The 72,089-nt window shown below is 31.9% G+C and overlaps 1 protein-coding gene across 1 annotated transcript; it reads left to right on the forward strand.

Annotated features, from left to right (window-relative positions):
• The first annotated feature begins 758 nt into the window (after positions 1-758).
• Positions 759-50,239, forward strand: LOC115883777 (mesocentin). The gene is made up of 9 exons (XM_030902188.1): positions 759-864; positions 6,055-6,235; positions 12,412-12,637; positions 14,047-14,241; positions 16,810-17,099; positions 27,266-27,745; positions 36,176-36,322; positions 39,648-39,735; positions 47,971-50,239. The coding sequence occupies exons 1-9, from the start codon at positions 844-846 to the stop codon at positions 48,188-48,190; spliced, it is 1,848 nt and encodes a 615-aa protein (XP_030758048.1). The 5' UTR covers positions 759-843; the 3' UTR covers positions 48,191-50,239.
• Positions 50,240-72,089: the final 21,850 nt, after the last annotated feature.

A 72,089-nucleotide genomic window follows, 5' to 3' on the forward strand; every position in this document is an offset into this window, starting at 1 on the left:
TTCGTAGCGATTTTTACCAAGAGATAATTTTTACGTAAAATCAGGCGCAAATATATATTTTTTCACTCAGTAGTGTAATATAGGAACGGACGAAAAGTTATTACTCTTCAAAATAGTAAAGAACGTGTATGTGGCGCCCCCTACAAGTAGGAATCATATTGACATCGAAATCAAATTTCTCATGTTAAAAAACCCCTGATATCAATTTTCATCCAAATATCTACATTAGTTCAAAAATTATTTCAAAAAAATCGAAATAAAAATGAAACTTCTACACCCTGTATCTCCGAAACGAAGCATTTCAGGACATAAGTTTATACGAACTTTTTTACTTATTTTAAGTTTACTTAAGTTTCCGCAATACAGTTCGGACCACCCTGTATATTTCTTTAATTTATTAGTATATTAATTTATGACCATTTGTAACTATGCATTTACATTCAGTGATGTCATAAGCTTATCATAATAAAAAAACGCAGTAATTATGAGAGAGGATCGACGTTAATAACATTAAAATTATAATTCCTAACGTTCTTTGCTTACCTACAATTGTTAATGGGGGCCAAGTGTAAAGAATATTTAATTATGGGCACTAGACCGTTCCAAAATATTATACCTAAGCGCAAGGTCATCATTGATCTTTACGCTACAAAGGATACCATCTAGTCAAACAATAGATTTCTGAAATATATTCATTATTTCAACGCATTTTCTTTAGCCGGCCTATTCAGTCATTAATACAATAGTCAAAACATAGTTACCCCCCTTATGGCTTTGATATAAAAGATTTTTTCGTAAGATTTTTTTAGCAGTTTCCGCGATTCAGGTAATTAGTTCTCAAAAATGAAGTTCTTTCAACAATGTGTGAGTACATTTTTGTGTTTAGTTCAGTGCTGAAATGTGTCAAATAATCAACAACGAATTGATATCAACATTTATTTTTCCACTGGAAAGGATATTTTAAGTTTCCGTAACAATTTATATGAAATTCATCTATTACAAATGGAATAAAATGGTGTATTAAATGTTGTAAAATAATGCTCTGAAAATATGCGGAATTTATAAAAAAATCTTATTGTTGATGCCTTGCCATAATTTTAATACATATTCTTTAAATTTTAATTAACAATGTATTAATCGAGGTATTAATAATTATTTTATTGTACCGGGTGGCTCATTCGTGCGTAGAAGTCCAATATCGTCGTTGACAAAGGTACAAAAAAAATATACACGGTGTTGAATTTAAAAAAAGAAATATAAAAGAGATACAGTATTATAAATATTACAATGTTTTCCAGGGATAAAAATATCGTGTTTAAGATAATGTGAGTTTTCCTTCACGGATTTATTCTGTTATCGTTGGTGTTTAAGAAAATATAGGTAAGGGCATTCATAATGTTGAATTCACTTCGCGTTTTTACCATTTTTTATACCAATGATCCTTTTACCAGAAAGAAATATGACAACACCGCATCTTCCTTTAAAATAGTGTAGTATATACAGAATTTTATGCTGAGTTCAATTCTGTACAGAAAAATCGGGGTTACAATTTAAAAAAACTTACAACTTCATCATTACTTTTTTTGGGGATACCCCGTATACAACAAAATATTTTTAGGATGCAACATTTATATGAAACTGTTTTTCATAATCTCCTTCAACGGCGACGATATTCCCCACTAATGAACCACCCTGTAGGTATATACATGTAAACATATTAATAAGGCTAGTATTATACTATCAAATGTCTTTATCAAAGATTTTATTTTATCAATGAATTTGACATGTGTGATGTTATAAAATATTGTATATAGAGTGGCGAACGTCATTCGGCTCGGTTGATTACACGAAAACGGAAAAATGTAAAAAGAAAATATTTTATGGGTATAAAATTAAAAATATGGTATGTGCTCGGGTATGTGGGAAGGCAATGTGGATAATTTAAAATTATTTTGAAATGTACATTTTTTTTGTTTTTCTTATGGAACACCCGGTATTTTATTTCATATTTGGATCCTTGGATACAAAAAAGGCATTTATTATAAGGGTTAAATATGTTTACAAGCTTTGATTTTTTAAGATATTTAAACATGCATGCTATAATAAAAAATATTTGCAACACCCTGTACAGGGTGGGTCAAATTCGACGCTTTTAAATGGAAACACCCTTTTCTATAGGAGATAGACGAAAACTAATATCGGTGTCTGGAGCTCAATTTTCATCAAAAACATTATGGTGAAAACCGCACATCAATATCTGTTACCGTTTCGGAGTTACAGGGTGTTTTTCAATTATGAGCATTTTTAACAAATCGTTGGAACTTTTTTGCTATAGAAAATTTTGTATTTCTATGAAAACATTTTCAACGCACCTTTTTACGTAGAATTTAATGGTATAAGTATAATTTTTTTAAAATTAATAATTTAAGAGTTATCAACAGAAAAATTGATTTTTTATTTGGGACACCCTCTATATTTTTAATTAACTGAACATAATTTAAAATTACCTTTCCAAAAATATAGCACACTTGATATTTTGTTATAATTTCCTTCGAAATACAGAATTTTTAAAAGTTCGCCACTTTTAACTAGTAGGCTTTGGACCCCTTATTGATGACATGCCCTTAATGGAACTCGAAAATATATTTTTCCAGCAAGACGACGCACCGCCTCTGAACGCTGAAGTTATCAGCAAATTTTTGCAGCCAATTTCAAGAATAATTGAATAGCTAACCAAGATCCCAGCCGTTGGCCGTCGAGGCCGCCTGACTTAGTGCTCATGGATCTAATCCTATGGATATATTTGCGGAAGAATAAAGGTTCCTTATTCTTCCGTATAATCTAGACAAGAATTAGAAATACTTAGCAGTTATGAGAGGGTATCTTTCACCCCCACTGAGTTAATAAGTTCCGCGAGAAATTTTCAAAACTGCCCCATCTGTCCACAACAGAAGACGGCCGATATGTCGAACACCTGTAGCAAAAACTCATGTCTTGGTTTGCTATTTATTTTTATTGTTATTAGATATAGTTTAAATGTGTTGATGTTGGTTAAATATATTTTAAATTGTTATAAAATTCTGCATCTCTCATAGCAAATATCATTTTCGTTTTAATTGATGCTCACAGCTAGACTTTTTTTGCATTACAGCAAAACGGTGCCGTTCAAAGCCTACTTATTTAAAGCGGGCGAATTTTTATATACTCTATATCTCGAAGAGGAATCGAGCAAAATATCAAGTGTTTATATTTTTGGAAAGGTAATTTTAAATTCTTTTCAATAAATTAAAAATATACAGGGTGTCCCATATAAAAAATCAAATTTTCTGTTGATAATTCTTAAATTATTAATTTTAAAAAAAATATACTTAAACCATTAAATTCTACGTAAAAAGGTGCTTTGAAAATGTTTTCATAAAAATACAAAATTTTCCGTAGCAAAAAAGTTACAGCGATTTGTTAAAAATGCATATTTTTGACAAAAATTGAGCTCCAGACACCGATATTAGTTTTTGTCTATCTCCTATAGAAAAGGATGTTTCCATTTAAAAGCGTCGAATTTGACCCACCCTGTACATTGCTTTTCAGAATTAATTCTTGTGCTGAAAGCCAAAAAAAAAATAAACCTTAATAAAAAATTTGATTGCTTCGTCTAATGTATACAGGGATATCAAAAATTGCTGGTCTATTTTAAATATCTATTTTACATAAAAACTTCGTCATTTCAAATACAACACTCCGTATTTTTTAAAATAAATCGCAGCAGATTCAAATGCTCTTTCAAACTATATTAGGGTTTCATATACCTACCTAGCTCAGATTTTGAATAAAGAGCAATTTTTCAACAAAATGGCAACCAAGAGGGCTGGTCTCGTCATGGCAAGTGTCTAGTGACTGTTAGCAGCTATGTTCAAAATCAAAATTAATTTATGGGCTTTATTTAAATATATACCAGTTTACTTTTATTTAAAATTTGCCTACAACAATTTAATAAATAATATTTATTAAATATGTATTTATTATTCTATCAAGAAAAACGAAGAAGTGGTTCATTGAGTTATTTTACAATGATTTGTAGATATATGGATTTTCTATAAAAGGTCAACAACAGGGGTCTCTGCCTAATAGTTTTATTATAAACCACACTACCATCAGCTCTGCGAAATAGGACAAGTAGTTTTTCAAAAAAAAAAAAACACTTATCAGGAAGATTCCTATTTGTATCTATTCGAGCACCCTTGAGGCCAACAAGCAATTTTCTCCACAAAATAAAATTACTAGTAACATATCCATTCGTTCCGCCAGCAGATACTGCTTTATTTTTCTTGATAAAATAATGAATACTTAGTTATTAAACTAATGTAGGTAAATTTAAGTAAACTGTTATAAATCTAAATAATAATGTCCATTTTGAAAATAGTTACTAACTGTCACTAGAAAATGGCCCTGCCGATACCAGCCATCTTGATTGCCATTTTATTGAAAAATGGTTTTTTATTCAAAACCTGAGCGAGATAGGTATAGGAAATCCTAATATAGTTTGAAAAAGCATTTGAATCTGCTTCGATTTATTTAAAAAAATATAGGGTGCATTTGAAATAACGAAGTTTTTATGTAAAATATATACTTAAAATAGATTGTGCAATTTTTTGTACCCCTGTATAAATTTAAGGACGCAATAACATTTTTCACTAAAGTTTATACTCGCAAGAATTATTACCTTTAAACTCACAAGAATTAATTCTGAGAAAAGTAATGTACAGAGTGTTAATAATCTATTCTATTGTAGCATGCTATTTAAATATGTTAAAATATCTCAAAAACCAAAGATTTTAAACATATTATTAAACCTTTTTTTCGGCTCAAGAATCCAAAAATTAAATAAAATACCGGGTGTTCAATAAGTAAAAACATAACTGTGGTATGGGTCTCACTTCTGAAACACCCTGTATAGTTCAAAATAATTTTAAATTGTGTCACATTGCCTCCCCACATATACCCATAAAATATTTTGTTACTACATCTTTCCGTTTTCATATAATCAATTGAGGCGAATGAGGTGCGCCACCCTGTATTAACACTATCAAATTTTTTATCAAATATCTTTTATAAAAGATCTTAGGGAATCGATCTTCGACAAAGAAATTTGATTGAGTGTAATACAGGCTTAACAAAGAAATATTAAAAGTGCGAAAAATAATTTCATTCTTTGGTTGTCGTCAATACTCTACGATATGTACAAAATTTTTAATCATATAATTTCCACCAAAAAATATTTGATTTCACTAATGTATTAATGTATTTCAAATCTGCAGTAAAGTAACAAATATGCGAATTATCTGTTTTATTCGTCATCTAAATAACCCTTCTAGTACATACCGTGTTTCTCAAAAGTGGCTCGCCCCTATAACTTTTTTATTTTTTCAGATAAGTCAAAGAGATTTGATACGTTAGTTAGACATAAATCAGGATTGATTGACATATTCAATTGTTTTCGGTCGCTTCCTGTTTCACCGGAATGTCTATAAATTTTGATTTTTAAACGTTTTCTTGACATTTTCGTTTAAAAAAATCACATTTTAAATTTCAATCTAGAGTGCCATGGCTGTGTTAAAAACACTAATTTTTAATCTAGAACCCTTGGAAAAATATATTTGATCGGCTAATGTCTAATGCTTCTCGTGTCTTGTCCTGGCCGACTAAAATATACCCAAATCGAATCTTTAATCATAAGTTAATTTTGTCAATGGAAAATGGCAAGAGTTGACATATGATATGCCATTTAATTGAGAAGGTTATTTTCTATCAAATGGAGTTAAAAATAAAGAGGGTGTCATTTAAAAATTAAAAGGTGTAGTCATTTCCGGAGAAGCCGGAAGTAACCGAAAACAAATGAATACGTTAATCAATCCTAATATACCAACATACCAAATCTCCATCTACCAACATACCAAATCTCGCCTTTTTATCTGAAAAAAATAAAGAAGTTATAGGAGTGACCCACTTTTAAAAATCACGCGGTATATGACTATAATTCAATTTAACTTTATGTAGAAAATATGGATACTTTTCTTTATGGCGACTTACGTTTATGGTGCCGATGATGATTATAATATATTACATAAGGATGGTTCTTTTCAATTTGGTTATAACAACCCAGATTCTTACCATTACGCTGATGGAAACAGGAATAATGTTGTAAAAGGAGAATTTGGTGGAAGGAACCCTAAAACAGGTAAATTTCATTTGTTCGTCACATACCTAGTTTTAATAAAATACTAAATCATCATCTAACCTAACCAAACAAAACACTTTTACTTTTACATTGGATGCGCGTTGCGCTAACCATGTTACCATCATCAGCAGATGATTAAAACTGACTTAATTTGCTGTGTAACACCAAAGGTTCCAACCCCCAACTGTAATACCTAGTTTTATTGGATTCAGCACAAAATATATCTAAATACAAATAGTTAAAGAGAAATATACGCGTGTTTTTCAACCTAACCCCTATAATTTTTTTATTTCTTTCATGAAAGTGACAAAAATCCATTTATATCTGTACTAACACACCAAATCTCCGTTTTTATCACTTCTTGCTTCAACGGAAAGGACTACAACTTTTGATTTTTAAATGGTGTCGGTATTTTTTATTTTATTTGATTGAAAATGACATTCTGAATAGAAAAACATATCATATGTTAACAAGAACGACATTTTTAATTTAAAAAAGCAGTATTTTAATTTTCAATCTAGAGTGTTAAAACCACTAATTTTTAATCAAGAAGCCTCGGAAAAATAGATTTGATCGTCTAATGATTTTCATGTTTTCCTGGCCGGTAAAAAGATAACCAATTCGAACGGGGGTAGCTCATTAAATAATTTAAAAAAAGCATCTTTTTACGAATAATTTGTTTTCGAAATACTAAGTATGTGGTACACTTAGTATGTCGAGTGACCTGAGGTTATATTTAATGTCGTGACAATATAGATTGAAATTTAAAATAAATTTTTTAAGAGTAAATGTCAAGAGTTGATTTGTGATCTGTCATTCTATCCAAAATATAATTTCCTATGAAATAAACTAAAAAAATACCAAGGGCGCCATTTAAAAATCAAAAAGTTCTAGTAATTTTCGGTGAAACCGCAAGTGAGCGTGTAATTGAAAACGTTAATCAATTCTGATTTATGTCATATTCAAACATACCAAATTTGATTTTCTTATCGGAAAAAGAAGAAAAGTTATAGGGGTGGGCCTAGATACCAAAAAACTATCGAGGAACGCGTAAATATTTATAGGCTCTATTGCATCTCATTTGAGCCAGGGAAGAGCATAGCCATTACACTCACCTACATTTCTTAATTTCTTTCAATTTTATAAACCAATCTCATTTTGGTAAACTGAATATTAAATAACCAACGTAAATACTTTAGTGCTCAATATAATTGAATCGGTCATTTGGGAAAGGGGTCGACTCCAAAATTTTCAAAATCCCGTTTTTATTGGCTTTCGAATGTAACGCTCTAGAAGCATGTTTTGTGTGAAAACGAGCCATCTCTTGATATACTTTATATATATCAAGATGGCGTCTAGTGACCAGTCGCATATTGCTTGTGAATTAAAAAAACTAAATAAACAAGATCTAATTAATTATATAGTGCTTAGAAAGGTTCCCGAAAGTGCCTTATCTTTAAGCGATTTATTTATTTATTTATTTCTAGTCGGTACACAAACAGGAACACGAACAAGTCCCAAAATTAGTGTCCACAGCTTACATATAATAACTAAATACCAATAACAAAAGTAATAACCAATTTTAAAATTATAATACTATTTTTCTTAAAATTACAATTTTTTCTATATATATATATACACAAACTAAGTCAATATCAACACCAATATGTTTAAGATTTAAGCAAAAAATATGGAATGAAAACACTATGAAATAACAAGCAAAGGAATCGCGATAAGGAATACAATAATTATATATTAAAAGTAAACAATTAAATTATAGATATTAAACCATAGAAAAAAGGAATTAACTTATAAATAGAAATTTACTATTCAGGAGTATAATATCTGGATATGGCTATACACTCACAAATTGTCGTTTTAATTTACATTTTAAGGCAAACAAATTATCAGAAAAAAAATCAAAATCCGTGGAGTAGGAATTGGCAAACTCCAGCATTCTGTTAACTGGTGAATTGGCAGCACTATTTGTGTGAGAAAATGTCTTCTTGAAAAGGGAGGTGAATCTTAAATTTTTTGTTGGAACATTAAATGAAATCATAGACAAGAGATAAGGTGAATCGATTTGAGAATTTATTATTTTGTATAATACTGCTATATCAGTAATTATTCTACGATGTTCTAAAGTTAATATATTAAATCGGTTGCACATAGATATATAAGAGTTGTTAATATTATTTTTATATCCCAAATATTTAACAAATCTTTTGTACCTGCTCTAGCCTATTTATATAAATATGGTACATTGGATTCCACACTGAGGATGCAAAGTTCAACTGACCGTATACATACGCATAATATAAAGAGAGCAACGCTTTATTGCTGGTGAATTGTCTAGCCTGCCTGTTTATAAATCCCAGCATTCTAAATGCTTTGGAAACAATAGCCTCAATATGCTCGCCAAAAATCATTTTCTCATCAAAGAATACACCTAGATCTCGTGCTCCTTGTTTTCGAAGTCAATCAATGTCACCTAAGCTATAGTTATACACTATCTTATTGTGATTACGACTGAATGAGATCATGAAACATTTTTCCGGATTTAGAAAAAGATTATTTTTCGAACAGTAATTCTTAAAATTGTCCAATTCAGACTGAAATAAAAGCGCATCATTGATGTTACGAATTTTCATAAAAAATTTTAAGTCGTCCGCATATAACAAATAGTTGGAAAAATGAAAACAGTTTCTTATATCATTAACATAGATAATAAATAATAACGGACCCAGATGACTTCCCTGTGGAACTTCCGATGTAGACTCATACGGGAATGATAAACTCTTAGCCACTGACACCCACTGAGACCAGCCCGATAAATACGACCGAAACCAATCAAGCATGACTCAATCCACACCGACTCCCGCCAATTTTCCTAACAAAATATTATGATCGACCTTGTCAAAAGCCTTGAAGTCAGTGTAAACAGAGTCCACCTGTACACGATCATCCATGCTACTCAATATAAATTGGGCATAGCTGATAAGGTTTATGTCTGTAGACCACCCAGAAAAAAACCATGTTGCTCTGGATTTAAAATATTTTTTACTAAGGAAAAGAAATATTTATAGACAACTTTTTCAAAGATTTTACCAAATATACAAAGTTTAGAAATACCTCTATAATTTTCTACGTTTGTCTTGTCGCCCGATTTAAGGATAGGTATGACCAAGGCATGCTTCCATTTAGCAGGAAAGATGCCTGTAGTAAGCGATTGATTAAACAGCTTAGTAAGAGGAGCACATAGACCTCTAGTGCAGTTTCTAACAAAAATTGATGGAATATCATCACATCCGGGTCCCTTTTTGGGATCGAGTTTCCCGAGAACTTCCGATACTTCGCTTTCATCTATATGCAGACAATTCAAACCCGCTGTTTGACCGAAACCAAAGCCGAACTATTTAAGTGAGGTTGAAATACACTCTGGCAATATTCCGCAAAAAGTTACTAATGCTCTGATTATCACTTGCCCTCTGAGTCTTATATTTCATATCCATCGGAATGGTAGTGCTGCCGCTTTTAGCCGAAACAAAGTACCAGAATTTTTTACAGTTTTTTGGAATCTCTCCTTCAATATAATTTAAGTAATTATTATAATCCTCCAATATAAGTCTTTTAGAGCGGCTTCTGGGCAATTTAAATGTATTAAAATCTTGTAAATTTTTATAAATTTTCCACTTTTTGTGAAACTTATTTTTTTCTTTAATTACGTTTATAGTTGAAGCGCTGAAATAAACGGGATAATTACGATTGCGATAGCCCATTGGTACATAATGGGCTATTAATTCTTTTAAAATGATATTGAATCTTGACAAATTAATTTCTATATTATTACTAGAAAGCATATTATCCCATTGTACCTCTGATAGTGCTCTATTAATATCATTGTAATTAGCTTTATGAAAATTGAAAAATTTGCAACTAGGAAGAAGAATAGCTTTTGTGTGTTCCAATTGAAGGAGAAATTCTACTGCCGGATGATGATGATCCTCAGTAACAAGAGGTGACGAACAGTGTGATAGCATATCAACAGTTTCTGAATTGTTACATAAAATTAGATTCAAAGTTCTACCAGAAACGTTTCTTACGTGGTTGAATTGCATCATACCGCAAAACAAAAATATATCTATTACGTTAGCCGAATTTACATCTATATTAGTAGCAGTTAAATAATTTTCACACTCTTGGGAGACCCAGTTCAATGCGGAACAATTGAAGTCTCCACAAATGATAACTATATTGTCTTTACCTAATCGCTCAGCAATCCAGTTCAGTTTAGAAATAAAACTATTTCTTGTATCGTGACCCCTCTCCTGGGGGCAGGTATACGCAACACAAATACACTCCAACCACTTCTGTCACTTTAAAATATATCCATACATCCTCCACCTCGCTTTGAAACTCCGGTACCAATGTAGCTTGGAGATAAGTTGCAGTTGCAATAAATACACCACCTCCATCTGATTTCTTCGACATGGATGTTTGACGATCTCTACGAAACATGTCGTAATTCCTAAGCGATAATACAATAAAGTTTCTTGAAGACGATTGTGCATTGAAGACCTGTAATGCATTACTTTGCATTACAGCGAAAACGGATTTAAGGGTTGCTAGAGTGGAGGTCGACTCCCAACGAAGGCTCATTATTGAACTGGAAAAGTCCAACGATTAACTAAACACCATTATTTCATTGTTGAAATCACAAATTGAAAGTGAGGTTAACAGAATCGGCGCCAAACCAAAACAGCACACCTTCCAAAATTCAGTGGTACCGCAACCAGCAAGTCAGGCTCCGCTGGGAAGGAGAAGCGAAGCCCTGCAAACAGTTCCCACCACGCGTCAGTCAGCAGCAAAATAAACCGAGGATCAACAGTCAACAAAATCCTGCTGGTGTAGATGAATTGCAGGCACAAGATAAAATGGAGAGATTGCCACACGTATATGCTAAAACGAAAAACAATCTTCCAAACGAAACTTGTAACACTCTATCATAAGGCGATAATGAAAATAATAAGAAATGGTCACAGGTTAATAGAAAACGCCAAAATAAAACTGTAATAGGAACTGGTGTAAGCTGCAAACTTAAGGCTGCTCCAGCACTTACCTATTATCACGTATTCAGATTGGAACCATCCTGTACTGAACATGATTTAAAAGCATATTTGCAACCATTGTTTCCCGAGGTAACATGCCAAAAGTTAGAGTCCCGAAATTCAAATGAATACTCATCATTTAAAGTAGGAGTTTCCAAGGCAACTCTGCTGGTATATTAAATCCTTCTCTATGGTCAGAGGGAACCAAAATAAATAAGTTTTTTCACGTCAAGACGAATCGTCTAGAGAAGCCCTAAACCTAAACTTTAATGACGTAGATATCGAAAATTGTGTGAAGATATTCCATATACCGCAATTTGGGCGATAAATTTAATTACAACATCGGAAACTTTTAGCGCTTTTAGGGGCCATAATCGAATCAAAATCATAAGAAACATTTAACGGGTGGCCTCTGGACGGGTGGCCTCCGCCACTGGACGTTCCAACCAACAAAAGATATGTTCGATAGGTTTAATTCTAAAATGTATTTGTCAGATTCCGATAATTCAGATGCAAATGCTGAAGAGAGTCGAGGTCGAGGATGTAATAAACCTATGTAACGAGATGTGTTAATAAAAAATATAATGTTTGGCAATTCGTAGTGTTATTGATTTCATTTACCCATTATGGTATTACTTATTTCTAATAAAAAACAAAAACAAAGTTACTTTTTTAAGTTTCGCGCCAGTTCTCAAGGAAAGGTAATGTTGGTTGCGGTTTTGGGCGATTTTTTGACTTGACATTTGCGCCAACAGATTTTAAAATCTGACAACACTGGTTGGAACCTTTGAAATCACTAATTCTCGGCAATAAACCAAAACACTTTACCACTGGACTGCACTGGACACGCGTTCATCAGCAGATGATTAGAACTAAACTCAATTTTTATTCATGTGTTGATGATGCTAACGTGGTTACCAAACGCGCGTCCAGTGCAAAAGTAAAAGTGTTTTGATGTATTGTGGCGAATTAGTGTTTTATTTTGTTGGCTCAATATTACTACGATCGGGATTAGAAGTAATGTGTTCTCTAGCTGTAAGGTTATTTTATCATATCCTTTCTTATAAGGTGGAATAGATACAACCGTTTATACTGCCGGTCCGAGAGGTTTTCGACCACGTGGTAAAAATGTTTATCGCAATTACGACTTGAATCAAAATGGACCACGTCCTGTTGGTTCACGAGATGATCCATACTATGACCCATATGAAGATCCTAGTTATAAATTTGGGTTTCGTACGAGAACGTACAGCAGACAAGAGAATGCCAATAGAGTTGGAGATGTAACAGGAAGGTAATAATAATAGTATATAGAAAGTAAATTTAAAGAAGCCTTTTTCATAACAAACAAGAAACACATATTTAGTAATCCTAGTATGTAAATCTCCACTAATAAATAGCACCAATCAATGCGGACACTCTCAGTGTAAAGTTCACGGTTCACTGCACACGAATTTTAGAGCTTATGACATTTTTTATAAACGACAACCTAAAAACGCTATAATCTGTTTTGTTTTTAATTAACGTTCTATCTTCAAAAATAAAAGTTATAAGCATTTAAATCGTGACAAAATGGGAAAATTTTATGGTACAGGGTGTCCCATTTTCGTATGTTTTATGGGATTTCTCGTTTATGAGTAGAGATACAAATATGTAGTTTTCACATCATTAAGTTGAATGAAACTTTTTATGAAACTAGATATGCTACACACCGATTTGTCCTAGGCTCTTTGGTTTCTGAAATACAGGGCGAATTTGAAAATGTTGCATATTTCGGCAGAGTATGCAGAGTCCCGCAGAGTATTTTAAGTAGAAACTTATGTTTCTTTTAAATGGGACACCTTGTATATTATTTTACTTGCCTTGTCATGACCTTTCTAAAAATATAATATATTCTATAGTCATTTTCATAAACAAGGTAAAAAATGCATTTTTTAAAGTTTTAACATAAAGAAACCTATATGTAGTTTCAAAGGATATTATCATTATTATTTAATTTAATTTAATCTGATAATTTAGCTATCAATCGTGTTATCTTAATAAAGTCCACTGAAAATAAACTTGTGCGGCTTTACATAACACGCTGCCAATCAGAGTTATTGATACTTTTAAAGCATTTGTGCGTAATTGCTTTTTTCAATTTTGATCACAGAAACTAGCGTGGAATAGCCAGTAACCAAAATTTGACGTCGAATAAATTATTCGATTATTTTGAATACCTATTTTAAAGCGGTCGCCTATGTTAAAATGTTAAATAATGCATTTTTTACTTTGTTTATGAAAATAAGTCTAGAGCTTGTTATATTTTTAGAAAGCTCATAACAAAGCTCATATTTCAAGAATGACAGCTCGCAGCAAAAATCTAAAAATCTAGTTGCGCCACTGAATTCTACGTAAAAATACGGAGCTCAGTTTTTACCTTTTCGTTACGCTATAAGATATTCAGGAACAAATAAAGCTAGGACAAATCTGTGTAGCCTCTTTAGTTTCATAAAAAAGTAGCAAGTGAAGTGAAAACTTCACGTTGTAGCTTTACTGATAAACGTAAAATCCTGCAAAAAAACACGAAAATGGGACACCCTTTACAGTATACTATTTTGATATTTTGTTTTTACGGTTACAAGTGATAAAACTGAAAACAATTTCATAAACATTTGACCATTTCAAATTAAAAATTATTATAATAAACTCTATTTTAATTAGATATACCTACCTTGATGATGTAGGAGAACGTCATAATGTGGAATATATAGCTGGGAAAAACACTGGGTTTCATGTAAAAAACCCATTTCCAGATAGTAATCCACGAGCGTATGGTCCACTATTCTTCAGAGGAAGGGGAAAACCTATACCAAGAGGTAGAACATCCATTCAAAGAGGCTTGGATGGAAGTTATAAGTAAGATTATATTGCAAAAATTAAAAAGAACTTGCTTTTCTTCCAATTATGTTTAATATCCTTTAATATTAGACTAAAATGCATATTCTATTCAATACTCCAAACGGTTGATTTTTTGGTATCAATTCTCGTATATTCTATTTTTCTATATTTTCAAATTCACTTAACCAATTTCCTTACAGTAATTATTAAAGAGAAAAGAACTTAAAAAGAAAATAAATGTTGCTTTTTATTACGGCATAGCTTGGCTTATCATGTACAGGGTGGGTCAAATTCGACGCTTTTAAATGGAAACACCCTTTTCTATAGGAGATAGACGAAAACTAATATCGGTGTCTGGAGCTCAATTTTCATCAAAAACATGATGGTGAAAACCGCACATCAATATCTTTTACCGTTTCGGAGTTACGAGGTGTTTATCAAAAATGTGCATTTTTAACAAATCGCTGTAACTTTTACTATGGAAAATTTTGTATTTTTATGAAAACATTTCCAAAGCACCTTTTTACGTAGAATTTAATGGTTTAAGTATAATTTTTTTTAAAATTAATAATTTAAGAGTTATCAACAGAAAAATTGATTTTTTATTTGGGACACCCTCTATATTTTTAATTAACTGAAAAGAATTTAAAATTACCTTTCCAAAAATATAGCACACCTGATATTTTGTTATAATCCCCTTCGAAATACAGAATTTTTAAAAGTTCGCCACTTTAAACTAGTAGGCTTTGTACCACTTATTGATGATATGCCCTTAATGGAACTCGAAAACATATTTTTCCAGCAAGACGACGCACCGCCTCTGAACGCTGAAGTTATCAGCAAATTTTGCAGCCAATTTCAAGAATAATTGAATAACTAACCAAGATCCAGCCGTTGGCCGTCGAGGCCGCCTGACTTAGTGCCCATGGATCTAATCCTATGGATATATTTGCGGAAGAATAAAGGTTCCTTATTCTTCCGTATAATCTAGACAAGAATTAGAAATACTTAGCAGTTATGAGAGGGTATTTTCACCCCCACTGAATTAATGAATTCCGCGAGAAATGTTCAAAAACTGCCCCGTCTGTCCATAACATAAGACGGTCGATATGTCGAACACCTGTAGCAAAATCTCATGTCTTGGTTTGTTATTTATTTTTATTGTTATTAGATACAGTTTAAATGTGTTGATGGTGGTTAAATATATTTTAAATTGTTATAAAATTCTGCATCTCTCATAACAAATATTATTTTTGTTTTAATTGATGCTCACAGCTTGAATTTTTTTTATATTATAGCCGGTCAAAGCCTACTCATTTAAAGCGGGCAAATTTTTATATACTCTATATCTCGAAGAGGAATCGAGCAAAATATCAAGTGTGTTATATTTTTGGAAAGCTAATTTTAAATTCTTTTCAATAAACTAAAAATATACAGGGTGTCCCATATAAAAAATCAAGTTTTCTGTTGATAATTCTTAAATTATTAATTTTAAAAAAATTCTATTTAAACCATTAAATTCTACGTAAAAAGGTGCTTCGGAAATGTTTTCATAAAAATACAAAATTTTCCATAGCAAAAAAGTTACAGCGATTTATTAGAAATGCATATTTTTGAAAAACACCCCGTAGCTCCGAAACGGTAACAGATATCGATATGCGGTTTTCACCAACAGGTTTTTGACAAAAATTGAGCTCCAGACACCGATATTAGTTTTTGTCTATCTGCTATAGAAAAGGGTGTCTCCATTTAAAAGCGTCGAATTTGACCCACCCTGTACAGAGTGTGAGATTGTAAAATTTATTCACATGAGTCCCCAAAAAATTAAAATAAAATCGCAAATATTCTGCTTTTTCCAAAAGTCATCGGAAGTATTTGGAATTTTTAAATATTTAATGTAGCATTTGGATCATCATCAAATTATGCAAGTTTGCCTTAATTTAACCAACCACGTGGCTCTTCTAGTTTCCGAGATTCCAATGGTGAGGCTCGAATTTGGTACACCCTGTCCCCTGTACAAGAATTAATTCTAAAAAGTAATGTACAGGGTGTTAATAATCTATTCTACTGTAGCATGCAAATTTAAATATCTTTAAATATATCAAAAACCAAAAATTTTAAACATATTTAACCCTTATAATAAATGCCTTTTTTTGGGCCCAAGAATCCAAAAATGAAATATAATACAGGGTGTTCCATAAGAAAAAATATAACTTTGGTACGGATCTCAGTTCTGAAACACCCGGTATACTACAAAATAATTTTAAATTGTGCACATTGCCTCCCCACATATACCCATAAAATATTTTGTTTCTACATCTTTCCGTTCTCGTATAATCAACCGAGGCGAATGAGGTGCGCCACCCGGTATAATTCTGTTATTTTGTTTTAGTCGCAAAAGACGCTTCATGCAAAAAAACGCAAAAATCGCTTTCTGTGTGGCCGTGGGCTAAGACAGTATTATTAAAAACAAAAAAAAACAGGAAAAGTTATTATTTACATTTATCTGATAAATTGCTTCTTTTCACATAATTGAAGTTAAAAAAACTATTTCGAGTTTGATAAATAAATCTGTACATATTTCAGGTTTGTATCTGCCGGTCCCGACCAACGACGAACTGAAGTTAGTGATTCCACTGGGCATATCAGGGGTTCTTATACATATCTAGACGACAAAGGAGTGCAGCATTCTGTGCATTATATAGCAGGACCCGAAACAGGCTACAGAGTTCTGAAAACCGTAAAAGGTCCACATCTTCCTACAGTTTATCCATTCGATAGACCCGATATTATATCACCCGATTTTTATGACTATTTGTCTGATAATGGAGAAGTTTTTGATACGGCTGCTAGTGGAAGACCAGTAAAACCCGGAAGTAAGCATAAACAAAAATTAATTGATGTCTCGGCACACTCAGTGATGAGGTGTTCGAATGTTTCTCCATTTGTCCCACAGAATCTGCATTCGCCGTTGTTTCTTAGCTTCGTTGGGGAGACAGTGACCTGTTAAAGAACTGTGGCAATCCGAAGTGTTCTCACCTAAATCAAGGAAAATATTGGATTTTTCTCGGTCGTTCTTAGAAATTTCTTCGAGTGTCTTAGACTGTTGGAAGATTCCCATTCCAGGTTACGGATGGAGACCCCCAGGTTCTTGAGTTCCGCTTTAGGTTGGTTTCTACTTGGGAAGCAAAACGGTTCTGGTTCATTTTGTGGAGTGTTCGCTCCTTTTCTAACTAGATAGTTTGCTTCTTATTGCCTTCTATACCTTGAAGAGGTATCCCAGAGTAGGAGAACTTTATTATCTTTCTCTTCAAAAAGTCCTACTTATGGGTATTTCGCCACTATAAGAAAATCTACAAAATAAAATAGATATTTTTTTTGTAAACACTGCTGCGTTAATGCAACGGCGTCTAATTGTCAGCAGTGGCTTACTAATAAACAAATTTGCCTAACGGACAAAAAAATACTTAATGTTTCGGAAGGTATACAGGGTGACCCATGCTGAGCGTACATTAGAAGTTTCTAGAGAACTACAGCATCTAGCTCGGAGATTTTTTGCTCATCATCGTTTCACAACAAGATCTATCGATTAAAAATATTTTCAATATGGCGGCACATCTGGAAATACCGGAAGTTGACAGCAACTGTCTTATTTTAAATGGGTGCCCCAATTTTTTATTGTGTACTTAAATTCTCTGTAAAATTTTATGAATTTTGATAATAAAAATTCTATATCTCCCATTGACCGTTTTTGAGAAAAAAAAATATTTAACATTTTTGAACGAAAAAAACTGTCTGTCAAAAATATGTGTATAGCCTAAACGTCAAATTTAGTGATTACCACAGCCACTGTGCCATAAAGAGAAAGCATGTGGCTATCTATTTCAAAAATTACATTGTTCGAATGTCATATACTAATGGCCGCAGCTGTTATAGAATTGAGCGATTAAAAAATTATCATAAATCAATTTTTTCAAATGGAAACCCAATTTTTTTCCTTCGCTAGTGAAAAGGCTTTTCAATTCGTTACTTTTTAACTATACATGTTCCTATACCTAAAATAAATCGTCTTACAGTTATTTAAGATTTAGTTTAAAAGCGTATATTTTTCTTGATTTTAACCAGTAACCTATGACTTTAAATGTCAAATGATAGTATTCTATACAGGGTTGTTCACCACATACGACACGGAGTATTGTAGCTAAACGATGAGATTTTTACAAATTGTAAGTTTGGGGCTCGTTGAAGGACTATTAGAGCTACAATTTAAAAATATTTTTACAAGATACAGAGTGTCCCAAATAAATAAAAAATATCAAAGTAGTATTTTTTTAAATGGAACACCTTGTATATTATTATATTTTTAGTTTCTACGATTAAAATAAAGGTAAATTTGATTAAGGTTTATTATACTTAAACCTTACCGTTTTTGAAATATTTTCAATTTTGTGAAATTGCAGTAAAAATTTTAAAGCTTCATTTCTCCAAGGGTATCAATGTTTTTAATACTAAATATTTAATGAAGTTTATTTATTGATCAGTTATTGTGTTGCAATAATAAAAATAATACTACCTTATACAGAGTGTCTAAAAAATTTATTTTAAATAATTATTAGCTTAAACGGCAATAACTTCTTTAATTTAAATGGAATGCCCTGTATATTTTAGGAGAATCAGATGCACAATTAAATTGTCTATCAAATTGTATTATACCATTTTTTACCTATCCCTTCAAGTTTTCGTATAAAATGCATTTTCTTATAATTTAGACCTCATTTATCAATATATCAATGGAATATTGACATTTTAGATTGTTTTTAAAGCAACAAATGTACAAAATGTACAGACTAGTAATATTATCGTTTTTAGCAAAACGATAATATTACTAGCCCATTTGTATGCAAAAAGAAAACTATTTAAATCTTTATAAAAGAGTATACCATTAATTAAATATAACACCATTATTTGCGCCCATATACTAATTAATTACATACTTAATTGTGTTCGTTATTAAATTATTATAAATAAATGTGGATTTGAGTCAGAAATCAATATAATAATAAGTTATCAAATTAAAGTCTCTGTAGTTATAAATAAGCATTTATTAAAAAATGAAATATCATTTTTAAGGTGTTACTTTTTATCACACTGTCTAATGCCCATACAAAATTCAGTTTTTTAGTATTTGGAGCAATTATTATTAATCAAAGCAAACAGTCAGTTAATGTTGTTTGAATACTGGAATCATATTAACTGATCCTCTTTAACAAATATTTAAACAGTTTTTTTTTATTTTTTAATGAAATAAACGAATTATATCGACAATATTAGTATCTGTCATGTATCTGTACTCTTTAAAAATTTGGTACATCTTTAAAAATAATCTAAAATGTCAATAGTCCATGGGTATATTGATAAATAAGTTCTAAATTACAAGAAAATGCATTTTCTACGGAAACTTAAAGAGATAGGTAAAAATGGTATAATATAATTTGATAGACAATTAAATTGTGCATCTGATTCTCGTAAAATATACAGGGTGTTCCATTTAAATTAAACAAGTTATTGCCGTTTGAAGCTAATAATTATTTAAAATAAATTTTTAGACACTCTGTATAAGGTAGTATTATTTTTATTATTGCAACACAGTAACTGATCAGTAAATAAACTTTAGTAAATATTTAGTATTACAAACTTTGATACCCTTGGAGAAATGAAGCCTTAAAATTTTTACTGCAATTTCACAAAATTGAAAATATTTCAAAAACGGTAAGGTTTAAGTATAATAAATCTTAATCAAATTTACCTTTATTTTAATCGTAGAAACTAAAAATGTAATAATATACAGGGTGTTCCATTTAAAAAAATACAACTTTGATAATTTTTACTTATTTGGGACACTCTGTATCTTGTAAAATTATTTTTAAATTGTACCTCTAATAGTCCTTCATCGAACTCAAAACTTACAATTTGTAAAAATCTCATCGTTTAGCTACAATACTCCGTGTCGTATGTGGTGAACAACCCTGTATAATAAGATATAATAGATAGAACAATAGATCTGGCCATGTCATATTGTGACGCTTTATTCAAGAAGCACCATCATTTTCGAGCCAACTTTGCGGTGTTTTTTCTTTCTATCATACGGAATATTAATAATATCAACTATTAGATATCGCTAAGAGCGAAAATACGAGATATATTTTTATAAATACACTTTTTAAATTCTTAAACAGACTGTATTTATTTATACTATAGGAAATTCAAATAAGTTGTTTTCTGGCAAATGGAAATAAATTGTCTGACCGTTTGACACTTAATGTCAAAGGAAGCTAGATAAAATCAAGAAAAATATACGTTTTGAAACTAAATCTTAAATAACTTAAAAACGGTTTATTTTGGGTATAGGAACATACCTAGTTAAAAAGTAACGAATTGACAAACCGTTGCATTAGTGAAATAAAAAAGTGGGTTTCCATTTGAAAAAAATGATTTATGATAATTTTTTAATCACTCAATTCCATGACAGCTAGCGCCATTATTATATGATATTTGAACTATTTAATTTTTAAAATAGATAGCCACATGTCTTCTCTTTATGTCACAGTGGCTGTGGTAATCACTAAGTTTGACTTTTAGGCTATACAAATTTTTATGACAGGTAGTTTTTTTCGTCCAAAAATTTTAAATATTTTTTTCTCAAAAACGGTTAATGTTAGATATAGAGTGTGTAATATCAAAATTCACAAAATTTTACAGAGAATTTAAGTACACAATAAAAAATTGGGGCCATTTAAAATAAGACGGTTGCTGTCAACTTCCGGTATTTCCGGAAGTGCCGCCATATTGAAAATATTTTTAATCGATAGATCTTGTTGTGAAACTATGATGTGTAAAAAATTTCCGAGCTAGATGTTGTAGTTCTCTAGAAACTTCTAATGCACGCTCAGCCTGGGACACCCTGTATATCTTTCCGTCGTCAAAGCAAAAAAATACAAAGAACAAAGAAAAAAACTATTTAAAATATGTAATTGCAACTATTCGAGAACACTTTAATTTTTTTAAAACTGATACGTCTACAAAAACCGTTGACGTTCTGGTAAAATGTCATTTTATCAAGTTAAACTTCAAATTTAACAAATACTACCTGATAACAATTGCTTAATAAGGTAAAACCAAAAAAGCTTCAAACTTTCTGTATGATTATTTTCAATTTGTTTTAAATGTTTACGTATGTTATGTTTATTTATGTTATGTTCTTTAAAATTAAAGAATGGATTACCGACAGCAGTGTTTACAAAAAATAACTATTTTATTTTGTAGATTTTCTTAGTGGCGAAATACCCATAAACAGGGCTTTTTTGGAGAGATGAATCCGCAACAGAGGTATAGATATTTTTAATTATCTTTGCCTAATTTGTTCAGCTTCTCTAGGCATTCTTTGACCAACTTCGAATTGATGGTTACTGAGTTGATCGCTTTGAATGCTGCTTGATTATCGGATAAGATGGTTGTTTCTTGTTTCCAATAGTTCCTATCTAAGATAAGTTGCACGCATCTTTCGATAGCGTAGGTTTCTACCTGAATTATGCTAGGATAGATGCCCATTGGTTCGGAGTATTTAGTTTTCGGCCCAAATATCCTACCCTTATTCCTGCGTTGCTTTTGGAAGCATCAGTATACCATGTTATGGTATGATCTTTGACCTGCCGAGCAAACGTTTGTATCTTCCAATACTTTTTATTGCTTAAAATTACAGTGAGATGTTTTAAGCGAGTTGTATAGGGTGTCCAATTTTGGTTGAAATCACACGGTGTCTCCGTTATTAGTAGGAGGAAGCGGTTTGTACAAACCCGTCCCACTTGTTTGTCAAACGGAAAATGCTGTAAACAAAATTTTCATAGCCCTCTTCGTTTATGAGCTACAGGGTCTTTTAGAAAATTCTGCAATTTGGGACAGCCGCAGCCCCCGGATCTTCATTATTATGAAAGGTATTGAGAAGGTGGAAACTGATTCTTGTAGAACTTTTTACGTAGAATATAGTGGTCTGTTTTTTCTACGGAAAAAATATTTTTGAAAATATAAACTAAAGTTATGTTTTTTAAATGTAACCACACACACACTAATATTTCTAATTCATATGATCCCTCCTGCTATGAGCTTCACTGTATACTACAAGATTTAATTTTCTTATATACAGGCAGTATACTTTTAATAATTCTTTAGTTTCTTTGATTATCAGTCATAACCTACCAATACATATGACCTTTTAATAAAAACTTTTCAATATTGCAGTAAATAGTGAAAATAAATATATATCATATAATCCATAGCCAGATCATATAATTTATAAATATACAGGCGTATTCCATTTAAGAAAACATAACTTTAGTTCATATTTTTAAAAATATTGTTTTCGTAGAAAAACATACTATATATAGAGAAGACCAGGCTATTAGTAACATAGCAAGTTGCCGGACGAATTTACGTTTACCCGATTTGCGTTCGTACTCGAGATTCACTGCCGGCTAGTCGGCTGTTCAGGTAGTACGCAGTTGCAGTTGTGCTTGGACGGGTCGGTCGTGACAGACTAGGAATACGACACGAGGAGTGCCGAGTATTTATTATTTTCATTTTAAGTGTTTACCTTCACTTAAGGTAACATTTAAAATAAAAATACTTAAATATTTATTATTTGAGTGTGTTTACCAGCCAAAACTAAATATAAATAAATTCTCTAAACCCAAAAAAATCTAAAATATTACTCTAAATAAAAAAAAGTTATAACAAGTGTTCAAAAAGACCACCTTCTTGTGCTAGACAGAAGCCTAGGCGGTCGTAATATCCCCGTCTGACGTTGGCTAACATATTAGGGCTAATAGTTTGGAAAGCCTCTTGTATTTTTACTTGAAGCTCATCCAGATTATTAGCCCTATTATGACCATACACTTTGGATTTTACATAACCCCACAAAAATAAATCATTGGGAGAAAGATCTGGTGATCTCGCGGGCCACAAAATAGTTCCATGTCCATGGTTGCGAAAAGTATTGTTCAAATATTCTTGAACAATACGGGCATTGTGGGCAGGGCAAACATCTTGTTGAAACCAGACATTGTAGCTTTCTCCCAATAACTCACGAATTCTAGGGACAATCTGCTGCTGTAACAAGTCCAAATACTTTGCTACAGTTAAATTACCCTCTATAAAAATAGACCAATCATATGCTCCCCTACAAAATCACCCCAAACATTTAGCTTTTGAGGATATTGCGTGCGTACCTCAAAATATCTGTGCAAATTTTCCCGAGACCAATATCGTACTTGTATAGGGTTATGACGACTCAATAAAGGAAAACTTGATTCGTCGGTGAAAACTATACGCCGAATAAAGTTTTCATCGAAAGCCTTTTACAGAATTGGTCTACATGGAAAATTTCTTGTGTTTTGTACGCGCTTTATACGATCGGTATCCATTCTTTTTAAGGACTCTTTTAACCGTGCTAGGTGAAGAATCTGTTACCTCAGCAATTCGATTACTTGAAAACGTGGGATTTTGATCCGCGGTAGCACAAATGAACACTTGCTTTTACTCCTGTTCTTCATTAATCAACACATCAGGCTTTTTGTGTTTTTGTGGGGACACGCACCCATGTCTTTCAAAATTATTAATAACTCTTGATACCTATAGTAGGTAGAGATGGAATTGGCCTGTATACAAAAGCTTGTGGAAAAATTGTTTGTATATCCCGATAAAACCTATTTTGGAAATACCATTTTACAATTTGAATTTTCTCACGAACTTATCCACTCACATCCATTATTTTACTTAAAAAATAAATTTTACACGAGAAGTGTCGCGAGAATCTATGTATTCGTTTTGGCTATTAAAACACGAATAAATACAAATTCTCAAACATTCTTATCACATATCTACGTATTTTTATTTTATCGCATTTTTTCGCCTGCTTTTTATCCGGCGGACGGGTATACGCTAATTCGTCCGGTTCTGCCTATGTTACTACTACGGTGGTCCGGTCTGTATAGTATGTCTTAGATTTTTCAAGTAAATAATATGTAATATGGAAAATGCCCTTCACAAGATGGCCATAATAATGAAGGACATTTTCTCGGAAAGAGAAGGCGTAGGAGCATTTTAGTTTTTAGTTATTAGACCTTATTACAGTTCATTGGTCCTAGTATTTTGTCAATTGTATAATTTGCTAATACGCTGTTGCAATGATCGTATACCAATACTGTTTACATTAGTCAGCGTTTACGTATGTATTTTGGTAACCCAGATAATATACCGTTTGGGTTGGTGACAGTGCTATTATACATTCAATTGTTAGTCTTCAATAAACACGGATTAAAAGTAAGAACTTATGTTTTATAATAAAAGATATAATATTATACAAGAATCGGTTTTCAACTTAGATAGAGGGACTGTCTCAAATCGCAAAATTTTCGAAAAGGCTCTGTAGTAGTGATGGGCAAAACTGTTATTTTTAGATAACAGTTGAAACTGTTATAGTTATTTATAAAAAACAGCTTAAAATAACAGCTTAAAAATAACAGGTTTCTTTATTTTACTGCTAAATATCTGAAAGTATGAGGCGGTCACCGCCAGGCGTATTAACGCAGTTGCAAGTTGCAACAATGACGTGCTCGGTGGTATATTTCCAGGGTGTCAAAACATTTCTAAATATCGATTGTTATCTAAAATACCTCTCTAAAAACGGTGGTTGTTTACAAATAAGCGCTGTTTACAAATTGCGATATAAAAAAAGCCAAAATTCCGCCACTCGTCTATACCTATACATTCCGATCTACCTACGCCCTGCCCCTCGATCCGCGTAGATCCTGAATTGAGTAGCAGTGTACAGGGTGCATCTTACTCGACGGGCGAGAAGCTCTTAGTTATGATTTTACCATTTGCGGTCAAAAAATAGCAATATAAGAAAATGTGTAGTATATTCTTCATAAGTAAACCAACTACACACTAGAGTTCGAATTAGAAGTACACTTAAACTAGCGTGTACCCGCGACTTCGTTCGTGTCGAATTAATAATTTCTAATGGTGATGATAAAGCAAAACAAGAATTTCCATTAAAATACAGACTGGATAAAATTTTCTCATATGTGCCAAAAATAGCTTTAAACGTCGAGCAATTTAAACAGAATCGTGGTTAATCAATTACTCAGCTTTTGAATACCCTGTATGATTTTTGAAAAATGTCAACATATGTTAAAAAACAAAATAAATTATGCGTGTCCAGGCGTTTTCCTGTTAGTCGAAAGACTAACTGTTTTTAAATAACAAATATTGTAATATTTGAGGGATCGTTTTCGCCCTGTTGGAATTTGAGATTCGAGAAACCCTCCTTATCGAACCTCAACCCCACAGTCAATCTGTTTGCCAAAAAATCAGCTTTAAACGTCAAGCAGTTTAAGCAGAAAAGTGATTACTCAATGGTCATATTTTATGAAACACCCTGTATATATTTGTTAAAAATCTGAATATATGTAAAACAACATAATAAATATACGTGTTTTAAGAGTTTTTCCGAAAAACTCACCGGTTTTTAAATAAAAAATATTCTAATATTTGAGGGTAGTTTCACGCCCTTAGAATTCGAGTTTCGAAAAATCCCTTCTTATTGAACCTCTACACCCTAAAGTCAATCCGTTTTCCAAAAATCAGCAAATCAAATTAATCAATCACCAGATTTTTCAAAACACCCTGTATACATTTTTAAAAAATCTTAAAATATTATTCTGAAAATTTTTCAGAATAAATAAATACCTAAATATTGAAACTTAATAAGTAAGTACTGAAACATACAGTGCCATAATATCTCGACCTCCGCCCGTTATGCTCGTAACAGGTTGAAAAACAATGTACTATCTAAAATAACTGATGCGTTATTCTCCAAACTGTTTCGAACCTCCATCGACAATCGACCGATGCAGCAGCGTTCCTTTCCCACCTCGATTATCTCGACCACCGCCCTGTTATGCTCATAACAGGTTGAAAAACAACGTGTCTAAAATGACTGCTTCTCCAACCTGTTGCGAGCCTCCATCGACAATCGACCGATGCAGCACCTTTCCTTTCCCACTCCTGTTATCTCGACCGCCAGGCGTTATGCCCGCAACTGTTTCAAAAACCTGCTTCTTTTATATCCTATTATTTTTAAGCGGTATCGACCGAAGCAGCTACGTTCGCCAAACGTATTCCCACCCACTGTCCGTTGTCCGTTGTCTCGCCGCCTGTATCGATGGTTGACCTTATTACAGTTCATTGGTCCTAGTAATTTGTCAATTGTATAATTTGCTAATATGCTGTTGCAATGATCGTATACCAATATTGTTTACATTAGTCAGCCTTTACGTATGTATTTTGGTAACCCAGATAATATACCGTTTGGGTTGGTGACAGTGCTATTGTACATTCAATTGTTAGTCTTCAATAAACACGGATTAAAAGTAAGAAGTTATGTTATAATAAAAGATATAATATTATACAAGAATCGGTTTTCACCTTAGATAGAGGGACTGTCTCAAATCGCAAAATTTCGAAAAGGCTCTGTAGCTCAGAAACGAAGAGGGCTATAAAAAAATTTACAGCATCTTCTGTTTGAGAAAAAAGTGGGACAGGTGTATGCAAATCGCATCCTCCTATCTTTACTAATAACGGAGATACCGCATTTCAACCAAAATGGGACACCCTGTATATTCTTGGTATCTCATTAACTGGGAGTTGGAGGAGTGGAATTTCCCTTTTGACGGTGTAATGCTCCTGATCTGACAATTCTCCCAGTACTGTTTCCGTCAATGACCTATTTATTATCACATTAGCATATCTACCGACGACAATATGCAGTTCTGTCATTAACTGGTTATAATATGTCAAGTACCTCTTCTTTATGATGCGCATTAAAATAGAGGAAAGGGATTTAAAATAATCAAGCCTGTTGTGTTCACACCAAGAATACATTATCTTTATTAATATTGTTAACTTTAAATTGGTAATTTTTCAGGAAGACCATTAAGGCCGAATGATGATATTGGGAATAAAATAGATACATCTAAAAATGATCGCTATCAACCTGACGGAGGGGGCTTAAGTTTAGAAGATACTGGTAGTACTACTGATAATTTGGGATTCACTAGACCCACCGTAAAACCAACGATATTTCCTGGAAGCAGTACTACTCCTAGACCGGCCTTTAATTCTAATGAAATCACAAGCAAAGACGAAACCTCATTTGATTTTGGTGATTTATTTAACAATTATGACGGCAGTACTACAACAATTAGACCTGGTGGAATTCCTAGTAGGCGACCCGCAGGTAGACCGTTTAATAGGCCTACTACTACAAAACCTACAAAAAAACCTTTTTCAACGGTTGACGAGGATGATGGATTTTACCGACCTAACGGTGATAATGGATCATATAAACCTGAGTATGGAAGCTCGTCATCCCTTGGTACCGGTAGTTCCACTACAACGGGACCAGGTATATGATTTAATTACTATTTAAAATAAAAATATTTCTTGCCATGTAACTGCTGTTTTGTAAAATATTTAAAAATACTGAAAAACTGAAAATAACAAAAAGGCATGTTTGTTTGCCATTATGGGGAAACCAACCACCCTTTCGTTACCGGTTTCGGGGCCTATACCACAAATTACCTATAACAGATGCGAAAGAAAGCGACTGCATCGGAAACCGCTCGGCAAACCCGACACGTCTATTGAGTGGTGTAAATACACCAGTCGTTTAGTCCGGTAACCTATGCTGTGTCGTATTCGCTTGCTGGAATGACATAGTGCGTGGTTATATGTTTCTTTTTAAAAACGCGAGTAGGATTTTTGTTGAACTTTTGAACTGTTATTTCTAAGTTTTGGTAATTTGTATATCTTATTTTAAATGGGATGCAAATGTGTTTATTTATAAGGAAAAACAAGATATTTATAGTATAAAAAATTAATTTATTTAACAAAATTTAATTAAAAATGTGACAAAATAGTTACCTTTCTATTGGTTCTATCGGACTTTTTTCGACTATATAAATCTTTATTTGTAAACTTTAATACATCAAATATTTTCAATCTAATAAATCATTAAATGATGTAAATAAGAGGAAATTTCTCACATGGGTGGTCAAATTTTATAGTTTTCATTATATCAAACAGCCTCTGAGAAATGTTTTCAACTCAAAATGCCTTTAATTATGTTTGACTACATCATTAAAAAGAGTCTTCAAATACATCAATGTGATATTTGTCTAAAATTTGCAAAAGAATCCGAATCTCTGGATAACTCGAAATTATTTACCCATTTAAAAGCCTTTGATCATGAAAGTGGAAAAATTTGTTCATTTTATTTACAGGCTGGAAAATTATTTATATTAAATTTTAGTTTTGCTCTGAAGAAAACATTCAGAGGCTGTTTGATATAATGAAAACTATAGAATTTGACCACCATGTGAGAAATTTCTCTTATTTACATCATTAAATTATTTATTAGATTGAAAATATTTTATGCATTAAAGTTTACAAAAAATAAAGATTTATATAGTCGAAAAAAGTCCGATAGAACCAATAGAAATGTAACTATTTTGTCACATCTTTAATTAAATTTTGTTAAATAAATTAATTTTTTATACTATAAATATCTTTTTTTTTCCTAATCTCCTACGAGCTGATATAATATGACGAGCAATCTATTAAATTACTGTGAGATTATACAGAAAAGTCCACAGACTTCGAGACATAGGAAAATCAAGTCCATTTAGCGTGTGTCCAAATTTTGACAAGTTTTCAAAAATGACAGTTTTGTTTAGACTGACGTTTAATTTCACCTGACTTCTCGGTGAATGATTTCTTTTTATGGGGGTACATAAAATCTAAAATTTACGGCCATGAAGAAATTCAAAACTTGGAGCAGTTAAGGCAGAAAATATTTAATGCCTTTGACACTGTCACCCCTGATATGTTATCCAATGTGAGGAGGGGATTTTATGATCGTTTGGGTTATTGTTTAATGCAAGAGGGAGGCACTTTTGAACAATTTTTGTAATTTTTTAAATTTCATTATCCTGTTTTTTTACCGTTTACCCATTACCTACCTTGACGAACATGGGAAAACGAAGGTCCTTTTCAGGACCACAAATATTTTGATTGAGAAAATTGGTAACTTTTTTTTGGATTAAAAAACAAAAGTTGTTAATATAATACCAATTTAAAAGTGTTTTAGTAGTTTTAATACACACTATGATATAAAATTTATTATTATTATAATGTACATTATTAATACTATTGTTCATTCGAAATGGCATTAAGGCCCAATTGCAACAATGATTTAAATTTTTCTTAAAGATAAGTAGAGCTTAGAATGAGCTGTATTTATATTTACTTTATATTCACCTTAAATGAGGGAATTTGACTGATACAATTTTTGAATTTGAATTGTTTTTAATGATACTAACAATTTTAGTTCAATTTTTAATAAAATTTATTTAATATTAATAGAAGTCCAAGAGATTTGAAACCTCTTTTCGCGATTTTTTCAGATGTTAACATTCTCAAATGAATTACAGGTGCCCTTATTTTCTATGAAAATCACACAGTTTTTTTTCATAGTCGCTGCAGTTGCTATAGCTATAAAAAAACAAATTTTTTAAAGTGTGAAAATTGCGACACACGCTAAATGGACTTGATTTTTCGTATATCTCGAAGTCTGTGGACCTTTTTGTATGCCTCGATAACATATTGGTGCAGATTATTTTCACCCAAACAAATAATAACCCAAACTATACATTGATGCGGATTGTCTATGAACTCTTTCTGAAGGTCACAGAAACCTGAACGCGTAATTCGGTGTTCTTTCGCATCTGTTATAGGTAATTTGTGCCTATACCCTATCGTCAGACGAGCTAAACGGGTTGAATTTACCAGAACGGCAAACAAACAAATTACTATATCAACTGACGACTTAGTTTAGTGTCGGTGAGTCATTAGATAAAGATCTAATAGCGCCAGTACAAAGATGGAAAGTAGCATTTTCAGGCGGCTCCATAAATATAAATAAAAAGTGAAAGGTTCTTGCAGTATCAATATGTAATATTTAAAATAAAAATATTTTTCCGCCATATAACTGCTGTTTTGTAAAATCTTCAGCTTTCAAAAAATAATAAAAAACTGAAAATAACAATTTTGTTTATGGGGAATTCCCCATAACGGGCAAACAAATATAACTTTATGGTTTTTTTATTTGTTATTTTCGGTTTTTCATTATTCTTGAAGATTTTACAAAATATCAGTTATATGGCAAGAAACATTTTTATTTTATATATTACATATTGATAGTGCAAGAACCTTTCACTTTTTATTTTGATTTAATTACGTGGTCAATCGCTGATAACGGTCAGAAATTTACCACTGAAATGTTTAAATTTAAGTAAAATAAAGTAAAGTTCTAAATTAATGCTACCTAGAAAATAAAAGAAAATATATTATCTGTAATATTTATTGCATCAATACTTAAGGGCATATTGTATAAAAACAGTTAATTTCTTCAGTAACAAGTCTGTATAATTATGTATTTATATATAATCATATTTTTTTCCTTTTCTTGCATATGAGGATTTTTAATAAATTGAAAGATGCAAACTTTTTTTATGCGATGTTTCGCTCCAACATAGTGGGCTTTTTCAGGCCCTTTATTCTAAAAACTTGAAGTCGCCTTGCTAGCACCAGTCTGTATAAATGAGTGTGATCAATATTTATATATAATACGAATTTAACATCTAATGGTGCAATACCTGTATTTATAACCATCATGATTAATACATATTATTTATTATATTTTTGAAACATACAAAAAATAAATTGATTGGAACATATACAGGGTGCTACAAATTCGAGGTACGAGCATTGGTATCTCGGTAACCGTAATAGATACGAAAATGGTTAAATTGGAGCAAAGTTGCGTATTGGGATGTTCACCAAGATGCCATCAAAAAAGTTTTAAAAATTTCAAGGATTGCTGAGTTTTTTGTAAAAAATTGATTTTTTTGAAAATCTATTTTATTTTTTCATATCGTTACTTTTTAGAAAATCAAAAAACCATCTGCACATTCTCATAGCCACTTTATTAGGGCTATCTGATCGTATTTTTAGATTTTCAAATTAGCTGATAATTTGTGAGATACAGAGGCCAACTTAATTCTTTTAAATACGGATCTGCATTTTTTATTTCAGATTTTCAAAGAAATCGATCTCCTGAATACAATGATATGCCACACTTTATACTTTTTTTTTGTTTTGTTTACCTCAACAACAACAAAACTATTTAATAATTATTATTTAGAATAATTTCAAGTCCGACTCTGGTTTCTTAAATTATTTAATCTGATTATATTCATTCCAACAATATTGATCAGCGCTAAATAACACTGAATAAGGAAAATCAAGCCAATTCGAAGATTCAAATAAATAATATCCAGGTCAGAAATTTAAAGATATTATTTTTAACTTTTTTTTATTGTGAATTTGAAATCTCAGTGTGGCGATCTAATAATATGCATAATATTAATCGTAGTTATAAATAAATCAACTTCTACAAACTAAAAAATTCGAAAATTTCTCTTGAATCTATTTTCATTCAACCAAGTGCAAGTTACTTTGTTTCAACAAACATGGCTATTTTTCCAATAGCTGAATACTCTTTTGATGAAAAATAATAACGACACGCAAAGACGATGACGAAGGACGGTATATACAATCAGTCGGCTGTTCGATCAGTCGTACGTCGCATTTCATAGGTCGCACATCATAGTACGCACGGGTTTTGTTGCTTGGAATTTTTCACTTGGAATTTTGCATAATTTGCTTTTTAAACGCATATCGTATAACAAATTAGTGATCGTTATTAACATGCATTTGTCATTTTTTATGGACAAATTTTAGGATATATGGATTCTTTAAAGGAGTTTCTGAAAAAATGGAAATTAGAGCATTTATTTGCTATATTTGAAGGTAAGAGACATTTACCTAATGCACCTGTTTAGATAATGCATGCGTGACTATAGATTTTTTTATGCAAATAATTACAAAAATTTTAGAATTTCAAGTCGTATTAAAAAATTCAAAATGTGACCAAAGCTTATAATTTTAATAATGTGTTTGCTTTATTTTAATTAAACGTGATGTAACATTTTTTTGTAATTTGTAGAGTGATGAACCACCCCAAAAAATACCAAGGAGTGATGAAGAAGCAGAAATAACTACTATCGAGGAAAATAATATCACTTTACTTTACTACAAACCAGGACAACCTAAATTTATCAGAAAATAATATACCTCGTAATATGCCTGTGTATAGACTTCTCTTAGATCAAAATAAATTTTAGTTGAGTCAATGGTATTCGCTATTGGTTTAAGAAAAGTGTCTCTTTAATCAAGAAATGTCCCTTTTCAATCAAGAATTTTTGCATGAATCAAAGACTATTGTTCTTATAGCAAGAACTTCTTTGCATATTAATTTTGGGTCAAGAGTGAAATACTTTGGACAGATAGATTCTTCTATTCTCTAAAGTATTTTTTTAAAGCTTATTAAAAGATAGTTAATGCTTTGGGCAAAGAAACGTCGTTCTTGGCCCTATTGAAAAGCGCCAATCTTTTGGGTCAACGTCATATTCATTTCGACTGAGAGATCCTTTTTTTCAGTGTAAGAAAAAATTATATATTAAACACACTGTTGTAATATTATTAGATAGTGCCCCTCCCTAATAGCTAGGAGGTTAATGGTTGACAGTTGATACTGGATGCCAGATTATTCCTACGCATCCTAATTATTGTTAAACTATTTTATATTTAAATAATAAACCTATATCATTAAACAGTCAAATTTGAAATTTATCTCATAGTCAGTGGGAAAAGTGAAAAAGATGAATTGCTTTGTTACTAAATCTAATGGGTGGAGAAGGGATAGAAGCCTACAACACATTAAAATTAACAGAGACACTAACATCTCATTTTCAAACATTACTAAATGAACTGGAGAATTATATGACTCCAAAAAAAAAACGTCGTATATGAAAGGTTTCTATTTTACTCAAGGAAACAAGAAGTCATTTTGATGACATTCGCCATTTCTATACTGATTTGAAAAAGTTTTCAAAAAACTGCGAGTTTGAGCAGTCAACTGATTCCATGATCGGAGATAGGATTGTTTTGGATATAAAGTCGAGGCAAGTCCAAGAAAAAACTACTTAATGTGCTGAACAAGGTGCTGAAGCTAAAGTTGAAGTTGTTAAAAACAAAGCGAAGAGAGTACAAAGGCATGGCAATACTGAAGAGAAAACATTAATAAGTTGTAAAAGCCGTGGAAAGAAACATGAAAAAAGAAGATGCCCAGCATTTGGCAGAAAGTGCAACAAATATAGGCGCTATGGACATTTCGAGAAGATGAGTAGAAGCACAATGATGGTGAAGGAGTTACAAGAAAGTGAAGAAGATGAAGAACTCTTAGTATCTGATGTGACAGTGAGTGAAGTGAAAAGTGAATCGGAGTGGATAGAGATATTAAAATTTAGTAAGCAAAATATTAGGTTTAAGGTAGATACAGGGGGTCTCAGGTTAATTTGATTCCACATAATATACTTAAAAGTATTAAAAATCAAAATATTGCATGACAAAAAACAAAATTGGTACTTAAAACCTATGGAGGTTTTAAAATAACGCCTATATAGGTGTAGTAAAATTAAAATGTAAATTTAGAGATAAGGTTTACACAATACAATTTGTTGTTGTAAAAGATAAATCTATGCCTATTTTTAGTCTTTAGGGTGTATAAATTTCTTCGTCTCAAAAATTATATTATGGTGATATAATTAAAACTTTGATGATATTCCGGGAGTGATAGTTTACTTTGACGATATTCTTATAGCGGCTGATACGACAGAAAAACGTGATAAAATATTAACTAGTGTTAGGAAGAGCAAAGAAATATAATGTCAAATTTAACAGCTCTAAAATTCGGTATAAAGTAAGAGAGGTGATTTATTAAGGAAATATTTTTGACAGGGAGGGTATGAGGCCTGATAGAAATAAAATTAAAGCAATACAAAATTTGGAACAACCAAAAAATAAGAAAGAATTACAAAAACTCCTGGGAATGATTAATTATTTAAGAAGGTATATACCCAACCTGTCAGAGATATCTGCACCACTGCGAACATTATTAAAATAAGTGACTAATAACACTGACTGGATATGGACTGATAAACAAACAACTCGTTTTAGTCAAATTCAAAAAGAAATGAATGCTATACTATATTCATGCCAGAAATATCACAGTTATATTTACGGTAGGAAGGTTAAAATACTAACTGATCACAAACCCTTAGTATCAATAATGAAAAAAGGTGTTGCAGATGTAAGTTCTCCAAGATTACAAAGAATTAAAGTAAAATTTTTGAAATATGACATTGACGTTCAATATTTACCAGGAAAAGATATGCTTATAGCAGATCTTCTCTCAAGAAATTATATTAAAGATAATATAGGTAGTGATAATACATTTTTGACAGAAATTGTTCACTCAGTAAATGTAACTGATGATAGATTAAAGGTCTTTCAAAGTGAAACGAGTAAAAATTTTGAACTGAAATTATTAAAGGAAATTTGTTTAAAAGGCTGGCCTAAAACGATAACTAAAACACCTAATGATAGTTTGTTTCTAGGATAATAATTGTTCCAAAGACTTTAAGGACAGATATGCTTAAACAACTTCATGCAAATCATTATGGTATCACTAAGACACAAAAAAGGGCTAAGTCTTTGTTGTATGGACTAGGAATAAATAAAGATATTAAGGAATTTATAAAAAAATGTAGGGGAATTGTGAAGTGTATCAAAAGAGTACCATAAAAGTCTTTTTATGGACTCCGTAAAACCGGAGGTTCCTAAGGCTTCATCAAAGTTCGTATTTGTATTTGTATCCGTATCAGAATCAGACATCTGTTGTGATTGTGAAGCATGTAAAGCTAGCGGTGCAATCTTTTAATACATTTATTATTTTCTGAATTACGGTTTGCTCATTTTCGTTTTCACCAGTAAATAAGCCAGCTTTATATCGCGGATCTAAGGCTGTGGTCATTAAGTAGAGATTATTTTTTTCAATGAAACTGAAGCGATTCTCTAGTCCTCTTAATAGTTCCTTTACTAGCATTTTTTAGAACGATTTGACACAAGAAAAAAGTATCTGACAGATACTTTGGTATCTGAAGTACTAGGTAGAGGCGAGTATCGGAAAATAGTCAATATCGGCCGATACCCGATACTGAGTATCGGTATCGGCCCAGCCCTAATAAAAGAGCCCATGATTTTGAGAAAAATACCTGATTTGCCACTTCAAAAACTAGCAAGTGACATTTTAGAGTGGGGAGGTCAGTCATATAGCAATGATAAAAGTATTAACCTAAATCGGGCAACTGACAAAAGCAGGAGGCCTGTTGAACTGCCTCAGCATTTTAAGGATTTACAGATGTATTAGCTTTACTATAATTTACTAGTAAAAGGGGAAGGTTAAAAGTAATATTATTAGAAAGTGTCCATCCCTAATAGCTAGGAGGTTAATGGTTGACAGTTGACACCGGACGCCAGATTATTCCTACGCATCCTAATTATTGTTAAACTATTTTATATTTAAATAATAAACGTATATGATTAAACAATCGTAGTTTAAATAATATTACAATTGTTGGTGATAAAATTGTATTGTATATTATAGATTTTGAAGAAGACCGAATTAAAATTGGTCGAAACGTCAACCATTAAATAAAATGTAAACAAAAGTTTCGTTTTATTATCTACTGACTTAAAACCAAGATTTTAAAAACTTAAAATAGTTATGTGTATGTATGATTATAATTTGTAGAATTTGAAGGATACCCTTCTGGCAGGCCTAGTACTCCGGGGCTTTTTGAAGGCGAAAGTGGTAGACCGTTCGGAAATAAAGTAAGCAGTAATGACTATGACGGGACTAGTGGTCTTGACAGTTTCTCAGGTGTGATAGGAGTCGGAGGTAAATCATAGAAATTAAAATATTTAGATTATTTCATTTTTTATATTTTGCCAGTTACAAAATAAATAACATAATTAGCGCAAAAAACATATAGAATATTAATTCTATAGGGTATATGCAATTAATATTCTTTTATCATTTCTATCAACGGTTTCAACTAATTCAATACCCAATCAAATTATTTTAAAAAAACCATCGGTGGAAAAAATTCCCATTGTTTTGAAAATGGTTTTAAACGATTCCTCTATACTTGAGCTGATATGTGTCAAAAATCCCCGAAGATAGACGATGAGTTCGAGGAGAGGGAGCCCCTCCCCCCGAAGATAGATGCTATCTATAGAGATAGATCGATCTATCCCTGATGATAGATGCTCGAGGAGTGTGGAGGAGTTAAATGTCAATTTTTTCAATTTTTTGCTTATATTTTGGAAACTATGACATTTACCGAAAAACGCTCTATATATAAAAATAAAGCTGTCAAAATTCTCTAGAAAACTGATTCTATACATTTTTGTTCCCGGACTTATGGTTTCCGAACTATGCCCTGTGTACAACACATTTCTTTTCATTGCACGTTTTTCGTTCAAATAGTGTTGAAGAAGTACGTCATGATGTTTAAGACCTAAATTAAAAAAGTAAGCGATACATGCATTATTAGAAATAGTAAATTAAAATCACCAATCATCAAAGTTGGAGTTAAATGGAAGAGCAGAACATAATAATTTATGTTCTGAATTTCGCTCCATTTTCGGCTGAATTTGTATTATTCTGTTATGTTCATTGTGTTTATTATATAATTACTTGGCTCTTGTATTTATTTTTGTGGGAAATAAAGACAATTACAGACATACATACATACATACATACATCACTTTTTATTAAATACAAATTACTTGTCTAGTTTTAGACAAGTATTCGTTTGGATAATGTGAAATTATATAGATAATTTGAAGGTATGGGAACTCATTTTATGTGTATGTGGATATCATTACGTATGTATGTATCTCCGGTTTTACAGCGTCCTTCGTCGCCCTTCGGTCTCCATGCGCCACCTCCGTCTATTGTCCCAATCTCCTGGTAGTAGGTTCCTTTCCGATATGGCTCTGTCGATTCCTTGATTCCAGGAAAGTTTAGGTCGGCCTCGTTTACGCCTGTCTGTAGGGGTCCACTGCAACACTTGCTTTGGTATTCTATCGTCAGCCATTCGTTGTACATGGCCGTACAACTGCAGTTGTTTTTCTTGTATATCTTTTACAATGTTACCCTCCACCTTAATTTTTTCACGTATTCTCTCGTTCCTAATTCTGTCTAAACGGGAGATTCGGGCTGATCTTCGCCAGAAGTCCATTTCGGTCGACAACAACTTCTTTTTTTGTTTTTGGCTAAACTGCCATACCTCAGAGCCATATAACATTACGCTTTTCAGAATCGCGTTATAAATCAGTTTTTTTCTGTGATCCGAGATATCCCTAGACCAAAGCACCAAGTTCAGCGCTCCTATCACCTTTCTGCCTTTACCAATCCGTTCTTCGATTTCCATTTCGCATCTCCCTTTGCTTGCGATTTTTACCCCTAAATACATATATTCTTCGCAAGCTTCAATTTTTATATTGTTATTTAATACTAGGTCTTCCAACTCGCCACCAACATCTTATCTTCTTTCTTCTTGTTTAGCTCCAGTCCCCATTTCTCGTACTCCTCTATCAGTTTTCTGGTCATGTATTCTAGGTCTTCTTTGTCTTGGGCCATTACTATCTGGTCATCGGCGAAATGCAGAGTGTACAGAGAAAGGTTGTCATTAATAGGTATTCCCATCTGAGAGCACTTCTTGCGCCAGTGCTTAAGAGCTTCTGATAGGTAGATTTTAAATAAAGTTGGGGACAGACAACAATCTTGTTTTAGACCGTTTGATATTGGGAATAATTCAGATAGAGTTGGGCCTATTTTAATTCTTGCGGAACAATTGCAGTAAAGTTGCTGTACCGCTTTTATTAGTGTTATATTTATTGGGCTTTTTTCGAGAACTTCCCATAGTTTCTTAATTGGTACCGTATCATAAGCCTTAGTAAGGTCCACAAACAGGAGATGAATTTGGTCGTTATTCGTTGCCGTCTTTTTCTCAATGATCTGAGTTATTGGAAAGATATTATCAATGCATGAGCGGCCTGCTCTGAACCCGGCTTGTTCTTCAATCTCATGGGGGCTAAATTCATCTTCTATTAGGGTTTTAAGAATTTTTCCGTACAGTCTGCTAAGAGTGTCAGACATAGGATATCATTATTGTATTCAATTATTGTAGGTTGCGAAGATCCAGAAATCACACTTTCATATGCGCTTTTAAGACTCTTTGAAATTCTGCGAGGGAAGACTGATACTATATTGGCGAAATGAATTGGGTAGTGCAGATAGGTAAATATTACACTTACGTTAACTGTACCTACAGGAAGAGATCATGCAGAATATCATCGCAATATACAACCTCAGGGAACGACCTCAAATGCTAATGCCAAAAATGCTTCGTGCTACTTTAACATTAGAAAAATATACTGCAGGCGGGGATAGAAATCTTCAACTCTGAGCAATCATGGACCATAAACCATGATTCTTGATTTTCGTATACTTTCTACAATATTTGCAGTTGCGCTAAATGCTGTGGTATACTTTTTACCGTAAAGCAGGCATGCATTAATCTTTAACTTGCTGTTATTATTAAGTCCTGTGTGCACTAGTGCTCCCCAATGGAAGACAAAAAGTCACGATGCAATGAAGACTTGAAAGATAACATAAGGACTCTTTAATATTACAATTATTAATATGAAAGGTTAAATTTAGACTTTAATTGGATTTTAAATGGCGAAAATACAATATGAAAAATAGTGTTAATTTTGTCAACCCTGTAACTCTTAAAAGGTTAGACCTATGAAAAGTTAAAAAGTCATAAAAGTGACATTTAACCTCTCCCTTCTCCTCGAACTCATCGTCTATCTTCGGGGACTTTTGACACATATCAGCCCAAGTCTAGAGAAATCATTTAAAACCATTTTCAAAATTTTATCTGCAGAATATGTTACCGAAATTTCCCGATTACTATTCGGACAACACAGTATTCCGCAGATGTAATTTTATGTTAAAAAAATTTAGCGTATATTATTCATTTTTCTTAGATTTAATATATACGCACGTAAAAGCGGATTTTTTTTTCAATAGAACTAAATATTATAAAAAAATGTATTGATTTTCTTATATTACGGTTAATTAATTATTACCTAATATTAAATTAAGATTTATCATAACATAAATTTAATATTATATTGTGATTTTTTAGGAAAGCCAACTTGTCCCAAATGTGCAGGAACTATTGTTACTAATATTGGAGATCGTCCATTCAATATTCCTCCAGGCGTGTCTGTGCGGTAATTATACTTATTAATTTTTACATTGTTACATTTTTACATATTAAATATTCGAAATAATAATAAAAATAAAGAATAAATATACATGGTGTTAATAAGATGTGTAATGAGAAAAAGTTAGACTTTTATAACTCTAAGTTTTTATAAATCTGATATACACCCACCGACACTTTAAAATCATCATGTATTTTCTTTTCAAGTTTTAATTTTAGTGTTCTAGTAGACAGATTTTTATGATTTTTTAAGCAATTTGCGGCTAAATTATTTGACTTTTAGTACCTCTTTCTAAATTAAAAATGACAGTTGCCATCTGTCAGGGAAAACAAAATGTTGATATTTTGATGAAAATTTTAAACACCCTGTGGATTATGTTAACCAAAGCAAGGGATTTAAAAATAATTTTATCATCTAATTGTATCATTCTTGATAATTTCTTTTTGATTCATCTCAACAGCTTTATCTTTTTTGGAGATATTCGCTTTTAAAGAAGGCATTAACATTTTTTTGTGTTTGTTACATTAAAACCATACCTTTGATTTTGGTCCTAATCAACAGTAAAATTCCAATTTTATACAGACGAGGTCGCGGGAAAAAACTAGTTAAAATATAGTGTTTCACTTTCTTACAACATTTTACATATCTTGATTGAAATGTTGCAGTAACATAAGAATAAAGAAGTTATAAAAGGATTGCTTTAAAGAAAAAGAGAAACCTAAAAATAAAAACAGTTTAAATTCTACATCGGGGTAGGTTAGGTTAGGTTGCTGAGGTTTGGAATCATGTTTGATCCCCCACTCGGAAGCCTTGGCCCCATTGCGATACCCCTGTATTGTTGTACCAAACCTTCCCCTCATTCTTTCTTTGCGTTAAAGCACTTCCAGCTTTCTGCAAAGTTCCCAATGTCGCTGATGTTGGCTTCTGCTGCTTCCTCTAGTCCCTCCAAAAAACCTTGCCCTAAAGTTTTAAAGCGTCGGTATTCCAGTGCCGGACAGTGGCACAGCAGGTGCTCTATTGTTCTTTCTTCCTCTCCGCATTCTCTGCAGTAGTCGTCGTCGGAAACTTTCCATCTCACGAGGTTTACCCCCGTGGGACAGATTCCAGTGACGACACCTACAATTATGCGTACTAGGTCCTTTTTGTGCTCTAGTAGTTGTTTTGTCTTTCTGCTATCTACCTCTGGTCATAGTCTTCGAGCTCTAGCGCAGTCCTCACGGTGTTGCAACGTCTCTTGCTGCTTGGCCGTGGGGGTATCATTTGCTTAACTTGCAACACAAGTTTCCAGTAAATTATTAAATCTAGAATGGATATAATGGCACTTCTGTTACTATTGGTTGAAGTTGATAGCAAATTTCTTAGGTTAAAAGGGTACCATTATAATTTTTTCGCTTAGATTTAAAATTACTGCAAAATATGAAGAATATTGAAATCAAACACTCTGGCCATAAAATTTGCCGTTTTCGAATTTTGAAAAAATATAGTTTTTTATCAAAAATATTAATTTTAGATACAGTGTTTATCATCCAAATTCGGCAAATTTTAAACAGAATTTAAATAAAAAAAGAAAAAAATGGTGGTACCTACCATTTAAGTATCCAAATGTATGTTTTGCTTACCATGTTAGAATAATCCGGACATGATGAAGATTTATGATTAGAACAATTTTATGTATCTGCCAATGATACCAACAAGATTAGCGAAAAGTGCATTTATAGTATACAATACAGTGTTTAGGTGTATTGTGTTCAATTAATGTACTGTTCTGTTGTAACGCCAAAGGTTTCAATCTAAATTGGAATTCTTTAAACATTTGTGAGTTTGATGTCCCCCGATTGTCTTTTCAAGAGGAAAAACTTTTTTATTATTGACATATTGAGAAAAATGTATTCTACATAAACATGTTTGCTTGTTCTAAAATGGTTAATCACGTTTATCCTTTTCCATATGTCCATACCTTTTTAGACAAAATTAAGTTTCTGTGGTAATATTAATTCGATTACATTCCGTGATAGATTAATTTTGATTAAAGTCATATTCTTTGCTGTTAAAATTATCACATTTTCCGATAACTATCATCACCCGTACAGTAGCATCGACCTAAATAAATTTTGTACATTTTCATAATTTTAAAAGAACAAAAAATATTACGTTAACTAAAATTTTATGAATTGAATAACAATCTATCAAAAAATGAAAACAAAGTTATATTACCATAGAACGCCTTAATTCTTAGGAAAACATTTAAGCTTCATTCAGAACGTCCCAATTAGTGGTTTCAACTACACTTTATACTTTTTAGTTTACGATCATTCACAAAGTCTAAAAAACACAATTAAAATTAATAAAATATCCTAGCTACAGCTTGCGGTAGTCTGTTGTATCTATAGAGAAAGCCTAATATTTAGCTTATAAAAGAATAAACTTTTGATTTCTAACCAAAATTTTTCTTGACGGGTGATAATCAAAGGCCAAAATGACATTCCCCGCAAATTTTGAAGTATAATTAGTGGAAAAGTCAAAAGTTTGTTAACTTTTTCCAATAATTGAAGATTACTACTAGCGATGGGAACTATCGAATGAATTAGACTATCGAATGGTTAATGAATGAATGATTTCAACTATCGAATAGTTTTATTCGAATAAAATCATTCGTTCATTTGTATACTAAAGCATATGTGACAACCTCGCCGTGCGACTAAATGGTTATCGGTGAGCCACGACTACCTATCGAATGCTTTTGATAAATGAAATTTAGTATTCGTTTGATTTTTGTATGCGTCAGTGGCATTATTAGTTCTTCCAAATTTTTATAACTTCGCCGTATAAATACTGTACTATTTTTGCGTTTATTAAAATAGTTAAAATACTAAAATAGTAGTTATTCTTTAATTTTTTTTTATTGACGATTGTGTGCATGTGCAGGTGGTCAAAATTTTTCCGAAAATTTGTGTGGTTTTCCGTAGTCCGATCTTTCAATTATTTAATTTTATATGGTATATGGTCTATTTTTTAATGGGAAATTTTGAGAAGTAGCAATTTTTAAGAGAGATGAGATGAACTTACAATTAATTTTAAAAATACATATTTGTATATACTATCCTAACTAACTAAAGCCAAACAAAAATATTCTTTGCTAATATAAGAATATATAAACAAGGCTAATATCAGCTAATACCAAAATATATGGCAACAGCGCCCTTCATAATGTATTTTCTGTGTAAATAGTAGCGCCTCAATAAAAAAATAATGTGTCCTTATCTATATCTGACTCCGCAAAAAATCAAAGATGCCGGCTTCTTTCATAGCGTTGCCACCGACCGCTGTCGGGTTTCTCGGAAAGAAACCTACGTCGCCGGACGACAACTAAAATTCAGTTAATATTTTATTAAAATCGATCCTGACGAATAAATGAATTTCATAAATGAATGAATTTTATAAATGAATGGTTTTTGCTGCCGAATTACTAGAATACATATTTCAAGGCAGATGACTGGATCTATTCGATAATTTTTATTCGAATAGTTTTCAACGAATGTTTTCTTAGTAACTATCGAATTATTCGAATGAATTGCAACTATCGAATGTTTCGATAGTATTCATTCGATAGAGAGAGAGAGAGAGAGAGAGAGAGAGAGAGAGAGAGAGAGAGAGAGAGTTCCCACTACTACATTACTACCACTAATTATGACGTTATAACAGCTTCATAATCTTCACTAAATTTTGTTTTTTTCTCATTAGAACCATTTTCCCCTATCTGCTAAAATAAAGTGGTAGGGGAAGGTTAGATCTATCTTTATTTAAATGTTAATAACTCCGGACTGGATGATCAGAATCCAACAAACGAGGGCTCGTTTAAAAGAGCATTTCGTACTCTATATTATACCATAAAAATAATAATAATAATGTTTTGAACGTAGACGCTAGAGGGCGCTTTCTTACAATTTAACAAACATAGCGCGTTTTTTCAAAAAAATTAAATACGATAGTATATGTAATTTTACCTGATAGTAAAGAGTAGTAAAAGCTTAAAAAATCAGCGAAAACCGCATCTTGATATCTTAATTCAAACTGAAGATATTCGCAAAATTATAATAAATACCAAAAAAATAAGCACTTAATTACCTTGTTTTTACAACCCGATATCAGTAGCCCTCTTGATTATGCCCATTCTAACAAAAAAATAAGATAGAAACAGTTAGTTTATTTTAAACATCGACGAAATACCAGAATACCATAATACCAGATGTATTAATGTCTAATAATGAAGATATTAATAACAGTGAACAAGAAACGATGATTCAGTGAAGTCATCGTAGGCTTTGGAAAAAAGTGCTTTGACGTAATAGTATAAACGTCAAATTGTTATTAGATCAATATGATAGTCTTAGCAGCGTTTTTTATCTTTTGATTGCTTTTTCAAAATGCCTTTATTATTTGAAGTAGTTGAAGTTGTTAGTACTTTGACAAAGCAATCAAAAGATAAAAAACGCTGCTAAGATTATCAAAATGTCGATCTAATAACAATTTGACGTTTATACTATTACCCCAAAGCAATTTTTTTCCATAGCCTACCATGACTTCACTGAATTGTCGTTTCTTGTTCACTGTTATTAATATCTTAATTATTAGACATTAATACATCTGGAATTATGGTATTCTGGTATTTCGTCGATGTTTAAAATAAACTAACTGTTTCTATCTTATTTTTTTGTTAGAATGGGCATAATCAAGAGGGCTACTGATATCGGGTTGTAAAAACAAGGTAATTAAGTGCTTATTTTTTGGTATTCATTATAATTTTGCTAATATCTTCAGTTTGAATTAAGATATCAAGATGCGGTTTTCGCTGACTTTTTAAGCTTTTACTACTCATTCCTATCAGGTAAAATTACATATACTGTCGTATTTAATTTTTTTGAAAAAACGCGCTATGTTTATTAAATTGTAAGAAAGCGCCCTCTAGTGTCTATGTTCAAAACCTTATTATTATTATTTTTATGGTATATTATAGAGTACGAAACGCTCTTTAAAACGAGCCCTCGTTTGTTAGATTCTGATCATCCAGTCCGGAGTTATTAACATTTAAATAAAGATAGATCTAACGTTCCCCCACCACTTTATTTTAGCAGATAGGGGAAAATGGTTCTAATGAAGAAAATCCAAAATTTAGTGAATATTATGAAGCTGTTATTTATAGCATCCATTATCTAGGCAAAATTCAGTAAAAATTCTATTTTCTTATTTTCCATAGCAGTTGGCGAGCAGCCGTTTTACAAACTTGAAAATAATTTCCAGCAATTTCTCATAGCCCTCTCAGTTATAAATATTTTTTTCCGTAGGCCCTACTGCTAATACTTTCCGAGATACAGCCGAGAGCTATTCTTAGTGGGACACCCTGTACAGTTACAGGATGGTCGAAATTGGTCTGTTTTAACAGAGAAGACCTTTTTCCTGACTAGATAGAGCAAAACCGACATAGATGCCATGGGCTCGATTTCTGAGACACGTTTAATGGCGTAAACCACCTGTCGATATTTTCACTGCCAACTGAACTACGGGGTCTTTTTGATTTTTTTACCATTTGACATCTATGTCGGTTTTGCTCTACCTAGTCAGGAAATAGGTTTTGTCTGTCAAAACAGACCAATTTCGACCACCCTGTACACAGCTAACAGATTAGCGAATATACGTTTAACCATATCTAACCACATGTTTTGTCCCATCTCAGCTCCAAACTACTTTACTTCATTACCACACCACGTGTGAAACGGTACTGAGTGGAACAAACTGATTTTCATAAGACTGTCTAAAACCGTATTTTTCTCTTACCCATAAAAATGACTTAAGGACAGACCTTAGCAATTTTCAGTTTTCTACCGCTCGCGCTGTGCCCTACAATTTTATGATAAAACACATTCTTTCCCAGTTTGAATTTGATTTCTTTTAAAAAAATACCTTTTTAAATCAACCAGTGCGTTAAAAATATAACTATAACTTTTATTTGTAGCACAATGTCTTAACAACTATGGTATTTAAAGAATTTATTTTATTTTACTTGCATAAATTTGTTTTCCAAGCTCTTCAAATTTCTACCGATTTCCCAAAACTCGGGTTTTTTACCTATCACTTTCTTTGTCTGTACCCTTCAATTTTTTGTGAATGAATTTTATATATCCTAGTTAAACGTTACTAGTTTAAACATACCCATTTTTGGTGAAATTATCTTAAAAAATGTTCATAATTTTATAAGTTTTAAGCGTATTAAATGCTTGACATAACTATTTTGATCTAAAAAACTTTATTGCAGTAAATTTGGATTATTAATATTATAATATATACAGGGTTGTTCACCACATACGACACGGAGTATTGTAGCTAAACGATTATATTTTTACAAATTTCAAGTTTTGGGTTCGATGAAGGACTATTAGAGGTACAATTTAAAAATAATTTGACAAGATACAGAGTGTCCCAAATAAGTAAAAAATATCAAAGTTGTATGTTTTTAAATGGAACACCCTGTATATTATTACATTTTTAGTTTCAACGATTAAAATAAAGGTAAATTTGATTAAGGTTTATTATACTTAAACCTTACCGTTTTTGAAATATTTTCAATTTTGGGAAATTGCAGTAAAAATTTTAAGGCTTCATTTCTTCAAGGGTATCAAAGTTTTTAATACTAAATATTTACTGAAGTTTATTTATTGATCAGTTATTGTGTTGCAATAATAAAAATAATACTACCTTATACAGAGTGTCTAAATATTTATTTTAAATAATTTCTAGCTTTAAACGCCAATAACTTCTTTAATTTAAATGGAACGCCCTGTATATTTTAGCAGAATCAGATGCACAATTTAATTGTCTATCAAACTGTATTATACCATTTTTTACCTATCCCTTATATTATATTATCCTTATAATTTAGACCCTATTTATCAATATACCCATGGAATATTGACATTTTAGATTGTTTTTAAAGCAACAAATGTACAAAATGTACAGGCTAGTAATATTATCGTTTTTAGCAAAACGATAATATTACTAGCCCATTTGTATGCAAAAAGAAAACTATTTAAATCTTTATAAAAGAGTATACCATTAATTAAATATAACACTATTATTTCCGCCCATATACTAATTAATTACATACTTAATTGTGTTCGTTAATAAATTATTCTAAATAAATGTGGATTTGAGTCAGAAATCAATATAATAATAAGTTATCAAAATTAAAGTCTCTGTTGTTATAAATAAGTATTTATTAAAAAATGAAATATATAATTTTTAAGGTGTTTCTTTTTATCACACTGTCTAACATCCATACAAAATTCAGTTTTTTAGTATTTGGAGCAATTATTATTAATCAACGCAAACAGTCAGTTAATGTAGTTTGAATACTGGAATCATATTAATTGGTCCCCTTTAACAAATATTTAAACAGTTTTTTTATTTTTTAATAAAATAAACAAATTATATCGTCAATATTAGTATCTGTACTCTTTAAAAATTTGGTACATCTTTAAAAATAATCTAAAATGTCAATATTCCATGGGTATATTGATAAATAAGTTCTAAATTACAAGAAAATGCATTTTCTACGGAAACTTAAAAGAGATAGACTTAAAAGAGATAGGTAAAAAATGGTATAATATAATTTGATAGACAATTAAATTGTGCATCTGATTCTCGTAAAATATACAAGGTGTTCCGTTTAAATTAAACAAGTTATTGCCGTTTGAAGCTAATAATTATTTAAAATAAATGTTTAGGCACTCTGTATAAGGTAGTATTATTTTTATTATTGCAACAAAATAACTGATCAATAAATAAACTTCAGTAAATATTTAGTATTAAAAACTTTGATACCCTAGGAGAAATGAAGCCTTAAAATGTTTACTGCAATTTCACAAAATTGAAAATATTTCAAAAACGGTAAGGTTTAAGTATAATAAACCTTAATCAAATTTACTTTTATTTTAATCGTAGAAACTAAAAATGAAATAATATACAGGGTGTTCCTTTTAAAAAAATACAACTTTGATATTTTTTTACTTATTTGGGACACTCTGTATCTTGTAAAATTATTTTTAAATTGTACCTCTAATAGTCCTTCATCGAACCCAAAACTTACAATTTGTAAAAATCTCATCGTTTAGCTACAATACTCCGTATCGTATGTGGTGAACAACCCTGTATTATTTTAAATCATAACAGTAAATTATATAATTTCAGAACCCACGTCCAATCAATAGATTTGTATCCATACGACACACAATCTCCAAGTGAAGCTTATGAATCAGATACGAAATTACAAAGGGAACAGTTAAATGCAGCATCAAGCACAGATCGCGAAATTAAAAAAGAATCTGCACAAGAACGAAAATTAGAAGTGGAAGAGACTGAAGAGAATGTTACAAAGGAATCGAATAAAGAAGAAACCACCACAGTGTAGAAACCGATGATGCATGGAATTAATTTATTACACATTATTAGTTTCATATTCCAGTACAATTGTGATAAAAATTAGAATCTACTGATGCTAATTACCGCTATAACTTAGGGTAAAAACATAGTGGAGCAGTTCACCTCGCCGCGCTGATCGCCATTTATCTTGCCGCGCCGGCGCCGTGGCGACGATACTTAGGCATGTCGCGCACGTGAGCGAAGCGCGACGCGGCGCAACGCGGGGAATTTTTGATAGGCGCGCTAACTTATGCACGGTTTTTCATACGCGGTTAGGTTAGGTTGTATTTAAAGTTATTTTGAGCTGACCCGTATTATCTCTTTCACGGTTTGATAAAGGTGTATAAATGAAACTTCATTTTGTCCTCAAGTTTCAGCAACAGTTCTGAGGGAGATTTTCTTATATAATGTACAATAGCTGAAAAAGAAATCTTGGGAAAAAAAGAGAAAATCTTGGATTCATAACATTAATATGAAAAGAAATGCGTATACGCAAATTTGCTGGAAGACAAAAGAAAATTAGTATAATATAGTATATACTTAACTTTACCTACTTGTAAAATTAGTATAATATGGTAAATAAATTATTATAGAATGACACACGAAAAATTTGCTGAATTTCTTTCTTTGTTAAGACCAACTATAGAGCGTCAGTTTTCAGTTTGTCTCAGGCAAGTTTTTAATAGTGCCTAAATAAAATTAATAGAGAATAATGTAATGCATACTTTTTTAAATAGGTAGATCTTTTTGTTATTCAAATTAAGTAATCCATACATTGGTAGAAAATATTTCATTTTATTTCTGATATAAAATAGCAATAATCGCTTAATTTCTTCACAGATATTGTCTCGTCTCAATTGGTTATGATAATTTGGGTCCCTAACATCATATAACTCTTTGTAGCTCTGTATGATCGAAATAAATGTTTCATCATCCATGATCTCGATACTTAAATTACAAGAAACAAACTCAAATAAACAAACCGGTTCTCAACTAAACATAACCTAAATGGCAATTAATAATACATTAATCGTAGAATCATTCATCCGAAGACAACCAAAGTAAATTTCGAAAATGAACGAAAACTAAGAAAGTTTCCGCTGACCACAGCGCACTAGGGCATGCGAAGCGCGCCGAAAAGAATTTCTTCGCTTTGGATTCCAGGGGTGCAACTTTGTTCAAGTTAGCAACCGATCGTTTAGAAGCGATGTCGAAACCAGATCGGTACTATGTTCATTGCAAAACTTTTGTCGCTTAAATGCTGCGAAATATGATATCACTATCACACTCTTGCACACGTGTGCGACACGTTCTAGGCTATGTCTAGGCAGTCGCCTACGAATCGATGTTGTTACTGAACATAGTGCCTCAAGCTACAAATTACTTTACTATCGCTTTGAAACATGAACAAAGTTGCACCCCAGATCTCTAACGAAAGTCGCTTAAGTGCGTGGCGCAAGCGGTTGCTTCGCTTGAGTCAGCGAACGTACATTATAAACATACATTTAATTCATTGCATGGGTTTTCCAATGCCGCGCTTCGCATAAGTGCGCGATATGCTTATGTTTGTAGATGCGCGAGGCGATATGAACGGCGAGCATCGCGGAGAAATAAACTGCCCCAATATGTTTTTAACCTTGGCCTCACAAAAAGTGTCATTAGACTAAAAACAATTACTAATAATTGTAGGATTCAGAAGTCAATCACCAATCCTATTGATATAATGAGTTTTAAAAAACAGGATTTAAAAAAATTAAATTCAATTTGTATGAATTCTTCTCATCTGTCTCTTCCTTAATATTAAAGGAATACGCAGACGAGAAAAGTCATACAAATTGATTTTCATTTTTCTAAATCCTGTTTTATAAACTTCATTATCTCAATGCAATTGGTGATTAACTTACACTGATTGACTTCTGACCCTCCAATTATTAGATCAGTTACAACATTGGACGTTAAGGCGCGATTCTCACTAAAACGTACTAGAGGTGGGCAAAGATTGAACGAGTCGTTCATTTGAAGGAGTATTAAAAACGAATCGTGAGATTCGATTCATCGCTTGCAATACGGTTCGTTCAATTGAATCGTGGCCAGCACGGATCCATTAGATTTGAACGATGAGCCGTAAAAAAGAATCGTGAGAATTAATCGGATCACAGTGATATAGGCATAGAGTCAGGCACCAATATTTAGACTTCAATAAAAGCCCTAAACAAACATAATGGGCATAAAATGCAAACGATAAGAAAGTTATTTACAAGAAAAAACTTATTTATACTGTGTTTAGTACGCGAGTATCTGTAAGGTATTTAATTTTCACGTTAATTATAATTATAATTTAACATTTTTGTTAAAATAATATTACCGACTATAAACCATTAAATGTCGGACTAAAAGACGAAATCGTGTTTTTATACAACTCCAAATAAATATTGTTGGCCTCTGCTCAATATGATAAAAAACGGCGTCAGCGATGGTTATAAAATGAAGATCGCTGTCATTTTATATGTAAAATTTTATAGGGAATGTGTCATCGATATTCATTTCCAAGCCAACTGGACACCATTTTTTTTCGATCATGCGGTGCTATATACTATTTATTATGATTATTAATTCGGAATTAAAATATGGCTCTAAAAATATTAAATTGGTATTAAGAAGTCTTTAATAAATAGTATATATGAATTGGATTGATAATTTAATATTATTGGTCAAATGATCAATCCAATTACGCCAGTGTCATAAGTGTTGAAAAACAAATGAAAGAACTGAATATTTATTTTTCTGGACTCTTAAGTAATTGTCCGACCAAATTATCGCCGGTAGTGCCAGTTTCGATTCTTGTGTTTATGAAACGTAAATTGTGCATGTGATTCGTTGAAAAAGGCAAATGAATAGTCGATTCAATAGTATGATTCGATTCACTAAAAAGAATTGTAATGCCCATCACTATAACGAATGGTCACATCGAGCCTCCGCGCTTTCTTGAACTTTCAGTAAATGGGAGATGGACGTTGCCACGATATGGTGTGAATATATTCATTGTTGGCCATTTAAGAATATTTCCGGCGGCGGCGGCGGCGGCGCGGCGGCTCGACGTGACGGTGGCGGGACGTTATAGCGAGAATCGCGCATAAATCGTTTTCTCTATGTTTAAAACAATTTTAATGCATAGCTAACTATAATTTAGGTTCGAATTTCTCTCTGTTGGTGTAGTTTACTAAAACATTACACAACTTAATTATAATACAACAAAATATATCTTTAAAACTCTTGACGCATAATTAGATGTTCATCCATTGTTTGCAAAAATGTTTTGATTTATCGGTACGTATGTATTGATTCATTGTAGAAGGCAGAGTAATTCAAGAATAATGAGTTTTAGTCACTAAATATAGTTTGAAAGACTTAAAGCATCCGATCATTACCGAAAACCGCTTGGTAACTGGTATTGCCATTTCTGGTAACTTGGTAATATTTATATTATTACTTAGATAAAAGAAGTGTCAATTCGTAGTCTGTATGTGTTCATATAACTACATTTTAATTTCTATTCTTAAGGTGTAATTATTATTTTTCTAAATAGATTCAAAAAAATACATTTTCAAAGGATTTTAGTCCGTTGAAAAATGTCCTTATATTTAGTTTAAATTCAATTAAAACAAAAAATTTGTTTATTACTACATGTACCATAGATACATAAAATTATACTACTTAGGTATTTCATTTATTAAATGTAAAATTTATACAAATAAAAGTAGTCTAATATATTTTTAATTATCTTTGGTTTTATTGTCTAAGTTTTAATACCCTTATATATTCCATTCAGAAACAAACAAAAATGGCAGGTGAAAAAAACATAGTTTTAGTAGTGGTTTTCAGACGTTCCATTATACATGGCGTTACGTGTGTTAGTCTTGAGGTTCAAGAATTGAGGCAGGATATTTTTTATTTCATTTTCCTGATTTGGAAACTATAGGTCTGTTCTCAGAAAAATCCCTCAGTCAGCGCATTTCTTATTGGTTGAAATGTGTAGAAACCAGACTAACAATCAGGTTTCTACGCATTTTAACCAATGAAAAACGTGCTGACTAGTCAGGGATTCTTCTGAGAACAGACCTAATGACGCTTACAAAAAAAAAATAGAGTGGATGCTACTACAGACCTAAGCTACTATGACAACATCGAAACATACCATTCAAAGAAGGAAAATCAGAGAAATGAGCTATTATATGCACTTAACAATGCCCCATTATATAAAACTAGAACAAAAAAAAACCATCAAGGATGCCAGATTTAAGTTTGAGCAGAATTTGCTCGATGGTTCTGAAAAACATTTCTATACATACATCAAACGTAACCTGAATTCAAAACTTACCACCTTCACCCTTAAAGATAAGAATACTAACACCCTACTTAAAACCAATGAAAAAATTGCCAACTGTTTTGCACAACAATTCCAAAGTGTTTTTGTAAGAGATTCTACTACTTCTGCACTCCAGCAGTCCCCAAAAGCTCCTATTCTGAAGTTGAAATCATCTCTGTTTTATTCACGCCTGAAAAAATAGAGAATTCCATCGATTCATTGAAACTTGATACAAGCCCCGGACCAGCACTGTATACCGGCTGTCTTCCTGTCAAGATGTAAGTACTCACTCAGTGGATCTCTTTCATTCTTGATGAACAAGTTATTATTAGATGGAAGACTAAGTGAAGAAGAAGTGTCTGAAAAAAAATCGTGGCAAAGGAGCTGACTGATTTCTTTTTAGCGAACCAAGTGATACCACCTGAACAACATAGTTTCCTTCCTCGGAGCTCTACAACAATCAAACTCCTATCCAGGCTCCAGCAGTGGACCGCACATGACATCATGCAACCCACGGATGTCATTTACCTAGACTTCGGGAAGGCTTTTGATAAAATACCAACTGATTACTTGATATGCAAGCTGGAACATTATGGTGTTAGGGGACGCATCTTGGCATTGATAAACTCATTTTTGCGAGACCGTACTTTCCAAGTGCGTGTGGGATTTGCACTTTCTGCTAGGCTCAGTATTGGGCCCGCTACTATTTATTATTTACTTGAGTGACTTATACTCTACCCATTCGCCGACGATACAAATGTGTACTGCAACCCCCTAACAGAAAAAATATGCTTCAAAAAGACTTAACAACCATTAAATCGTGGACGAATATCTGAAAAATGCCACTGAACAACTCAAAATGCACCATTCTCCACATTGGCCCTAATAACCCACATCAACGATACTATCTGGAGCAGACAGAAGTCTCAAGTGTGCAACATCGAAAAGACCTGGGCATTGAAATTGCGGAAAATCTGAAGTGGGAGTACCATATAAATCGCATAGTTAAACAAGCTAATACAATGATCTACCTAATAAAAGAGAGATAGCGAGATGATACTCAAGTTGTATAAGTCATACATTAGACCTAAGATTGAAATTTATTCTATTACTCCTATTTAAATTTTTTATATACATATATATATATATATATATATATATATATATATATATATATATATATATATATATATATATATATATATATATATATATATATATATATATATATATATATATATATATATATATATATATATATATATATATATATATATATATATATATATATATATATATATATATATATATATATAGGCAGAAAGTAGTCTCGACTGACTAGTGAGAAAGAAAATCTAGGATTTAGTGGGGTTGCAGTCGGAAGGATTAAGCCCAGAAGACCATAAAAGACAAATGGGATACTATATCCCCCCACACACCATTTGATTTGGCTTCTTTCACACAAATTTTAAATTTTGTTTTTGATTCTACAGTCTTTGTCTTTAATGACAAATTTTATAAGCAAATTTATGGCACACCCATGGGAGCTAGCATTTCCCCCATAATTTCGAGCTATGTTCTGGACGGGCTCCTCGCCCAGGGCATTGAGCGGGTCCCATATAACATTCCATTTTTTAAGAGGTATGTTGACGACCTTATATTGTCGGTTCCTATGGACATGACTGATCACATTCTAGACGTTTTTAACGATCTTAGTGACAATCTTAAATTCACTATTGAAAGGGAGGTTGATAATTCAATTCCTTTCCTTGACATGAGGCTTATTAGGAGACCTGACAATAAAATAGTCACGAAATGGTATAGAAAACCTACCAGTAGTGGTAGATACATTAACTACCATTCAGACCACCCTACACGAATGAAACTGGGTCTCGTCGGTGCTCTTGGTGACAGGGTCTCTCGTCTCTCACACAATTCTTACAGGGGTGCCTGCTTGAGTGACCTCAGGTCCATTCTTGTGAACAATTCATATCCCCCCTCTATAATTAATAAAATTTTATATAATAAAAATCAGATTTTAAATCATAGGTCGACCACCATACCCGCTCTGGATCAAGAGTTAAGTACCCCTCCTCGCGAAGAGGTTAACATTACTTTTAGTTGTCTTCCATTCATAAAAGACTTGACTCCTAAATTGATTCAAGTTTTTAAGGGTGAAAACATCAAGTTTGCGCTACGCCTCACTGGCCAGCTGAAGACCCTGTATACAAGAATAAAAACACCATTGGAAAAAACCAAAAATCAATGTTGTATACAGACTCAGATGCTCGGACTGTGATTCGTTCTATGTTGGCCAAACTTCTAGGTCCCTCAAGGGTAGAATTACTTCTCACAAAAGTGATTGTAGGAGGTCCATTAGGTCATGCTCGCTGGTGGAACATGTTATTGATGAAGATCATAGAGTAGCCTATGACGATTGTGAGATCTTGTATGTGGAGAGGAACACTTTTAGGAGGAAGTTTTTGGAGATGGTGGCTATAAATGAATGTCCGCGTACTTTAAACCGAATGACAGGCATAGATGATTTTTGAGTTCAATTTATTCTTACATATTAAAATTAAATAACAACAATAATATAATAAGCTCAGATTCAACCTTGTAGCCTCCACTTTCATTGTTTTCCCTACATTTTATCCTAACTACTTAACAATTAATTTAAATTCTAACTAAATGATTCCATTGTGTACATACTTCATTGTATGCATAAGAATTTTCTTCAGTATTTGTTAATTTTTCATTGTTTGATATATCAATGTTAATACCTTTAAATTTCTAATATGTTCTTAATACTCTGACAGTTTTATTGATGTAATATTTTTCCGCTTTTGCGGGTTTCCCTGTGTTTTTAATCTCTTATGTTCTCCACATTTGGGATCTGACTCTTGCGTCTTTGGTTCTTGTCATGCTTGTCGGGAAACTTTCCCATAATTTTGTTTTTTGGGAGCTTTGCACCATCAGTGCTCAGGCTCCTCTTAAATTGTTTAGAAACCCTTCCTTCAGAACCAACGGTGGTTTTACCTTTGATTAAATGTTTTTTAATAATAAGCAATTTGCTTGGAGTGCACTGTCAGTTTGGTGCATTGCCTTTTCTTGGATTGTCCAAGCCGCACATTGTCTTTGCCTTGTCATTCAATTGGTCTTAATTTGCTGATTTTGTTTGTTCCCCCCTTTTTGCGGAGTGTGTTTCTGTAGTTTTTTACACCTTATGTAATTTTGTAATTTTGGAAGTATTGCCAATACTATGAAAAGGTTTGGTTCATGAATTTCCTGTAAATTTAAAAAATTGAAAAAATTTGTACAATTTAATGATTTTTTGTGACAGTTTTCTCACATTGATTAATAAGAACATTATTGTCATATTTTCCTCATTACCTTCTTCACATTTGGCCTTTTCTAAGTGTTTGCATTGCACCTCTTGTCTTTTTTCAGAATTTTTAGCACATCCTAATGTTTATTCAATTGCTTATAAGAAAATTCTTTTTCTGATTGCGCTCGGTGTTTTTCTGGTTGCAGATATTTGGTGACATTTTCTGAATTGTAAATGTAATTGTATTTTTACCACCTAATTGTTTTTTGCTCTCGTTGCACGAGTAAGGGTGTTTTATTAATGTTTTTTAGTGTTTTTTTAGTGTTGTGCCTTGATCACTCCACTTTTCTACATGACCACCCACACCATTGGTTTTTTACATGAATACAATGATGGACATGCCACAGCCTTGTTCGACATCCATAGATCACTTTTACTAACTTGACTTCTGACAATTGACTTTTGACGTTTGGATGTCGCGGTTGTCGCCTGTCAATTGTTTTGCGCCTCCACGCTTCGGATTGAGACGCAAAAAATTCTTTAATTTAAAAATTTCTAACATCTCTTAATTATTCTAATGTTCTAACTTATATTTGGCGGCTTAACCGCCTTATAAGAGTCCTTGTGGTTGACTGGTCAGCGATGCTTTCACGGTGGAGTTATCAACACAAACCATGTTTAATGTAGTTTTTATGAAGGTATTTTCTGTACCACGTTAAGTAAGTCTTATTCTTAACTTTTATAACAGCAATTGTCTAACTTGTATTTCCATTTTGTGTCCTGAGGAAGGAATAAATAAATTCCGAAAGCTTGACAATTAACAAAGTGTATTAATTCTTTGTCAAACCCTTCCGACTGCAACCCCACTAAATCCTCCTATATATATATATATATATATATATATATATATATATATATATATATATATATATATATATATATATATATATATATATATATATATATATCTTTAATTATATAACAGATATTAAAATATCTGTTATGATGTCAAACTGCGCCCTCTAGCTACCACGAAAGAACTTATAGAAACAAAATTTATACTGGAGATTAGCGATGGGAACTATCGAATGAATTAGACTATCGAATGGTTAATGAATGAATGATTTCAACTATCGAATGGTTTTATTCGAATAAAATCATTCATTCATTTGTATACTAAAGCATATGTGACAACCTCGCCGTGCGACTAAATGGTTATCGTTGAGCCACGACTATCGAATGCTTTTGATAAATGAAATTTAGTATTCGTTTGATTTTTGTATGCGTCAGTGCATTATTAGTTCTTCCAAATTTTTATAACTTCACCGTATAAATACTGTGCTATTTTTGCGTTTACTAAAATAGTTAAAATACTAAAATAGTAGTTATTTTTTAATTTTATTTATTGACGATTGTGTGCATGTGCAGGTGGTCAAAATTTTTCCGAAAAGTTGTGTGGTTTTCCGTAGTCCGATCTTTCAATTATTTAATTTTATATGGTATATGGTCTATTTTTTAATGGGAAATTTTGAGAAGTAGCAATTTTTAAGAGAGATGAGATGAACTTACAATTAATTTTAAAAATACATATTTGTATTTTAGATGTTTTAATAATATGAATTAGTTGAACTTAATAATCATATTTAAGTAATGTGGTTAAGTAAATGGTTATCGAACTCAAACTATGGGGTGAGAAAATTAAAATAAAAGTTTTACACGTGCCAATTTAAAAAAAAAAGTTAACGATGTTTGTATTTTGTTTATGCTAATTTTCTTACATGTAGTTTTTTGCGAAGAAATATTTCATTTATTTTTTAAAGTAAATGCCAGTAAAAGTAAATATAATTTTTAAATAGTAATATAAAGCACCTAATATAAATAATTTTGATTTGTAATTTTTTATTTATATTTTCCTTCCATTACACTGCATGCTTAGAAAATTAATAAATGTTTATATTTCATGATTTTAAAATTTGTTGTTAATATAACAAATTAGTTCTGTAATTATTATTATTTAATAAACCAACGTTGCCACACACAAAAAATTTAGAGACTATATTATTTCTAAATAGGATCTAATATAAATAATTTTGACATCTAATTTGTTGTTTATATTTTGCTACTACTTAAAAAAATATTTATATTAAATCATTTTAAATTTTGTTGTTAATAGGTATAACAAATTATTATTGTTATTATTATTTTTAAACCAGTCTTTGCGTAAAAACATTAAAAATAATTTTCCTACATCCAAAATAACAAGTATTATTGCAGTGTAACAACAGAATATTAATAAAAAAAATGCAGAATATATAGACATACTAACCCTAACTAACTAAAGCCAATCAATAATATTCTTTGCTAATATCAACTAATACCAAAATATGGCAACAGCGCCCTTCATAATGTATTTTCTGTATAAATACTAGCACCTCAATAAAAAAAATAATGTGTCCTTATCTATATCTGACTCCGCAAAAAATCAAAGATGCCGGCTTCTTTCAAGCATTGCCACCGACCGCTTTCTCGGAAAAAACCTACGTCGCCGGGCGACAACTAAAATTCAGTTAATATTTTATTATAATCGATCCTGACGAATAAATGAATTTCATAAATGAATGAATTTTATAAATGAATGAATTTTATAAATGAATGGTTTTTGCTGCCGAATTACTAGAATACAATATTTCAAGGCAGATGACGGATCTATTCGATAATTTTTATTCGAATAGTTTTCAACGAATGTTTTCTTACTAACTATCGAATTATTCGAATGAATTGCCACTATCGAATGTTTCGATAGTATTCATTCGATAGTTCCCACTACTACTGGAGATCATGAAGAAAGTAAAGTTCTTTTAAACGAGCCCTAGTTTGTTTAAATTGGCTAACCCAAACCATAGTTATCCTTATTTTAATAAAAGCAAGTTTAACCTTCCCCCACCACTTTATTTTATGAGATAGAGCAAAATACTCTATATTACAAAAATTACAAATTTCTCGATAATTACAATAGTAGTATTTTAAATACCTGTTCACCTGCATATTTTTAAGAAAAACCCTGTTTTATGATTGGCTATCAGAGAAACGCCCCCTAGCGGACATTTTTCGAACTTGAAAATAATTTCCAGCGATTTCTCTTGGTCGATTTACTTATTAGAATTTTTTTCCCAAAGTTATACGATAAGTAGTTTCTGAGATACAGCCGGCGTCCATTCTTAGTTGACCACCCGGTACATTGGTTAAGTGCATTATTAGTTAAGTTAGTTAGTGTAAGTCTGTGATAATGTAGGGTAAACTGTACAATTATTGGCACTCTGACAGTAATTGGCACTGCTTCAATTAAACGTAAAATATAAACAACAAACAATTTAATATATTTATTTAACTTTTGGCATCATTGTCTTTACAGTTTTCTTCATGATCGACAAAGATTTTGACGTATTGACACCAACGGTTTTGAAATAGTTTTAACTTGTTTGTGGTAGGGTGCAGTGTGTCTGTTATTATGGTGAATTATTTGTAAGAACAGGTAAGCTTAGACGGTAAAAAAATGTATTTTTCTTGTATATTTTGAATAACAACTATAATATTTATTGTTTATAGGTTTTATTAACAAATATTTATTATGTCTCTGTAACATTTTTGACAAAAACGTACCATTGCATAAAAAAATTAGGATGCCAACTACTGTCTTGAAGTTCTCCCGCCAAAACAGAAGTTGGCAGTAGAGCCAATGACTGTGTTTTGCTAATTTTAGTTCTTTTAACAGTTATTGGCACCTAATGAATTTGTCATTATTGTTTAAGTTAAAGGATAAAAAAAATACAACTCAATTTAAAATTAATACTTACAATAATTTTTTCAGACATGCTAAAAGTTCAAAATTCCAGAGCTAAATATTCGGAAGACGATTTACAACGGGCTTTACAGGATGTTCAAAATGGACTATCGAAAAAAGCTGCTGCACGAAAATACAAAGTTCCTAGAGTAGCAGTTTAGCAGTGGCGGCTCGTGGCAAAAAAAAGTAGGGAAGCAATAATAGAAAAAAATGCCCCCCCCCCTGTCACTTTCGTTAAAAAAGTCCTAAAACGATATATAATATATGCATCTAAGAGGGCAAAAACGAGGGCAAAAAAAATTTTCAAACATTTTAATGGGGACCAAACAGCACAAAATTTGAATTATTTTAAAAAAGAAATGACTCGGATCTAGTGTAACAAAAAATGTATCCTAATCACGCGTCTAATCCTATTTTTTGTTCTTAGTGTGATGCACTATATTTCTGCTGCCTAGAGTAATAAAATAATCCAGAATACAATGGTATTTTGTAATTTAAAAAATGTACTTACCAAAACAAACTTTCTATTTCTTTTATATAACAGGTCGATTCTTCGGGATTTTAAACTTGCAAACCGGTCGATTATATCTTCATAAAAAGGTTTAATTAATTTGATCAAGTATTTTAAAAGTTCTTTTTCAATTGAAATTGTGGCCAAGTTATTAAGTCTTTCTTCAGTGATTGTATTTCGCAAATAGGTTTTAATTCTTTTTAAACATGAAAAACTTCATTCAACCTTTGAATAAGAAGACTAAGGAAGGAGCATAATGCTATCCATGTATTCATGCATGGTGGGCGGAAAAGCCACCATAAAAGCTCTCTAGGGTGGGGATCCTTGACAGTTCTGATTGACGATTCATTTGACACATTTGAATTTGATTTGAAATTTTGTGGATTTGTCAGTCTTTACGGAGCTTATTTTATGTTATTTATTATTTATTCTACTACTGATAGTTGTATAAAGGTAGTAAATCTAGATGGAAATTGTGGCAGAACTTAAATTAACAGTGACACTATCGCGATTTATCGAAAAAGACTCTAAAATAGTTGGTTGTGTAGCGTGCGGTAGCTCTCGGCAAAAATTGAGTGAAATAATGGAACAACTTTTCGCTAGTAAGTGACTATATAATATACATACGTGTAGTAAACCGATCATTTATGAAATTCACTTAAATTAACTAAATTATATATTTTTCTTGCATTTTTAGCTTTTATTTATTGCTTGTCAAAGATTAGATGTCAAAGAATTTAGATACGTTAATTTGACTTACATGCTTCAGTAGCGTATCGGATGTTTGTGTTAATAAATACTTATTATAACTTATCTATTTTTATTAGAATTATATATTTTATAACAATTTTAATAACTACCAACATTTATTCACAACGTAAAATAAAACAACAAATTATTGAGTCTACCCCACGTCTACCCTACATCATAGTTTTACATTTTTTAAATAAAATTAGAACGACACTGATAAACCGGAATTTAAGTCGGCCATATTTGAGGCCCATCGCGGTGTACCTAAGATTTTTGATATGCTCCTTCCTTAGTCTTCTTATTCAAAGCATTCAACGGAAACGCTGGTGGAGGGAATAGTCACTATTAAACAAAATAATTTGTATGACTCTTTAAAAACTTCGCTATTAAGGCTATTACTATACCGAAAAACAGTAAAAACACGAAATACAAAGGTTAGGTTGTAGCATTTTTTATTTCCTTTAATAAAATTGAATTTAAAAATCTATTTTTATTTAAATTTCTTAGTATTGGCGCCATCTATTTGCTAGATGCCAAAGATACCAAACTCCATTTGTTACAGGTCACTTGTTTCGATATTTAATTTTTATTAGCGCATCTATTCGCTAGATGTCAAACTTCATTTATTACAGTTCATTTGTCTTGTTTATTAGCGCCATCTATTCGCTATATGCCAAACTTCTTTAATTGCATTTCACTTGTCCCAATCTCACGTCGCTCTGGATTGCGATTTTCTGTTCTAATGATTTCGATCGTATGATATCACTTTTTCTCTCATTTTGTCTGTGGTGAATAGGGTTTTTTGTTTCGTTTCTGAAACTGAGAAGAAGGTCTTTTTCTGGGAATTTGGATCTGAGGAAGACGCGTGTTTTGGCGTCCGACAAATTTTCCAGTGAAAAGCACTCTGAATCCACTTTTCGATTTCGATTGCATGGGTATCCGATTTGGAGATTTGAAAACCTTGTAAAGTATGCAATCCAGAGTATAGATCGTATTTGTTTGGTTTCTTCTTGGAATGATCACCGTAAGTTTATCCGCCATTTTATATAGCCCTATCTAACTAAATTTTATTTCAGTTATTTCCGTTTTTTACTTCGTTTATTTGAGTATTTAATTACTGGTTTGGATCGGCATATGGTTTGAATATATTTATGTAAAGCTGATTTTCAGACCGTAAGTTGTTTCTTTTATTGAGTATCTGTCCTGAGAACTGTTTTTTATTTATAGAGTAATGACCACCATGATATTAAGTAAAACTACCACCTGGTACTCAGTAATTACCACATGGTATGCAGTTATAATGCAGTAATTATTGTATGTTTCACCCACTTTCATTTTGTGTGGACCTATGCAGACCTTAAGACAATGTTCCTGACATTACAATCGTTCTTTTGGCTGATATCGAAGACTTCTCCTGCCATAGTCATCTGCATCCACTTCTGTTAGTCTGGAGAATACCTAACTACCTGTTTACATCATAAGAAACTATATTCAGATAAGTCTAAAGTTGATACACAAGGTATGCTTTTATTTTATAATTTTTGAGACAACAGATTTAATAACCTGGTAAATTATCACTATTTATCCCACATATTGTAGTCAAAATTATTTTTTATTTTAAAGTTATAAGTTATAATTTGATTCGTACAGTACACTCTTACTTAGCTATGATATTTTATATGAAAATTATTAACACGTATTCATTTTAAAGGTTTTTGTACACGACATGTTTCGAAACATCATCGTATTGAGACACACATAAATTTCACCTGTTTTTATATTAAGTAGCTTACTTAGTTCAAAAATTCGAATCTATTTAAAATAACTTGCGGTTTTATTGGGATCACTGTGACTAATTCATGATACTTGTGTTTGTTTTCAATAAATGTTTAATGTAGGATAGTTATTTCTGACTTTTTTATTCCTGATAAACATAATAGACCCTTAATGCTGTTGATTACTTTATTTTAGCTATGTTGTGATATCGTATTTTTCTTTTGGTTTCTTACTTTACCACTCTTATAAACAAAGTAAGTGGCGCCCTTTTTTCACTGTCTTTGACCATACCTATTTGAATTCTTAACATCAATATTAAAATCTCTGCAGCCTATATATTATCATTTTTTTATATTAATATTTAACAACATTAGAAAGTCACTGTGAGTCAGAAGCCTTACCTACGAACCCAGCTTTCCTCTAACCCTGAGCAACGGATTCTTTTTTCATTCTATTTGGGTAACGACAGAAAAGTCGTCACACATAGAAGAATAAAGTATATGGCGCCCAACGTGGGGCTCGACTTAATTTGATTGGCTCATGTTCTATTTAATTGGATCAACTTAGTTTATTTTGTTTGACTTTTATTGGTAAACTCAATTTAGTAAAATAATTTCTATTGGGCTCAGATAAATTTTCTTTAAGGCAAAGACTATAGTTTTGAAATTTTATTTTCATTATTTCTGTAATTAAATTCTAATAATTTCAGTTCAACAGCAATTTTTTTGTTTTATAAATTCTTGAGGGTGTTTGTTTATCTATTTAAAACCCAGATAAATAACTTAATACGTATTTCTGACTACATTTTTTATTGACGTTTCGATTTTGATTTAAATATACAGGTATGGTTATATTTTGAATATACAGAGTGGACATAATTTCAGTATACAGGGTAGCACTGTTAGTATTTCATAAAATTTTGGAATTTGTTTCGAATACTTGAATCTTTTTTGGTTTTGACATTGAACATATTTTCTTTCTGATAGTTTGCGCCGAATCATAACAGCTTTTTGTTAAAATTAGTAAGTTTTTCTGAATCATTTAGTCTTTAGTATTTCATATAGCTGAATTACAATGGAGAAAGAATCTTTTAAAGTTAATCATTTACGACAAGTAGAATTAGATTACGAACTTCTTATTAGGGGTATTAAAACATCTAAAAATGTTGACAGTAAACGTAAAATTTTGTCAGGTCTTTTAAGTAGAGAAGTAAATAACCCTTTTTGTTTAGTTAATATGGAAGATTATCCTGTTTCTTTTGATCAAGAAATTTCAGAAATTAAAGCAACTTTAGATTCAATTTCCTTGTCAATTTCTGAATTTGAGGGTGGAGTAAATGATTCAATGTTCAAAGTTATAAGATCTCGTCTTGCGCATTTGGCTGGTAGAATCAAGAGAATAATTTTAGATGAAAATCGTGCTGATGCAGAAACTATTCAAACTGATGTTTATACTAGTTGTTATCAACTTGAAGCTGACCTGCTTGTCAAAACTTCAGACATTAATGAAACTTTAAACGTTAGTTCTGTTCCTTCAGGACCAGTTATTAATGTACCGCCTCCTATTGTTACTTATGTTGCTAAACCTTGTCCAGTGTCAGACTGGCCTATTAAATTTAATGGTAATCCTCAAGATTTATTTTCATTTTTAGAAACTGTTACTGAGCTTTCTGAATCACGTAAAGTTAGTGAACAAGATTTATTTTCTTCTGCAGTAGAACTTTTTACTGGTAATGCTTTTATTTGGTATAGAAGTATTAAACAACATGTCGCAGATTGGAAATCTCTTGTAGAAAGATTAAAGAAAGACTTTTTACCACCAGATAATGATGATAATATTTGGTCACAAATTAAATCTTATAAACAGCGAAAAAATGAAAGTATTTTAATTTTTATAGCAACTTTAGAGAATCTTTTTAGTAGATTAAGTAAATGCCCTAGTGAGGTTACTAAAATAAAAATCATTAGACAAAATTTACTTCCTGAATACATTACTCAGTTAGCTTTAGTTGATGTTTTATCTGTGTCTGAACTGTCTAATTTGTGTAGAAAATTAGAAAATGCTAAACATCAGAATGAAAAACATTCTAGAAATTTAAATGTTTCTGAATTAAATACCACTCCTGATTCTAGCTCGTTTGATTCTCGTCGCGTACAGTTTAGTAAAAAATCTAAGAATGTAAATGCTCAGAACAAAAATAAAAATACTACTGCTAGGTCTCCTTGTTCTGCTGTAGCGTCGTCGTCTTCTGACCCTGATATGGTAAATACTTCGAGTATGCCCCGATCTGTAGAAAATTCAGGTAAGGAAACAGCTTCGCGTTTAGTTTGTTGGAATTGTTCTGGTCCGAATCATACGTTTCATGATTGTCGACAGAAACGTAGGGTTTTTTGTTTTAAATGTGGTAATTTAGGGGTTAAATCACCGGCGTGTCCAAAATGTTCAAAAAACTAATCGGACGAACTCGTGTTTCTGGTCATGTAGTTCAAAAAAAATTCAAACCCAGAAATTTATTTTCAGAATCTGATTGGAAAAAGTGGTTATTATGTGTTAAAAATTTTTATAGATCCACCACTACCAATCATAAAGTTTCTCCTCTTTTTTGTCCTAAGGTATCTGATAACAGACCTTATATTTTAGTAGAAATTCTTGGCGTTGAAATTTGTGGTCTTTTAGATTTTGGAAGTACATCTACAGTTATTGGAGCTGCTGGTATTCCTGTTATTGAGAATCTAAATTTGAATATTAGGGAACCAACTCATTTGTCAATTAGTACTGCAGACAATACTGAAAAGAAAATAGTTGGTGTAGTCGATCTACCTTTAGTCGTTGATGGTTCATGTCAAGTTATCAGTGCTATTGTAGTACCTTCATTGCCTCATAGTTTTATTTTTGGTTGTGATTTTATCTTGCGGTTTGATCTTATGGAAGATCTTAAGAAGAATTGGTGGGAAGTCAACTCTAGATCTCAGCCAAAGTTTTCTTCATTTCCCTATAACACTCATGCAGTAAATATGTTGTGTACCCTTGATGATTTAACACCAAATCAGAGAAAACCAGCTGAACTTCTTATTAACTCTTTTGACAGTATTAACAGTGATCATGGTCTTGGTCGTACCGATAAAATTACTATGTCAATTGACACTGGTGATGCCAAACCATTTCGTCAAAAACCTTTTTTAATGTCACCTTATATGTCAAAAATCTTAAATGAGGAATTAAATGATATGCTTAAACTTGGTGTTGTGGAACCTTCTAATAGTCCGTGGTGTTCCCCAGTGCTTTTAGTTAAAAAACCAACTGGTGAATTTCGTTTTTGTTTCGATGGTCGATCTTTAAATCAGGTTACAAAGTATGACTCCTACCCTATGCCAAATATAGATAGAATTTTAAACTCTCTTCGTGGAGCTACGTATATTTCGAGTATAGATTTGCGTAAAAGTTTCTGGCAAATTCCATTATCAGAGGATTCAAAACCAAAAACTGCTTTCAGTATAGTTGGTAGAGGTCAATTTCAATTCACTACGGTGCCATTTGGTTTGTGCAATGCCGCTCAGACACAACAAAGACTTGTTGATGCTATTTTTGGACCACGTTATGAACCACACATTTTTTGCTATTTGGATGATATAATCATATGTTCACCCAGTTTTGAGGAACATACCAAATTGCTTTCTGAAGTTAGAGACAAGTTAAAAGATGCTAACTTAACTATAAATATAAAGAAGTGTGAGTTTTTCAAGAAATCTTTAAAATTTCTTGGATATATTGTTGGCTCTAATTCATTAAGAACTGATCCAGAAAAAATTTCAGCAATGTTAAACTTTCCTCGCCCTACCACGACGACTGAAATTAAACGATTTATAGGTTTGTGTAGTTGGTACCGTCGTTTTATAAGAAATTTTTCGACATTAGTTTCACCCATTAATGATTTGTTAAAAGGTAAAAAGAAAGGTCAAGGAATTCAGTGGAGTCCTGCCGCTGAAGATTCTTTTTTGAAAATTAAACAACTTCTGGTTTCTGCTCCAATTTTGTCCCAGCCGGATTTTTCTAAACCCTTTATTATAGAAACAGATGCATCTAACACCGGTCTTGGTGGAGTTCTTCTACAAAAAATGAATGACGAAGACCGTGTAATTTCTTATGCTAGCAGATCTCTTACTAGATCCGAGCGGAATTATAGTGTAACGGATTCTTTTTTCATTCTATTTGGGTAACGACAGAAAAGTCGTCACAAGGTTTTGTTACGTCCGAAAAAGCACATAGGAACCAAGTTTTGTCGATGCTTCCAGCCCGTAATACACTAGACCACAACTAGACAAAATATCAGGCAAATTACACAGGTGAGTCATGTTTGGTTGCCTATCTTTGGGCTTTATTTATTGTCGAATGGAATCACATTGCGTCATTGTAAAATTTGCTGCCGTTTGATCGTGGCGTCTCGTTCGGCACGCGTTCGGCTAGAAACTTATGAAAACTAAATCGGCGTGTTCAGTTTTGGCTAAATACGTTTAGGTTAAAATAATATGATAACTCGGTTCCCCAAAAATTAAGTGATGGAAGAGTGAAAAGTAAAAATTGGTATATTTTATATTTTATTTTTATTGTATTACTTTTATCTGAATTATTTTAGAGGAAGCAATGCTTCCCTTGCTTCCGCTGACGAGCCGCCACTGCAGTTTAGATCATCCAACAAATTTGTCAAAATTTCCCGCGGACCATCTCCAATTCTTTCGTCTGAAGAAGAAAACGCTTTAGTCTGTTGGATTAACGAGTGTAACCGAAAAATATTTCCAGTACAAAAGAAATCAATCCAGATTTCAGCAAAGCAGTTTATAGACGGAAACCCTCGAGAAAACCTCTTCAGAGACAATTTTCCTGGAGATGGCTGGTACAAAGCCTTCCTAAAGCGTCATTCTGAATTAATCCGCGTTAATGAAGAAATCATAAGAAAATGGTTTGATGATATTTACCAGCTACAGGAAAAAAAACCTTCACCATGTTTTAAAAGACCCAAGTCGAATTTTCAATGGGGACGAAACCAATTTTCTTCTCTGTCCGCAAAATAAAAAAGTGTTAGCTCCTAAAGGAGCTAGAAACGTATATGAAAATGCGGAAAGGCAAAAAGCGCCATAACAGTAATGTTTTATTTCGGTGCTTCTGGTACAGTTGTTCCACCCTTGATAAGCAAGCAAATAAGCAAACACATTTCATAATCACTTAAGAAAACTTGGCGTTGAGTTTCCTGTCATTCTTTTCGTCGATGGTCATGCCACTTATATTGATAGAAAGCTTAGCGATGCGTGTTCAAATCTACAAATCATTCTAATTGCACTCTACCCAAATTCAACGCGGAAGGAAAGGAGTTATGCAATGGCGGCGTGTTCATCCTACCGAAAAACTTACTGAGAAGCATTTTGGGGGCATACTAAAATGTGTCATTGATCATTCTGTTCGCAAAAATACCATCGTTAACGGTTTTCGTGCTTGTGGACTCTATCCGTGGAATCCAGACGCTATTGACTTTAGTAAGTGTTTAGGTGGGCAAAACTTGCTAGAAGGTCCTTGTGAAGCCAGAGAGGAATATTTTATTAGTTTCTCCAAATTTCAGGAGATTATAGGGGTCGAGAAATTAACAAAATTTGAAAATGAAGGTAATAATCATGAAAGCGAAGCCACAAGCGTAATATATAATCTATGGCAAGCGTTTGGTAAAAATAAAAATGAAAATTTAAATAGACTAGATAAAAGAACCGGTAAAGAAGAGGATCAATTAGAACAGCTCATCCCAGATAACGAATTCGAAGAACAAATAGAATGTCCAGTAGAAAATGAATTAGACGACAAGCTTGAAAAAGTCGCTTATTTGAAAAGATTTCCAGAAGACGAAGGAAAGGATAAAGAAATTCAAACCTACATAGTTTCGAATAATGGCTTGCTTGAACCTGAAAAACCTTACGACACATTAGAAATTCAAAACAGCCCCAGTATATTAAATACATCGTCAGATCTACCTCCAAAACATGTTTCACCCGAGGATATAATAAATGCATGTTTAATTATTGTTCAGCAATCAGAAAATAAGTCTATGTCGGAGTACTTGGTGTGTCCTGCTACTCCAAAAAGGAAAGGAACGAGACAGTCAGAAAAGGTTTTTTTATACTCTCATGTAAAAGACTGCAAATGATAAAAGAGTTCCTAATTTGTTCCTAATTAAGCCAAATAATATGTTTGTTCTAATTATTTTATTGTATGTTTTTGTATAATAAAAGTAGGTAGGTAGTTTTTATTTTTAAGAATTTTTTTTTCTGTGTTTGAGTTAAAGTTTATTTTAAACACTTGTTACTAGAGTGCCAATTACTGTCCGATCAGGTGCCAATGACTAGACAAAAAGTGCCAAGTACTATGTTCTAATGCAAGTATTCATATTTTCCAATTTCATAAATTAATGCGTATGAAAACATAATTATTTTAATTAAAACTTATTTTGCAAATAATAAACATTAAAAAAAGTTAAATTAGTAAGAAAATATTTGAAAAACAATTTTTAATTGCTACTATAATTGGAAACTTGCTTAAGGGTGCCAACAACTATGCCGTTTACCCTATATGTTTTGAGTTAATAAAGGGTAATATTAAAAAAATACAGGTAATATAAACTTGGTAGGACAACCACTCGATGTTCTAAAATTTATGTGAAAAACATTTTACAAGTACCTACATTAAACAATTTATTTACATTAAACATTTTACATTAAACCATTAAACAATTTATGTGAAAATCATTTCAATGACTGCGACTTCACAACTGCAGGCAAAAGGAAGATTCTTAAGAAAAATGTATATCCCGTGCATTACGATAGAACGGAAGATGATACAAATTTAAAGGTTTTAACGCCTACTATAACTTATAGAAATTACAAAAGACAATACACTCCAGTACATGATTCAACTGCTTTACCCTCGGCTTCACCCAAACGAAAGCGTTTGACATATTCCGAAAAAATTATAGAAAATATTATTGAGATGCCTGCAAAGATCACAACTCCTAGGAAAATTAAATTACAGACAGAAATAAAAATAAAAAATACGCCATCATTTCTCGTTTAAAAAAAAGAATACGCGTATCTAAGCAAAGTTCCGCAAATTTAATTAACATTTCGTGCATTATCTCCCATACGACTAAAACATTAGTAATGATGCAAGATAAGCGTCGGAAATGGTATCCAAAAGAAAAGGAATTTGCCATTTCACTCTATTACAAATCGAGGAGCGCATATGTATTTTTGAGGAATCAACGAGTAGCTTTGCCATGTGTTTCATCCATAAAAAAATGGCTAAGCACACATTTAAAATCAAAATTTAAAGGCAGTAATAAAATGGAAAATAAAAAAATTTAACTCCAAAACCCAAGTAAAAACTCACTTTCTTTAAAACTGTATTGGGTACCTATTAATAATAAGTAATATTTCTCCTATAAAAATTTTGAATGCTCTAATAAAATAAACAAATCGGAAAAATAACAAAATTGCAAAAATAACTCTTTAATTGGCTTTTCCCAAAAATCGATAATTTGGACTTAGTACACTTTTATCCTGAAGTACAGATATTACTTTACCGATAACATTAAAAGTCAGAATTTACGAGAACTATTATTTCATGTTTTAGACAAAGTAATTGAAACTGGACTACTACCTAAAGCTGTCGTCTGTAACCAAGATACAACTAATAGGGCTACATTTTCCTTACTAACAGTAAATCAAGATCAACCATATTTTATTTTTAAAGAAACCAAAAGAAATAATCTATTAACCGGATATTTCCAAAATAAAGATAAAATTGTTTCATTCAGTATTATTAAAAAAAACTTACGACATTGACAAGATGTCAGAAACTATCAGAGCTCTGCCGAAAATAACTGACCGTCATATCAATCCAACCGATTTTGAAAAAATGTCTTGCTCTTTAGCACTTCAAATATTTTCAAATACAACGTCTGCGACTATTAAAACATGTGCTGAAAATAATTTAATTGATTTAAAAAAAGGCAGTGATACCGCCGAATTTATTAAAGATATCAATAATCTTTTCGACGCTCTTGATAGTAGATATCGTTTTAAGCGGAGAACACATATACGCGATCGCGACAACGATCGCGATCAATTGCGTTCATCGCAAAGAAATAAGCCGCATATACTTGTAGCGACCTGTTAGCGATAAGGTGGACATCTGCAGCGTTCAATCGCGTGGTACTTGGCGTTAGGGATCAAACGCAGCAGGTTGCATTTGATCGCAGATCGTAAGTCGAAAAATGGCCGATTTTATAGAAAAATTAATTGAACATGTGAAAAAACATAATGTGTTGTATGATATGTCGCATCCCGACTACAAAAATGTGCGAATAAAAAATAAATCTTTTTTTACCTTTGTCTGTTATTATTGCATTTTTCTTCGTCATCTAATAATATTGCAAGGAGCAGTGCCTCTTCTTCCAATAATCAATCAATTGAGACACTTTTTTACGCATTAATCACACCGCGATTCAAAATTTTTATTTTGCTAATATATTGCGATATTTTTATCGCCTGTATAATATGTTCACTTACTTCTGTATATGTGTTCTCCGCTTTAGTAAAAACAAATATAACATGGCTATTGCAAAAAAAACAATTGGGCCTTTCTGAGCTCGAGAAAGGAAAAGAATTATTTAAAACGTTACAAAAACAATCAAATGAAACAGGTAAAAAATGTCACAGTAGACTAACATGCTTTGATGGGATGATTTTGTCAATAACAAGTATTTTAAGTTTATTTGAAGAAGAAAATTGTGATTTTTAATGACAAATCGTTTAAATCAAGATGCGTTGGAAAACTTTTTCTCTATTATTCGCCAAAAAGGTGGTTGGTGTTTAAATCCCTCTGCTAAATTGTTTCGATTGGGTTTCAGAATTCAGACCATCACAAATATTTTGAAACCAGCAGATAAATCTGGCAGTGAAGAGGACTTAGATACATATAAATTTAGAGGACATATAAATTTGTAATCACCTCCAACAATAGCCATAAGAACAATTATTATTTTTTTAAATAACAGTAATAATTTGATCCATTCTTATTGGGACATTTTATTGTAACATGTTTTCCGTCAATACTGCCTATGCAGTTCGAAAATCGCCCTTTAGTTTCAAAGAGTTCTTTAGACTTTTTCCAGATTTCTTCTGTCGGTTCAGGCATATATAAATTTTGCATTTTATTACAAATTGCTTTACATGTTTCATTTACAATAGCAGCTACTGTTAAAAAACCCATACGAAAG

This window comes from Sitophilus oryzae, unplaced genomic scaffold, assembly GCF_002938485.1.
Source record: "Sitophilus oryzae breed Bouriz unplaced genomic scaffold, Soryzae_2.0 scaffold_1977_pilon_pilon, whole genome shotgun sequence".
NCBI lineage: Eukaryota > Metazoa > Arthropoda > Insecta > Coleoptera > Curculionidae > Sitophilus > Sitophilus oryzae.

Excerpts from the sequence above, each read along its gene's own strand:
- LOC115883777 (XM_030902188.1), top strand. The coding sequence starts at position 844 with ATGAAGTTCTTTCAACAATGT. Across the intron at positions 14,242-16,809 it reads GGCTTGGATGGAAGTTATAA|GTTTGTATCTGCCGGTCCCG; the intron begins GTAAGATTATAT and ends TACATATTTCAG. Across the intron at positions 17,100-27,265 it reads AAGACCAGTAAAACCCGGAA|GAAGACCATTAAGGCCGAAT; the intron begins GTAAGCATAAAC and ends GTAATTTTTCAG.